Source organism: Piliocolobus tephrosceles, chromosome 8, assembly GCF_002776525.5.
Source record: "Piliocolobus tephrosceles isolate RC106 chromosome 8, ASM277652v3, whole genome shotgun sequence".
NCBI lineage: Eukaryota > Metazoa > Chordata > Mammalia > Primates > Cercopithecidae > Piliocolobus > Piliocolobus tephrosceles.
The window spans coordinates 77721130-77793218 of NC_045441.1; the positions used below are offsets into that span (position 1 = coordinate 77721130).

A 72089-nucleotide genomic window follows, 5' to 3' on the forward strand; every position below is an offset into this window, starting at 1 on the left:
TCTTTATTTCAGTCTCCACTATTAAGCTAAAAAGGTAATTTCTCTCTTGAATGATGTGAAGAATTGAATTTCTTTCAACTGTTCCAAAAATCTCTAAGTACAATACTACCTAATCTCCTGTCATACAGCAGACTCCCATGTGGTATATCCAATTCATCACGCAAAACACTGAATTGTCTGCACTGTAAGCCATGGAACACATCCAGTTTATGATATCAATGACTATATCCAGGATGCATTCTCTTTTTAAGGTTTTAGTATAAAGTCATTCGAGAATAGAATAATGAATGAACTTGGGTTCCACATCCTTGTAAAACATTATTAATTTACGTGGGCTGAATTTTTAATGCTTCTATTGGCTATGCACAAAAATGGGAAGTTTTGGCAAAGGAAAGGAGGAACGATTTGACATGGAATTCAGTCAAGCAATTACCTTTTAAAGCCAGATGGTAGATTTCTGACTGTGATTTCTGTTATAGAAAATCTGAATTTAGAGAATCTCTGTGGTTTTATCTCAACTTTAGCATATCTAAATATCCTGTTGAAAATCTTATTCTGAAGAATGGTATGACTGAGTAATCCAACTGGTCAGTACCTGAGTCGATGCAGAAAATAAAATATTAAGACATTTACCATATATGCAGGTGCTATCATTGTGGCAACTTCCACAGTAACCTTTTAAGACTAATTAAGAAAATCAAATATAAAATATATTTTTAACTACAAATACATTATATTTAAATTATACAAATTATTATATATATAATTATATGTAAAAAATAGTGCTTTATATTAAATAAGAACATGTGATGAAGAAACAGGGCTCACCAGGTAAGTTTTAGGCTTGAGTTCAAACAGGAGAGAAAAGCATATATTCACTTAGGCATCACTACTAAAGACGTAAGTGCTTCCAAAAATACACAGGGAAACTGGTCATCTTTCTTTTTCAATTGTTTCATCAAGAAGAACCTTTTTCAGGTGATAAAACTTACAAGCTAAATTAAAATGCACTGTACTCATTGGCAAGCTACATGAACAAGAATAATGTGATCACAGTACTTGGAAGTTTTTGATTTATAACTATACTATTCTCTACTTATAAGGCTGCAGTCTAGGAGGCAGAGCAATGAATCATTACAATTGTCTATCTGGGAAATGTCAAAAGATTAAGCAAGGGCAAAAGAAGGGAGAAAAGGAAAGAACACACATTTCTGTCCAAGAAATATTCCTCAATTAATGGAGGTATATCAGTAACACATAAATCCAGTGCTAAATAAATAATAATTACATTTTTAAAATCTTCAAGCAAAATCACTAATGAACCATAATGCTTAAACTTCCTTGGTGGAAAGCAGATGACCCTCTGAAGCTCTGATAACTAAATGATTCCTTATTCAACTACCATTTGGTAATCTACCCCTACATACTAAGCAATTTAAAAAGCAAATTTAAGTTGAGGAAATAAATTAGATATTTGAACCAATCATTAATGGATCCAGCATTTTTGAAAAAGAACACATAGAGTTTAATTGATACTTTGCCAATACAAAAATAAGCATCCACAGAATGTTTATTTACTGTTTAAATTACTCCATATTTTCATATACTGTGAACAGAAAATATATTTTACCCCACACATAGTAAAAGCAAACAAGTGCAATCTCTCAAACATTAAAATCATAATCAAATCTGTACAACAGATAAATAAATGTATACCTCTAACAGCCTGTGGAAAAAAAAAAAAAGCAAAAACATTTATTGACCAAATTCACCAGTTTACTTAAAATTCTACTTATGGTAATACAGCCCAATCATAACAACTTGCATGTTTACTACACTGTACAAGTTTAGACTGATAAATATTTAAAATAGGAGGTGGGTAATAGGAAATACCAAATGGCTATAGTTTTCCAAATATTGGAAATAATATATGAAAATTAATTAGTGGGGATAACAAATGGATCCACAGGGTAACTGGTATTACACTGGTATAGCTTGAGGAAAGGAAACAGGTGAACGTTTGGATTGGAAAAAAAATTTTGGCTTTTTATAAAAAGAAGCAACAATAACATCAACAATGACAAAACCCTGTACTGGAGCCTCAGAACTGTTCTGTGAGACAAAGTGTACAAAGATTTCAGCTTGCATACCTGAAAACCACAGTTAGGAAGAAAAATCATTTCAGAAAACATAACATCAGAACAAGAACACATATAAATTAAAGGCATACTGTTTATCATTCCACTTCATTGCACATATAAGAAAACAATACTGCCGTCATTCTTGAGTAAGAAAGTTTCCAATGAAATAGGAAGTTCCACAACGAATATAGGTGCAGATAGTCTTATTACCACAAATTTAGTTATATCAAAACACTCGGTGGTGTCACTAAGTTAATTAAATTATCCATACTTTTTACTGGAAAGGTAATCATTCCCCTGCCTTCATATGTTAACTTAAAATCATTTACAAATGGAAATATAGATCCAGTAGAAAAGACTTCACATGCAATTCTATACAACGCATTCCGGTTTTTTGTTTGTTTGCTTAGTATTTCACATTGGATATGTACATTTCTAATATATACAACCACACATGTTCAACAGATATCACAGAACTGTCCTCTTGCCACAAACGTTTATATTTACGTATACATTTATATCTCCAGATAGATGCTTTTCTCTTCTAGAGACACACAAAGTAAGCCTGAAGAGTTTAGGTTTTTTAGAATTTTTGGAACCTAATGTTTTGATTTATCTTGAATGGATGATAAGATGAGGAGTCCACAAAAAAATGCAGCTATACATGCCAACCTTTTCAAGAGAGATGAGTTATCTTTAGGAATAATAATCTGTGCAAGATCATTAGTGATCTGAGAAATTTCATGTGCCACACAAACAAATATGAAAGTGCTGACAATGATGTTGAGCATAGGGTTTCCAGGTATCAGTACCAAGATACCCCTTGTGTCCGCTGCCAGCCATATGTGATACTGGCAAATAAACAGCTAGGAGAAAAAATATTTAAGTCAGATATTTATAGAGGGTCCATGAATAAATTATAGTTTTTCCTAATTTAAACATTTAATCGCATAGTAACATTAGAAGACTTTTCTAAAACCATTTTATTCTGTCTCACTATTGGCCCTGAAAAGTCCACTGCAGTCTACTCCTTAGAACTCCAACTGCTAATACAATCTCTCTTATAAATGAGACCAAAGAAAATAATAGAACAATTATTCAAGAACTCAAAGAGGAATTTATTTTCCCTATTTTAAGAGACAATTTAATAAATCTTATACTCTAAAAACTCTAAAATATATGTTATGATTACAATATAAATTGTTTTAAAACATTCTATTTCAAATAGAAAGGCTTGGACTACTCAGAATACATTTCAAAACCTACTGTTCAAACTGATTTTGTAAATAATTTCATATAATGTATCTTACACAAAATGTAATGAGTTTATACTTTCTCCCACAATTTCCAATCATAATAAGGATAAATTTTATTATGGTGTGCATCAATAAACTGAATTCCAGTAATCTATTTAATTACGGAGATGAACAAAAAATCAAAATCCCCTTAGCTTGATTTCATTTATATACTTGGTCTAATATTTTTCTCTCTTGATCTCAGCATCTTGGTTGTGCTTGAAAGCTCAAGACAACGTAAATAATATTTTGCAAGAAATCTATATCTAGTCATTTAAAAATAAGGCTTAAAAACATTCAAAAATACTTCAGTATTGTTGAAAGTTCTAAGTCTCTTCCCTGCAATTCCATAATAGCTTTGGTTTAGAAAAAAGTATGTCTGATTTTCATACTCACATATATATATGTGATATTTACACACATACACATGTACATACACAAACATGTGACACCTGGCTGTGTAAGATAAGCAAAATATTAATGTACCAACCTCTAATGAAATTTTTCCAAACCAAGCAAAAAATGAACTGTAAACTGAACGGGCATATCCAGGGATGTTCCTTATTAGGATGAAGGCTAAAATCTAAAGAAAAAGCACAAAGGCAAATATTAATAATCTCTTTATTGAAAATTATTTTGTATAAAGCTGTCTTTTAAATGATAACCTTATTCTTTGTGTGTGAACTTGACACATATACAATGGTCTTTTTATATTCTAAAAGTATTAGAAAGTTACTTTTGTTCTAGAGCCTACCCAAACTGGATTTCTCAACACATGGTCTGTATGCTGCATACCAATGAACATTTTTAGTAGTACATGACTGAACAATTTTATGTATACTGAAAAAATTACAAATTTATCTAGGGCCCTTTGTGTAGAAAAAGCTGCTATCATATTTATGTAGCAACACTTCACAAAATCATATAATTTTGGTGCTCTCATAAAGTATCTGCTTGGTTGACAGTCACTCCCTCTCTTGACTCCCTTCAAAATTCTCCTTTGGCTGACAGCCATGATAGTATGGAAAATGGCATGGCTTTTAACATGTCTTCATGTTTGCTCTACATGGCCTCGCAAATGATGTCTTGAACTATATTCACATGTATGATATTTTCCTCTCTGGATCTTTTCTCTCCCGAAAGAATCTCCAGCTTTTGGGATCCTGGCCTTTACTCCTCTCCCCTATCCTTCTGTACCAGGTGGAACAATCTTTCATTTTCGGTGGAACAATCTTGCATTTTCTTTTCTTCTTCTTATTTTTTATTATACTTTAAGTTCTAGGATACATGTGCACAACGTGCAGGTTTGCTACATAACTACACATGTGCCATGTTAATAATTGTCTCACATCCAATAACCAGCTTACCAAGCAAAGAATCCTTTCCTTAGAATCCACCCTCCTCATAAAAAAGCAAGAAACTGTAAAGAAAAAAAGAATCTCCACTTTTACTACTACTTTCCAGAAACTTTCTTTATAAAAGGATTGACAAATCTGTTCACACTTCAGGGAAAAACTCATATTCAATGTTGATCATCTTGGGTATTTTGTCAAAGGATCTAAGAAGTCTCTAGGATGCATAAAAGATGAAGAAGGAGGAGATAATACGGGAAAAAGGAACCAAAGTGAACCACTCAGGTATAATTGAGTGATTCTCATGGGCAATAGCATCAAAAAGACTCAAGTTTAAATCTCGTCTTTTGCTTGTGTTAGTTCTGGGACTTGTGGCAAGGCACTTAATCTTGTGGGTCTTTTTCTTAATTCCCACAGAGATAAGCTTTACTTTGAAAGGTTGATGTGAACATTAAATGAGAAAACATACATAAGGTACTAATTATAGCATAGGTTGTGAGTCATTTAAAGAAACATTGTAAATAATAGTACAGGTGATATACAAAATGGTGAAAATCATGAAGGTAAGACCTAAACAAAGGTTTTAAACATAAAAACCATTTAATGAGTTTATTATAATAAAAGTATTGTGTAAGATGTACAACACTAAAAAGAATGTAGGCTCCAAGAGAGTAGGAACTATGTCTGATTTGGTAACCACTGCAGCCCTTGGCATAATATCTAGCATGTAGTATTAACTTCTTGGGTTTTTTTGTTTGTTTGTTTGTTTGAGATGGAGTCTTGATCGTCGCCCAGGTTGGAGTGCAATGATGCAATCTTGGATAACTGCAACCTCCGCCTCCTGGGTTCAAGTGATTCTCCTGCCTCAGCCTTTCAAGTAGCTGGGATTACAGTTGCCCACCACCATGCCTGGCTAATTTTTGTATTTTTAGTAGAGACAGGGTTTCACCATGTTGTCCAGGCTGGTCTCAAACTCCTAACCGCAGGTGATCCACCAGCCTTAGCCTCCCAAAGTGCTGGGATTACAGGCGTGAGCCACCATGTGTGGCCGGGAATTAACGTTTTCTAAGGGCAGATTAAGTGAAAAATACCGAGCTACATCATTTTCACATATTAAATACAAGAACCCTTTGAAAGAGATTTTAATACCCCTACTACCACAGAGAAAGACGGGCTTAGAAAGATGAAGTAACTTCTCTACATTTTCTGGAGTTCAATCTCAAATCTCTCTGCCTCTAAAAACCATTTTCTTATCAAGAATTAAGATGTAAAAATTTCTCTAAATCAAGATAAGTACCTGCACCACAGAAACAGATGGATGGAGTTCATTGCATTCTGCTTTGTTTTTACAACTGCTAGCCCAGATGGAATAGGTCTAAAACAACAAATGTATGGAAAAGTTCACAAAAACAAGTCTGGAAGAGGTATAAGCCTCACGGTGTTTTATTTTTTTAACAGTTTTCTTCATTTATAACATTATACTTCATTATGCTATATAACAACTATCAGTAAAAACTGCTTACAAGTTTGTCCATCACCTGTTTTGTTATGTTCAACTGTCCAAACATAAGAAAGCACAGAGGGAGGTGCACAAGTCTGTGCTTTTCTGGAAATAGTGATCAAAAGGCAGTGATGGCTCTCCATATGAAACACCTTACATTATATTTTCTCCCAAATTTACTGTAACTTTAAAAATTCCCATTTAATTGAGCTCTCGTTTATTCATTTTTAACTTATATACAGTCTCTTTAGAATTTAAGTGCAGTTAGAAAAATAAGGAGATATACATCGCCTCAAGCATTTAACATTACCTTGATTTGATCATTATGCATTGCATGCTTATATCAAAATATCACATGTGCCCCATAAATATGAACTAATACGTATTCATAATTAAAAATAAACAATTTTTAAAAACTATTGAAAGTGTTTTTATAGATAAAAATATGGTTTATTTTTTTAAAAAAATACGCAAACATTTTGCATGCATTTGAGATAAATGTGTATTCTGCTGTTATTGCTTACCTAACTATTCTAACATCAGGTCAAATTGATCATGTCCTTAAGATATTCTATAGCTTTACTAAATTTGTCTAGTTATCCTATCAATTACTGGAAGAGAAGTATTAAAATTTCTAAATATTAAAAAGAAAAATAAGGAGAAAACAATAAAAGATTTATTATTAAAAATAACTGATTATATTTTCATATCTTAACATTAATATTCCATACCATTTAGGATTTTGGAAAGTTTTCAAAACTTACCAAGAAAGAAACTACTGAAATAAACAATAGAAAATTTGAAATTTTGTTTGAAAAAAGAGGTTCACCCTTTCCTTCAGAAAGTATTTGACGCTTCTGCAAAGCCAGATAAATGAAAGCAAACAGCATTCCATGGAAAACTACCTGAAAAGTAAAGAAAGAAAATCTGTTTTAAACAGTTAGTTTTCAAAAAACAGGAAAACTATTTGGCTAGTGAGGAATATATGAATAAAAGTAGGTAGGTTAAAAGCTTAAAGTTTGAAGTGTCTATGAAGGACTTCAACTTCAAGAGTGAAACTTCAAGAAATTAAATAAAGCCGATGGTTATTAGAAACCATCAGCAATAGATAAGCAAGCATCTCTTGGAACAATATGAGATAACGCTGGTTCATTCTGAGCCGTCTCAGTGGTAAGTGAAGTAATAAAGACAATGTAAAAATAATAAGAAACTCTCCTACAGACGTATGATAAAATTTAAATGCACCCAACAAAGACGAAACATTTTATATCAGTCCTTTCAGTCAAATAAAACAAAGAATAACACCACCAGGTCATAATTTCGAAAAAAAGCATATGCTCAAAAAAGTGAAAAAAATATGGTAGAACAGAAAGTATACGAGCTTTCTCTTTTTAAACAAAGACTTAATGTGAACTATCATTGCAACAGACTGAACATTTCCTTCCACTCAAAATCGTAAGTTGAATCATGTTAATCCCCAGTGTGATAGTTTTGGAGGTAAAGCCTTTGGTTGGTCATTAGGTCAGAGCCTTCATGAATGGGATTCATGCCCTTTAAAACAAAAAAAAAGACCCCAGAGAGCACCCTTGCCCCTTGCAGCATGTGAGGACAGAGTGAGAAGTCGAGTGTCTATCAAATAGCAAGTGGGCCCTCACCAGACCAAATCTGCTGGTGTGATTTTACACTTCCCAGCTTCCAAAACTGTAAGAAATAAATTTTTGTTGTTTATAAACCACGCAATCTATGGTACTCTATTACAGCAGCCTAAATAGACTGGGACAGTCATATCATAATACACTGCTCTAACGAGAACATTGAGTAAATTTAAAAATTATTTGATGTAGAGACTTTAGCAAAGATTTTATTCAGATGTGGTTTTGAAATGCAATGTAGTACACTGGAAAAGTGCATAGGTGTTGGAAACTAGGAAAGGCAAAGAATAAGCACTAAGAAAACATGTGTTGGAAAAAAGAGATGAGTCAAAAATGAAAGGAAAAAAGGAAAGAATTAATTAACAGTTATTTAGTATCTGTTTTCCAAATGCTGTGCTAGATGTACATTTTCTTGGCCAATTAAACCTTAACCCTTCTTCAAGATCAAGTTCATAGACTAATAAAAGACACTGCTCTTTCCTCTTTGCACACTTCTACCACAAAATCTATATTGCATAGTTTAGTATCCTCTTATAATAGTAATCGTGGGTTTTAAACTAGATTCTTTTTTTTTTTGAGACGGAGTCTCGCTGTGTCGCCCAGGCTGGAGTGCAGTGGTCGGATCTCGGCTCACTGCAAGCTCTGCCTCCCGGGTTTACACCATTCTCCTGCCTCAGCCTCCCGAGTAGCTGGGACTACAGGCGCCCGCCACCTCACCCAGCTAGTTTTTTTGTATTTTTTAGTAGAGACAGGGTTTCACCATGTTAGCCAGGATGGTCTCGATCTCCTGACCTCGTGAGCCGCCCGCCTCGGCCTCCCAAAGTGCGGGGATTACAGGCTTGAGCCACCACGCCCGGCCTAAACTAGATTCTTAAAGCTTAGAAGCCTGCTGGGATGTCTTCTTTCTTTCTCTAATGTATACTTCATGGCATCACCATCTAGGGCATATATTGAAACTCAATAAATATTGTTTTGAATGGCTGAAGCATATATACAACAGGTCACCTACAAATCAAAATTATAAGTCAGACAAAGACCACATTATAGAGAACATTTTAAAATAATATTTCCCAGCAGACATATATACACATGCATACTCTTTCACTGCTCTAAAGAAACGAGTGCAAGGGGTAGTGGACTGCTTTGATTTACTAAATCAACATCTATCTTTATTCTGAAACTAAGTATAGATAGATCAAAAATTTCCACATTATTTTCCAACAGTATGATTTGAAATGACAAAATATCACAAAGTAAATACATACATAACGGTCTAACCTCCATCTGAACCACCATTCATACACATTCCCTTTCAGTTCAAAACACTTGGACAATGGCCAAAGAGAAAAGATCTTCTCAAATGCACCCTGAGAAAAGGAATCCAGAAAATAAATTAAGATGGTACAAGTCAATATTTGCTTTGCAATTCTATTATAAATTATAGTTTTCCAAAGTCTGGATTACATAAGAGTAATTCACAATGTTAAAATTCTGTTTTATTTCATTTGAAAATATCACTTCATTTGAAATGTATTTCAAATGAAATTTTTAGTTGAAAATAAATTTATCTTTCAATGACCAAAAAAGATGACTTAAAACTTGGTAAACTTATTTTCATTTCACATGAAAGACTACTGAGAGTGTAAAATTTTCTTGAGCCCCCAAATCAGAAAACCTGGTAATTAGAAAATCATTCTATATAAGGTTTTTAATCTCACAAACAAAATGATAGTATTTACTAATCAAACAGAAAAATATAAAATATTTCAGCCAATATGGTATCAATATCCCAAATAACAACTGTTAAAGTTAAAATATAGTTATCATTCTCCAAATGTCCTCAATAATCTATAATTAACTATTTGAGTTAAAAGAGTCCACTGAATTAGTCACTTTATTCAATCAACCATACTCAAATGCCATTACCAGCCTTTAAAACAAAGTTTACAGTTTTACTCTGGTAAAGTTAGTGAATAGTACCCTCTTATGAATCTGACAGGTTGGAAAATCGGGGAATGAAGGGGCAGAAGTCTTGGGTACATTCCTGAACATTAACGAAGTCTTTCAAAGAAGAGAACAAAACCCTCAATTTTCAGAATAAAGAATCACAATGAACTCTCTATCAAGGAAAGCTCCATTATTAGACCTAATGCTACGGCATAAAACGTGTAACATCGTGATTTTTAAAGAGGCTATTAAAAAACAAAGAAAAAAGATGAAAATAATATTGTATTTTAGATAATGTTGCGTCTTTAGGTCAGAAGAACTTTATAATATTATTTTAATAAAATGCAACCATCTCCATTTAACCACAGAATTTAAAATGCACATAGCATATTAAAAATAGATTATATCAAAATCTATATCTCAGAAAATTAAGGATTTTTTTTTTCTGAGATGGATTCTCGCTCTGTTGCCCAGGCTGGAGTGCAGTGGCGCGATCTCGGCTCACTGCAAGCTTCGCCTCCCGGGTTCACGCCATTCTCCTGCCTCAGCCTCCCGAGTAGCTGGGACTACAGGTGCCTGCCACCACGCCCGGCTAATTTTTTTTTTTATTTTAGTAGAGACAGGGTTTCACTGTTTTAGCCAGGATAGTCTCGATCTCCTGACCTCGTGATCCGCCCATCTCAGCCTCCCAAAGTGCTGGGATTACAGGCGTGAGCCACCGCGCCTGGCCAAGGATGATTTTTACCAAGAGTGGAAATCTGAAGTTGAAGTGCTTATAGATCATATATACATGTGTGTGTGTATACATATATATATCAACATGAATATAGATATACACTAAGTACATACCTCTTAGATAAAATATATGATCTTACAGATCATACACATGTAACATACCTATCTATGAATATATATGATGTATACACAATTTAAAATTTTATCTCTAATTAATTTATTATGTGATCAATAAACAAGTATTTATTAAGCACTGTTTTGAGAAAGACAGTGGGCTTTTTGTTCTTGTCCAGTGGTCAACGCTGACTCAAAGCTAGGGAAACATTCTTAATCCCTATATTGAATCTCTAGTCAGCTTTTCTTTCTTTTCCTCAGCAGTAACCACAGAGTGTTGGGAATTTTAATGAATAACTGTCAAGAAGTTGTTGCCATAACCTGGCTATTTCTTTATACATTTGTCAGTTGTTTCCTTATTTATCTTCTATAAAAAAGCTTGAGTGTCAGGCAGAAATAACAGTGCTTTAAAGACCTCTAAGTATAAAAACAAATATAAAAGTCTACAAAAAGAAAAAAAAAAACCCAAACAGCATAGGATTATACATACACACAAAATGCCTATAGGGCACTTCCTTCCACCTGACACAGCCAGGTACAAAACAGAGTGTTGGCGATGTGAGTACACTGCAGAATATGACACAACTATAGGCATTCAAATTAAAATGTGTTGTTATAAATATCATGCTGCCCAAATAATACATCTGCCTGATGGATTTAACCAGCAGGCAGCAGATTGCCATCCTGTTAAAATAACAATATCTCCATCATCAGAATAGAAAAATACAAGGTTAGAGCTAAAAAAAATGACCACAAGTTTTATTTAATTAAACATACTATATATACATAAACCCCTTTGCTCCTAAGTTGGTTTTACTAACTGCTAAAATTTTACTGTATGTAGTTATGGAAAAATCAAGTAATACTTTGATACAATGAATAATATACAAACTAGCTGCAAATTCTGTCAAGAAAATTTTGATCTCCGCTTAGACTAGTGTCTTACAAGAAGCATTCAATAAATGTTTGATTGATCAAAGTCAAGTAAAATGGATCTTGAACAACTGCCAGAGGAAGAGCTTTAAATTGCTCTTACAACAAAAACAGTGGTAACGAAGTATATATATCTCAAAAGAACTACACTGAGTAGTCAACTACAGAGTGACACTTTTATTACAGTCATTAAAAAATGAACGTAAAAAAAAGCTCTGACTCTTCTCACATGCTTTAATAGATTTGAACTTTAAAATGAAATACTAAAAAATATAAACTGAAAGGATTGTACAAACCTGAGAATATGCCAAAAAACATATGAATAACAGCAAAAAGCCTAGTTTCAACAGTAAGCCAAAATGCCAGAAACAGTTTCCTAAGAGAGAAAATATTTAATTTACTAAAAAATAAATTTGTATTACACAACATATTAAATACTCTCTATTTGATATATGTACATGCTGAATAATTCTTAAAAGAATATAAGAATGCTTACAAGAATACACAAAATATACCTAGCTGGTATAAATTACAAGTAGGACAAAAAGAAAAACAAAGGATTCTTGCTAGGAATGAGGCTATAAAGTAGAACTGATACCCTGTACACCTGCTGTTCATCCATTAGAAATATATTTCAAAATGCCTCCTAGATTCAATTATACTTATTCATTATTCAAAGTTACAGCAACATCTGGAACAAGATGTTCAACAGAATTCTAACAAACACTCTTGTTGAATATGACTTAGGTGATATTGCTTAAACATTAAAGTTCCAAGGAGAAAGCTTAAACTCCCTAATGGATTAGAGTTTAAATATAAAATGTATTGTAACATATGCATATTTAAAATTACGTGTTCAAAGTTTATACATATTGATGGTTTATTCGATTAATATGCTGGGTTTATATAGAGAAATTAAACGACAAAGGCTGTCCAAAGACACTATAGGACTTTAATAGAGGCTAGACCTCAACTCATTCCTGAAAAATTATTTGATATTATACTGGAAGCTAATGGAAAAATATTTTTGATATATAATATTTGGTTGAGTCAAGTTAAATACATTTTTTAAAATAAAAAATTACTTTTCCAAAAAAGGAAGATTTTATTTTAATTATATGATCTTGAGGGTGAAAAAAGCATTAAGATAAATGACTGTGGCCTCACTTTGAACATTATTAGTAACTAACCATGTGAAATTTGAAAATAACAAGCTTTTGGGTATTTAGGTTCCTTATATGTAAAACAGGTTGATAATAACTGCTTTAACGCTTGTCTAGAAAATAAATTATATTACTGCTTTTAATTGTGTTTGACATAAGAAGCATTTTGCAAAGAAATATTTACTCAAAAATCTCAATATATACATAAGAAATCAAAGTAAAGCTGCCAAGATTGAAGCAAGACATAGGGGCACAGAGGCTTATTTGGCTTTCCCTTCTCTCTTTCAGGTCTCTCCACTCTGCCTCTGTATAAGAAGACAGTTTAAAAACTGTAGCATTCGTTAATATGTAAAATGGTTTTGAAGAATTTAAATTTAAAAAAGAAAAAACACACATAAACTATTATTCTCCATTGTTATATTACTTTAACTACTTATCTGTAACATTTTAGAAATATCGTTTAAGAACAGAATTTCAAAATGTCAAAACTACATATAAATTTAAACTGTCTATATCACTTAATAAAAATAATATCCTTTAGCAACTAAAAAGAAATTTCACACTTTGAAAAAATATATTTACTAACATTAGTAAGAAAGTATATTTACCGTTTGCTTTCTTTTGGATTATTTGTGGCCACAGTGCTAAAGTAACATATATGACCATGAACCATACAGTGACCAAGGGGACAAAGTAATAGAATTGATAAGGTCGATCCATTACTATACATAACACCACTACCAGGAAATTGAGACGAAATAAAACCTATTGAAAAGGAGAAGAAAATAGTTTCATTCTAAGTAATGGTTTTCATTCTAGGTATACACAAACAGCAAAGGCAGATTTTCTCTGACAGAGTATAAATGGCTAAGACTCAGTAATGACTGTACAAGTACATATTACTAATCCCTTAAATTACATTTTTTCTACAATCACTGTAAAGAGTTGAATATAAAATATGCATACATGATTACATTAACTAAATCCCAGCAAAGCACCAACCTAGGCTGTACTCTGGCTATAATTGCTATTTTGCTAAAGGAGAAAAAAGCAGTCCTTCTGAGGGCTATAGTTTAGAAGCATAGATTACATTATCTTAAGAAAGCATTGTCCATTTCATCTAGTTTAATGTTGATTTACCCCATTTGGGATCAAATTAAGAGTTGTCATACATACAAAATAGTATTACTCAAAACTCAAATTTAAAAGTTGAGACTTTCGTAACAGTCATTTCAGATATCAGTTTAATGTCATTCAAAAAACACAGAATTTGGGCAGAGCTTTATTAGTGCTCTACCACTATGTGACCTTGGGCAAATTATTTAAGCTCTCTGAGCCTTACATTCCTCATCTGTAAATATAAGGATAACAACTCAAGGTTGTAATGTGGGGCAAATGAAGTAATGTTTAGAAACTACTTAGTACTAGGTAGAAACTTAATTATATATTCATCCTCTTCTCAGAGAAAGAAAATACAGCACATTACACTAATTCCAGGTAACTGTCTGTTTCTACAAAACCAAAGGGAATCAGCAATGCTCTCTCCTGTGTACTAGTGCTTTTATTATATATTAAATTATATTTTCCTTCTTTCACTATTTATCTTGAAATACTAAACATAGAACACAGAATACAACTTTACAGTGCTATTTCATAAATTCAAATTATTCATAGTCTTATAACGACTGTATTTATATTTTTTTCTCAAGTTAATGATTTCTCAAGAAAGCATGTTCAACTGAAAGAAAAGGAAATAACAGTGCATTCCTACCTGACATACTCTATGGATTCCAAAATCTCCTTTGATCCAGAAGTATGAGAAATGACCATACCCTGTTTGAAATAAGTATGCAGCAACCAGAACTCGAATGTGCATGTATACAGGCAAAAACTGTTGACAAAGATAAACAGGTAAAACATATGTTGGCATCAGCTACACCTTGGATTATCATGAAAAGTACATTTAACAAAGATAATAAATCATTATTAGCATTTGGCATCAGTTCAATCACAAAGTTGATTCTCATAAGTTAATCATTAGAGCAAGGATTACAAAAACATAGAATTGGAATTGGAGAGACCTAGGTTCAAATTCTAATTCTGCTACTTTCTAACATGACTGAGTTTTCTGATTTGCAAAATGAGACTATTCCTTCCTTCCTTGAAGGGTTCTTGTGAAGGATGAATGAGATAATAAATGTGAAGCACTTTATACATTAACTTGAAACCAATTAAAATTCAATATATGATAGCTATAATTATTAACTGTCATACATCCTGAATGCAAGATGGATTTGCACTTTTACCCAGTGTAAACATAATTTAGGAATATTATTTCCCTCCCACTCTTAATTTTTTACAAAACAATTTTGTTTTACACTCCTACATCACTATCTTCATCATCACCAAGTCCCTTAGTGTCATTTATTATGGTATTTGAGAGCATCACATCTTTACTTCTACGTTGAATGAAATACAACACATTTGAATCCACATATGATAGAAGGCACCAAAAATGTTATCTCATTTACTAGCACTAATTCTCATAACCTTAGAACACTGTCATTCCACCTATCTACCACCTACTGGCCCTTTATGTGTACAAGCACAATTTCCACAGCATAATTTGTACAGTGCTTTTTTTTTCTTTTTTTGAGACAGTCTCACTCTGTCATCCAGGCTGGACTGCAGTGGCGTGATCTCGGCTCACTGCAACCTCCACCTCTCGGATTCAAGCAATTCTCCTGCCTTAGCCTCCCAAGTAGCTGGGACTAAAGGCACCCACCACCACATCCAGCTAACTTTTTGTATTTTTAGTAGAGACGGGGTTTCTCCATGTTGCCCAGAACTCCTGACCTCGGGTGATGCACCCGCCTTGGCCTCCCAAAGTGCTGAGATTACAGGTGTGAGTCACTGCTCCTGGCCATACACTGCTTTTTAAAGTGATCTTTAAGGCTGGGTGTGGTGGCTCAAGCCTGTAACCCCAGCACTTTGGGAGGCTGAGGCAGGTGGATCACCGGAGGTCAGGAGTTTGAGACCAGCCTGGACAACATGGTGAAATCCCATCTCTATTAAAAATACAAAAATGAGCCAGGCATAGTGGCACGCACTTGTAATCCCAGCTACTCAGGAGGCTGAGGCAAGAGAACCGCTTGAACCTGGGAGGTGGAGCTTACAGTGAGCCAAGCTCACGCCACTGTACTCCAACCTGGGTTACAGAACAAGACTCCATCACAAAAAATAACAAAAATAAAGTGATATTTAAAAGGCTTGTTCAGTGACATGCAATCCTTGTAATTATAAGGCCATTCTTTTGGGGATAATTACTAGATCTATGTAAAATTTCTTTGGCTTCTATTTTACGAACTCATCTGATCATCCCTGCAGTTACCTAGCATTAACACTGCTTGTGGTCATTTCAGGTTAATGTGCCTTTCCCAAGTGATACTTTGTAGGATAAAATAAAGTAATTGGGCAGACACATTAAATAGATTTTACAAGTCCTGAAATATATGCATCTTTTGCAAACATCCTTGAATTCACCTGTTTCTTTTTTGACAGGTATTTCTTCTGGGGAAAAAAAACAAACAAACATGAACTTAGATCGTAAGTTCTTCTACACAGCCTCCACTCTAAGCAAACTTAGAGATTCCCTGTCTCTTAAACTGATCCTTCTTGTACTCTTTTGTCAAGTCTCTTTTATTTACCTGCTTATTCTTGCCCTGGAATGTTCTTCCCCTAAGCGTTTTGCTTATTCAAATCCTACTCTTCTTCAGAGCCTGGTTCAAAACTCCAAATTTTGCTATCAGATGAATGTCATTTCTCCTTCCTGAGTTCCTACAGCACCTACAATCTACATATCAAAGAGTTTTTATTTATTGCCCTTCATCATTTTTTTTAAATGACTTATTATTACATCAGAAATTTTCAAGAAGGGTGTAACATATTAGAATCACAAGGATGGAGGCAGGAAATGTACTGAAATAACCTCAGAATTTATCTAATCCAAATCTGTGCCCTTACCTCATTCTTGAATGTACTCTAAAATATCCCCTTCGTGGACTGTCTAAGCATCTTTTAATAGCAGAAAACAAATTCCCAATGCAATCCATTCCACCTTTAGATGGTCACTAACTGCTATAATATTCCTTTTCATGAAAAGTTGAAACCTAACTATATGTAAAAGCTACTAAGTTCAGTCTTCTAGAGCAGCGCTGTCCAACAGAAATAAAATGTGAGCCATAAGCAATTTTCTAATGAGGCTACCAGAGCATTTTAAAAGTTAAAAGAAACAGGTAAAATTAATTTCAATAAATATATTTTATTTAACCCAATATATTCAAAATATTATTTCAACATATGAGATATTTTCATTCTTTATATAGTTTTTAAATTTATTACTGATTCATCATAATTAATCATATTTAATGTGGTATACATTTCACACTTACAGCACACCTGAATCCTGAATGGCTACAAAGTGCTCAACAGCCACATGCAGCGAATGGGGCTAGCACAGCGGAAAGTCTAGCTCTAGAGTCTGTCAGAGCTAACTCACTTTTACATCTGATGGCTCTAGAAATATTTGAAAACAGATGTCGAACGTCGGTTAAACATTCCTAATTACTTTAAGCACTCTCCATAAAACATCCTTTCAACTCCCTTAAAGACTGGGGCTGGGACTACAAAGTTGGGTTGGTTATTACATTTAAACAGTAAGTATAGTTCATTTAAACAAAATTAAATACTGTAACAACAATTTTCCAAGTTTTTGCCAATTTTGGCCTTATTGCAAATTTCATGTAATATTTATTCCAACGTTTTAAGATATTTTAAATAAACAGAAAAGTTGTACTAGTACAATGGACACCTATCTGCTGTATGCTGGACCTTTTAAAAGTATGTTGCAGACCATGTGACAGTGCTCCTAAACTATTTCACCACGTGTATCTCAGGAAAAAAGGATGGTTTCTTATATGACCACATTATCATTACCATACCCAATAAATTTAATACGAAGACAACAGTATTTACTGTATGATCCATATTCAAAATTCTCTAATTATTATTTTGTTATATTACTTACAACAAAAATTTATTATTAAAAATATGTATGAAATTTCAAGTTTACATTACAGTTAAGAGCTAGTTTGACTTCCGGTTCTGCTCTTTCTTTAGTTCCCATATATTCTCATGACCTTTCATTCAGGTCTTTCCATGGAAGTTACTTACAAACTCTCCAAGGGCAAAAAAAAAAAAATGAAACAATGAAACACAAAATCATCTACTGTATATACCAAACTCACTATTCTCTTCATATTAAATTCACATTTAATCTATATTTCATATATATACTTTAAAATAATATTTACACTAACAATGAGAATCTGTCAGACGATAAGGATTATTTTCATAATTCTCCAGAATTTTTGAACAGCTATCTTTTAGCATAAAAACATGACACAACACGAAGTTTGACAGATTTTATTCAAAATAAAAAATATTAATTAAAATAATCATGTTAAAAAGTTTTTAACATGAGTAATCCCTCAAATATCCAAGAATCAAGTCCCCATATATGCTGTAACGTATACTAACAATGTTTTGCCTATGTAGATAAAGCAAATTTTTTAACCACAACATCCTATATAAAAGAACAGGGATATGTTAATTAATCATTATAAATGATCTGTTAGTGAAAAGTATGTCCTTCCAGAACAGAGATTTTTTAAAATTGTAAATTAGAATATATTAGGATGCAGTATAAGATATATTAAAATGTTAGGCTGGTAAATGATTTTAATAGAATACCAAATTGCCTTCATCCTTTTATGATATAAATCCTTTCTTGAATCACTGAATTGAGGAACTTAATCTGCCATTAATTCTTTCTACCTGCTTTTTTTAAACAGTAGTATCATCCTTTAATATGTCAGCAATTAATTATGTCTCTAAGTGGTATTTTCTTAAAACAAATTCCCATTACCCAGTCTTTATTCACACATCAGAGATATTCTTAGGATTCAATTTTCATCTCTACTTACTTTTTAGAGAATCTCTGGATTTATACTACAAATTCTTAGCTGGGCTTATAAACTATGTCTTACTATCTCCATCTCTCCTTGCCTTGGATCATTTACACTATCTTGGCTCTTTCATAATGACTCAAATTCACTAGCTTCCCTTCAGTTGCAGCATCACAGGAATTTCACTGTTGCAACAAATATACATATCATAGCCAAATAATTTTAGTAAAATTTATACTTCACTTCTCTGACTTCTACACTTCAAGTAATTCATAAAATCATAATTTTTGAAAATAATAAAGAGACAATGAAGAAAGACATCCTTCAATTGTTAGAGATATCTGAAAAACACTAGTAACCATGTTATTTATCTTCTTAATGCTGCTTAAATCTTCAAAATACTCCTTTCTGGGCAACACTCCTCTCTAACTTCAACTTATCATTGATGCACGTACTGTTTATAGATGTGTGCTTTCTGTAAGCAAATACAACAATAAAAAACAGTTCAGTACTTCCCAAATTATGAATTTCTTAAAATTTTCAAACATATTTTATGGAAAGTTTGCATCTTCACTATAAAAGTTTGTGTGAAAAGTGGCTGTTAGGCTCAGCCACAAAAGTTTGTTTTAACTGTAATGTGGCTGGGGTGTTAACATTCAGAGCACACATTTTTTTCTAGCCCTGCCACATCCAGGGTGGCCAGAGATTATAATAATCCTGTCTTTTAAGACACCTATGGAGAAGGAAAAAAATATTTTTTCCAGGTACAAAAGGCACTAACTAGGTGACCAAAGGAAGGGTCCTCCACAGCACAGAGGAGATAATAGTACTTAGCACTTAGGAAGTATGGCACACCCTACATAGTCTACAATGGCAGTTCACCTGTATTTGGATTCTTTGAACACTGAGGCAAGAGAGTTGTAAGTTTTTAAACTTTAAAAATGTAAAAATAGCTAGTCACACTTCCTAAAAGACAGTGAAGGATAGAACATAAACTATAATAACCAAATTTGATTTCTTCTGGTAGTAATTTGCCTATTCTACATCCTTTATAATCATCATCTTCAAAGTTTTTTTTTTCTTGTTTTTATTGAGACGGAGTTTCGCCCTGCAACCCAGGCTGGAGTACAGTGGCGAAATATCGGCTCACTGCAACCTCCATTCCCTGGTCCCGTTTCTCCTGCCTCAGCTTCCCGAGTAGCTGGGATTACAGGCATGCACCACCATGCCCGGCTAATTTTTGTATTTTTAGTAGAGACAGGGTCTCACCATGTTGGCTAGGCTGGTCTTGAACTCCTGACCTCAAGAGATCCACCCGCCTCGGCCTCCCAAAGTGCTCGAATTACAGGCATGAGCCACTGCACCTGGCCTCTTCACAGTTTCCTGATAACTTCAAATTAGCTGTTCAATAAGATGGCATAAAATAATACCCTTAGATATCAGCTATTTCTATTACGTTAACAATTAAGGCCAAGTAAATACAAATCAATTATTGCCTTATCTTTTTAAAAAAAAATTTTGCTTTTAAAATTACATTTTCTCAAAGAGTTAGGAGAATGGAAAGGCAGAAAGATTAAGTGGGAAATAAGAAGGGTCTATAACTGGTAGAGAATATAAAACACAGAAAAGCTGGTGCCCTTAAAGATACATTAAAATGACATCATTTCCTATACTTTCTGAACTTAAATTCCAATACTTACTGTACTTGCTCCAGAAATGTGATAAATCAAAATCACAAGTTGCATCCAGCCTTTCCATTCATCTGTTTGTTCTCTATTTAATACTTTGGTCTGTGTAAAGGAACCAAAATCTGTTTTAAAATTTATCATGAAGAAATTCTTTAACAGTATATAATAAGTATGTTAAAAGTCTTCTTACAGGACATAAAGCTAATGCTTCTGTCAAAAGAACCTTGATGGTGGTGAGAAACAGTTAAACACTGTCATTATATTTCTTGCTAAAAGACAGTGTAAAACTATTTTAAATATAATATGAATCTGAAAAATATAAAGTAAAGAGATTTTGAATATTTAAGTTGATCCCCTTGGTTTTCTATTAAATGACAATGTATTAAAATTAAATGTACTAAAATTAAACTATGACAGATGTATTTATAAATCTAAAAATGGCATTCTATAATTTTCTTTAGAATTTCAGAGTTAAAAGGATCTTATACTTCCCCTACACTTCACTGACAGGAAATAAAGCTCTATCATTACAGTTTACTTTCCCCAATATATTCTCACTGAAGATGAATAACTAATTAATAATCCTCACAGGAGAGGTATGTTTTACAATAGAATTCAGTAATTCAAATAAATCATGCCTTGTAAAGAAGTTACACAAATATTTTGAGCAATGACAGCAATTCTACAACAGGAAAATCAGAATACTGTGAGTAGTGGTGGCCACATCATTAAGTTCTAATTGGTACGTATATATGTCTGACTGATAAATATATAAATATAAAATGTTTGTGTGCATAGGCATTTGTTAATATAATCATATTCTTTTACTTTATAAAAGATAATAGTATCTCATGCTTGAAGACCATTATAAAATCAGAAGTACTTCAACTTTCTCCATCAACAAGCAGGCAAAATAACACTAAGTCATGAAATCTTTTTCACAGGTCATATTTCCCAACTTTTCAACATTTTCACGTGACTCTGACCTTTCTCCAAACTGTTCCGAAAAAGCAATAGTTAAGAGTCCACTAAGTGAAGTGTAACTACAATATTCCTTCATCTTCATCTATATACCAGTTTGTATATTCTGTCACGATAAATGATATTAGTTCTTTAACAGAGTTTGTAATGATAAAAAGGGTAACATGAGTTAAAAAGAAAATGACTCTTACCTCTTTAGTATTTTCATTGTAAAATACTCCCAAAACCAAAATGTAGATAATTGGAATAAAGAAAGATGAATGTGTATAAAATTTGTTTTCCTTCATGAACAGATTTGCACGGTCACACATGTAGAAATATGCCATAATCAGGCCAAGTTTGCAGAAAGACTGTAAAAGTATTTCTAATGAAGACACAGGGGTATTGATAATATTTTTCTTTTCCTCTCCACTTTCCAAATCAGTACATGGCTTATTCTTCCGATGAGCATTACGATGAATTATGTAAAAAATTAAATATCCGATAATAGATAAAGTGAAAAAACAAGCAGCTAGCTTCTGTATGAGAGTAAGAGGAGGCCGAGGTTGACAACAGGACCCATCCACAGGCTTCAAAATCTTATTGCAGTACACGTTCATAAGAATCATTGCACTCTGTGAACAAATCAAGTTATTTGGTTATTATCTTGTCAGTGATGTATTTCACATTAAATTTTCTCCAGTGAATACTACTGAGTTTTTAGCACTGAAACCAGAATGCTTTTGTATCTTTTGCTACCATTTCCCAAATCACGCAAATAATGGTATCCCTTCCATATGTAACAGCTAGTTCAGGGTGTTTCAAACTTCTGGGGCTATGAACCAAAATACAAAATTCATTTTATAATGTGACCCAGGACATTTATAGGAAACAATACCTATCCTTACTACTTGGAATGCACTCCGAGATTGTTCTATTCTATTCTTTTTTTTTTTCCAACACCAATTTCATGGTTGTTGTTAATGGGCTGTGTGACCTTTAGTTAAAAAAATGCTGACAGACATCAAGGACCAAAGAATTTTAATTAGAAGACTTTCAAAACAGAAGATACCAGGACACTTAAGATAAAGTCTACTGTTTAAATGTGAAAAAAAAAAAAAAAAGCATAAAATAACTGCCACTACAAAAGTATTAATTTTTAGCTAGCAATATTTGTAATAGGTCTTTCATTTGGATTATAGTTTATAGGCCATTTAAGATTCTACAGTTTTAAGATATCTAATGTTAAATAAAATTTAGAACCTTCAACATGGTTTAATTATAATAAAATTATTCTGGGAAAGTTGTCAAGAGTCTGTCTAGTTGAAGGTTCAGTCAAACTCTAGTTTTATAAAAACTTCATAGTTTAGGCATCTGTGGAACTCTAGATGATTTTGTTATTTAAGCCTAAACATTCAAAATAATCAAGATTTGAGGAAATCTTATCCTTTTAGCCCTAAGACCACAGGTCGTTTTATGCCTGGCACTCTTGCAGATACTATCCTGCAAATTCCACTGCAAGGTTCTTAACCAGCTTTTAGGGGGTTCATCAAGGCCTTTTATGTATATGGAGAACCATATGTATATGCAAACATACACATTATTCTGCAGGAGAAGAACAAAACCACTGTCTTGTATCAGATACTCAAAGGGCTTATGCAACTCTCACAAAGGTTAAGAACCACTGCTTAATGAAAAAAAACTAAATAATTTGTTCCACTGTTTGTTAAAATTTACAGTTATGTAATTCTCTTTCATACTTAACCTAAATCCCCTTCCATAGGTCAACTGGATTTGTTCAGTATATACTCTATATCTTGAATAATGCTTAGGATAGAAGAGTTATAAGAATTCTTTTTTTCTTTTCTTGAGACACAGTCTCTCTCTGTCACCCAGGCTAGAGTGCAGTGGTGGGATCCTGACTCACTGCAACCTCTGCCTTCTCGGTTCAAGCAATTCTTCTGCCTCAGCCTCCCGAGTAGCTGGGACTATAAGTATATGCCACCACGCCCAGCTAATTTTTGTATTTTTAGTAGAGATGGGGTTTCCCCAAGTTAGTCAGGCTAGTCTCAAACTCCTGACCTCAAGTGATCCACCTGCCTCAGCCTCCCAAAGTGCTGGGATTACAGGCATGAGCCACCACGCCTGGCCAGAAGAGCTATAGGGAAATAATAAAAATTATTTTAAGCATTAAAAAGTGTAGTCTTCATTGAAGCTTAATCTTATAAGCTTAAGGTTTAAGGTAAGGAGAACATAGAAGCAGTAGTTTTTAAATGTGAGTGTGCTGAGAACATATATGCTTCTGAGGAGACAATATATATTAACAGTGATTAGCACTCAATAAAAGAAGTTTAATTTCCCTTCTTCCTTAACTTCTTTCTCTCTGAGAACGTACCAAAACTCTTACGTGTATATTCAGCTAGATGACAGAAAGCAAAAGTATTTCTAGATGTATCTATACAGAATAACTACAAGTCACTAGGACTGCAATAAAATAAATTATTTATAACCATGTTATAATGACTTATGGCTTAAAGCAATTGATATTATAGTCTCCTTCTACTGATACATGTAAAAATTTCTTACAGTTTCTCTGCTTGATTCAGGAAGATGTAAGCCATCCAAAGATTCCATGATGGTTTCTTGAGCAATTAATTTGGAAACACTGAACATCTTAACATTTGATTTAGAATTTCTGGTGCTACTATTCAAAATACTGACTGCAGCTTCATTGTAAGCATCTATCTTCTCATTAGTGATCATCTTCCTATTTTCACTTAATAGATCTTCATAAACAGGATCTGCGTGTGAGACACATTTTTAAAAACACATTTTAAAAATCTCTATTGGTAAAAATCGTGATCATGCACGTTAGCTGTTCCACATTTCATATGTTGTTTTTAAAAGTATAGATGATACCAGGTACCTAATAATTCATTTTTACATAAAGCTTCCCAAAGTTTGCAACAGATTTCCCATTTTATATTCAAGTTTTGAGTCAAGCAATATCCCTCTCAAATTTAAAGAACTGTTGTCCCATCTCTATGTACACAGATTTAGGGAAATATTTTGATGCTCTAGCATGTCTTAAGAGTTTAACATTTTTGGATGCTGGGATATAATGGGTAACAAGAAATCTAAAATTAGTTATAGAAGATTGCTTAAATAAAAATAGCTGCCCATCTTTTTTTTCTCTTGTCACTGCTTAATTCTGTAAACTTTGTTCATACCATTAGGAGGTTCATACCATTACTGAGGCTCAAGGTCTGCCTATTCTCTTATCACTTACTATAAATAACTTAAATTTAATTTTTCCTCATTTTAATATGAGAAAGGTTAACAATGAGTCTGTGAATAAAATAGGAATTATGGAACAGATCATCACTACCATTTTTCTTATTCCTTTCATCTTGACATTCGACTTGGAAATAATAAGAATTCCTGACAAAAAGCATGAATTGCTAAAATATCCATGACATTTCATATTGTGCTAGGCATTAAATAACATTCAATAAATTCCTAAAATGAGTTTATCCTAATGTCTACTAAGAATTTCATTACCAAGCACAAACTAGATTGTGTAAATTTAAACATATTCTGTCAATTCAAAAGTGTATTTTATTTAATTATTTTTATTTTTTCAGAAACCCTTTGCTTGCTAAAAAAAGTATATTTACTTCTAATGACTTTAATATTATGAAGCAGGGTAAAGTATATTTACTTCTAATGACTTTAATGTTACGAAACATGGCAAAACCCCGTCTCTACCAAACATACAAAAAATTAGCTGGGTGTGGTGGTGCACACCTGTAGTCCCAGCTACTCGGGAGGCTGAGGCGGGAGGATTGCTTGAGCCTGGGAGGCGGAGGTTGCAGTGAGCCAAGATCGTGCCACTGCACTCCAACCTGGGAAAGAGAGCGAGACCCTGTCTCAAAAAAAAAAAAAAAAAAAATTATGAAATAGATCATATTTTTTCTATATATTTCCCAATCACAATAAATATGTTTTGTAAGAAAAAAAGTCAGAGAGACCACATCTCATTTGCCTTTAGGACTTATCTTTTTGTTATACATTCTATAGCCCTTCTGCTAAGGTTCCTTGGAGGATATTTCTTATTTTTCACCTACTTTTATTAATTTGTTCCTTACATTTGAAAAAGGAGAGCAAATAACTCAAGTGTACTCTAATCTTGCAAATCTTGTTTCAAAATTAACTCACATAAAGCAGTAATTCTGCTTCTTGAAACAGAAGAAAAGAAAAACCCATGCTTCAAAATATACACAAAATGATGTTTTTTCATTACTCACTCCTTACCTTGTAAGACCCAATAAACATCACTAGTCTTTGCCAATTTTTCTAAAAGTGGTGCTATGGAGGTAATGTTCATTTTATATTGAGAAAGCGCTTCACTGCTACCATTGTGAATCTTGATGGACCACTAAAAAGAAGTATATATTATCCATTAATGTAGCATTTATCATAAACAATTAAAGTATATAATTTACCTATTGTAACAAGTGTTATTATTTTAGCTATTTCTCATTTTATTTACTATTAGAATAAAATTCAGTCAAATTATTTCATGAAATACATGAAGGCAATTAGAAAAAGCTGTTATAAAACTATACTTTCAATGCATAACATTGAAGAAGAATACAATTTTAGATATAAAAAATGCTGATATGTAACAGTAAGTTTCCTAAGTTCATTCCAATCTTATTAAAATTCAACAATCTAATCATAATAGAAGTAAGAATTTAAAATTTAGGTACAATCAAGAATTCTGAATACAAATTAACTTTTTCTTAGCATGGTCTTAAACGTGAAACAAAATCATTAAGAATACAGATAATAACTTACTGTGGCAGCTCCTGCTACAATCACATGTGGTTTTGCAATGGAATCCTAAAGGAAGAAAAATCTTTATCATAGTATTATATCCAGTTCAGGGAATTAATACAAATAACATCATTTAATTTTTTTTCCTTAAAATGTAAGTTCTTCCTTCTAAATTCATTCTAAGTTTTTAGAATTCCTTGTTATTATTATCACTGATTATTGTTATAACAAGACAGATATCCAATGCCTAAAATCTTGTAAGGCTACATATACATACAGGATGACAGAAATTTGGATGGTTAATTCTTTGATGTTCTTAAAAAAAGCACCATTGAAATCTAACACGACCTAATACTATTCTGAACTCTGAGTAAAATGCTTAGAGTAAAGCACTAGTGTATTATGTCAGTCAATTAAAAGGTAATCACGGAAGCCTAAAGGGTACATAGCATAAGTGTTAAATAAAATACAAAGTCAGTGCCAAAACAATCTTCTGGGAAAGTGGAAATCCAATGTGTATTTAACAAAATAAACTGATAATTATTAAAGACCACATGCAGAAAAACACAAGTAGAGATCCCTAAAAACCTTCGCCAAACGCAAATTAGAGTAGCTCCCTCCCTTATATATTATTTCAGTGTCCACTGTTTCAGTTACCCGTAGTCAACTGAAGTCCAAAAACATTAAATAGAAACTTCCAGAAATAAATAATTCCTAAGTTTTAAATTATGTACCATTCTGAGTAACATGATAAAGTCTCATGCTATCCTGCACTGTCCCTCCTGGGATGTGAATCCTCCCTTTGTCCAGAGTATCACACTGTATGCTACCTGCCCATTAGTCACTTAGTAGCCATCTCAGTTGTCAAACCAACTGTCACAGCATCACAATCTTTGTGTTAAAGTAACCCCTATTTTACTCAATAATGACCCCAAAGCTCAAAAATAGTAATGCTGAGATACTGTTATAATTGTTCTACTTTATTATTAGTTATTGCTGTTAACCTCTTACTATGCCTAATTTATACATTAAACTTCATCATGCATTTGTATGTATAGGAAAAAACATTGTACACATAGGGTTTGGTACCATCTATAGTTTCGGCACATGCTGGGGTCTTGGAACATACTAACCATGGATAAATGGGGACTACTGTATGCTATTTATAATATATAGCAATACTATATTATAGTACAATTATATTTGTAGGTAACTATATGTTATATAGAGCCTAACAAGTATATAGTACTTAGTAACTTACTAAGTACATTCTCTTATCTCATTGTAATATAGATTCCTGCCTTTCACCCTGTGAGGCAGGCAAGATGATATTATACATCTCTTATAAAACAAAGATACAGACTCAGAATGGCTAATAGGATATTGCTGAGGCCTGCCAGGTAAGTCAGAACTTAAGTCTTCTGACTTCTGACTCATCAAAGACCTGATATTGCAATCATACACACAAGAAACAATTAAAAACAAGCATGAAATTTAATAACAAAAAATTGATTGATGTAAAAAATGAGTTACTTTTTCACTATAAAGGTAATACATGCTTCGTGTAAAATACTACAAAAATAGAGAAAAATAACAAAATAAATCCATTTTCTTTTAGATATATGACCATTTCCAGTTTAGCATGCTTCATTTTACATTGTTAAAGAATTTTTAGTGAATACAAAATTTTTAATATTTTTTCCTCATCTCTAGGTGCCTTTCTCATTCCCAAAACTTACACTGGTTATCCCAAACCTTACATTCCATATACAGTCTCTCTTGCGCTCCTTCTCAGCATAAAGTTTAATTCTCAAACTTCGTAGAGAAAATAAAATTCATCCGACAAGTGTGCTCTTGCCTTCCTACCTTCATTCTTACAACTTCTCTATATTCCCGCAGCTATCTTCCTCTGACAAGAGAGTAAAGAAAGTATGTCTCTATTCTTCTCAATGGCTAATGCCTTCCTCTGTCTACATTCCCTCCCTTTTCACTTCTGGAGCTATGATTCATGAATTATGTCCTCCAACTCTCATAGTATCAATCTTGCCCTCCTCCTCCACTCTCTTTCCTTCCCTCAACCTGCAAGTATTAAATCATCCTTATCTTTTTTTTTTGAGACGGAGTCTCGCTCTGTTCCCCAGGCTGGAGTGCAGTGGCCGGATCTCAGCTCACTGCAAGCTCCGCCTCCCAGGTTTACGCCATTCTCCTGCCTCAGCCTCCCGAGTAGCTGGGACTACAGGCGCCCGCCACCTCGCCCGGCTAGTTTTTTGTATTTTTTAGTAGAGACGGGGTTTCACAGTGTTAGCCAGGATGGTCTCGATCTCCTGACCTCGTTATCCGCCCGTCTCGGCCTCCCAAAGTGCTGGGATTACAGGCTTGAGCCACCGCGCCCGGCCCCAAAAAGTTTTCCTTCAACCCTGTCTCACACCTGTAACCAACAGATTACTTGAAAGATTACTTCCCTCACTATGCCAATTTCTTTATCTCTCATTTATGCCTCAACTTATGCTTTGAATTTGGGCTTCACTATCCATTAAAACTGTCCCGTGAGCCCATTAATGAACCCTGGATTGCCAAATGCTGTAGCTTCATTCCACCTTAGCAAGTTTTGAAAGTGACACTGCTGACTATCCATCTTTTAAAATCCTTACCTCCCCTGTATGTGATTTTACAGTCCTTCCTCCCTTGGTTTTCTTCCTACTCCTTTTACCGCCACTTCTCGGAATCTCCTTGATAATTCCATTCCTCATAAGCCCTCTCCTCTTGAATCTCTAAATTCTCTGCCTATTCAATTTCTTCCATTCAAATAACTTCAAATATCACCTCAATCCATACCAAGACTCCCAAAATCCATCCAATAGCTCAGACTTAATGACTTCCATTCACTTACAGAATTACATCTCAACTGCCAGTTTCTTTACAAGTCAGCCTAATTTCCTTCCACTCTTCCACTACATCACATCATTCTCCTGTTTAAAACTTTCAATGGTTCTCCACTTCAATTCAATTTAATGTACTTATTTTCAGGAAATACACCCTGAAGTATTTAGAAGTAGTTAAAAAACAGATAAAATAAATCCACTCTCCCAATATGGCTTAGGATATCATTCATAATGTAGTACCTGCTTCCTCATCTCTTGTCAACTCCCTGTAAAATGAAGCATATGAAAAGAACCACCAAAACCAACACACATAAAGAAGCATTTTGTATGTCAGCTCCACTAAAACTGCTGGAGAGTCCCTGAATAGGCTATACTCCATCTTCAGCATCACTGCACACGCTGTTTCCTCTGCAGGAAATAACCCCACTTCTCGTTCCCCACACTCACCTTCATGACCACTTTATCTGAAACTAATTTTGAAAACTTAAAAAAAAATTACACTTATGGTCTATCCTCTGTAATCCTGTTTGTTGTGCCCTTTACATTTCCTATTTTAGCACTTGTCACATTGCTTAAGTATATGTGTTATTCATCTAGCTCTTTGAGGAGAAGATCTCTATAATGTTAACCAATATATCAACAGTGTCTAGCTTAGTGCCTAGAATATAGAAGTATCTGTGGAATAACAATCTACTTAGAGTCCTCTCAATTCAACTTTGCTTTTACGCCTATAGGCTTCTACAATGCTATTCTAGTTAATAAGTGTATCTTCTTCCTAACTCATAGTTCTCAAATATTATCTCCTCTATAAAATGTTCTTCGATAATTACCAATGCTCTCATCACCTCCTATCCTAAGTGTCTCTATCCATGGTGCTTCCATAATCCTTTGAACTCAATTCTGTGTTAGTTTTTGCCTTCTTTTGTCGTTATTCATCAGTAAGTCACCATCTACTAGACTGCAAATTCCTTGAAGGCTGAGACTGCAGCTAATTCCCAGCCACATTACTATTACTCAGCACAAAGCTGGCAATAGTACATTAACAACAAAAATGTGGGTCTCCAAATCCTCAGGATCTATCAGTTTATTACGGAAATAGTAAAAAGTAAATACATACATCCACACATCCTCCTCGGTGAATGAAAACCATGAACTAATCAATCTCAGGTGACCATGTGGTCATCTACCTAAATAAAATATTTCCTTTTTCTCAACAACCATAATGAGTTTTACAACAGAATCTAAGGCTCTAAAAACTAGCTTTAACAAATGTATGAGAATTGAAATTTTGGATATGTAATATATCTCCAGGTTAGTAAATAACCTATAAAGGTTTTACGTGATCTTGCAGGATTTACAAATTGTAGTGTATTAATGTTTAACTGTGAATTTCTACTACTTTAATAAATATATTTTCAGTCCAGCACAAATATGAACCATATGCTTAAATCATTTCAAACATACACAGAACAGTATTCTACACTTACGGACATTTAAAAACATATCGACAAAACCAAAATGCACTGTAGACCTCAATTTACCAGAAATTTGAATTCCAGAAGCTGTCTACATGTTTGTTTTTTGGAAAACATTTGCTTAAAGAAACAAGGTTAGAAATGGTAGCTAGGTTCCCACAAGATCCTACAAAAGCCTATTTATTGTATGATGTAGTTGTAATACTAAATATTTATTGTGAAGAAAAAAAATCCCAAACCAAAAAACTGTTGCAGGGAAATTAATTAAACAAAACAAGGTCAATAAAATTAAATATTGCTTTATCCATCTAAAATACAAATGTCTCTGGGAAAGAATACAGGTTTAATTAAAGGACTGACAAAAGGCTGTATGGAAACTACTACACAGATTGTAAAATGGACTTGTGAGAACTTAGGAGTTTTCTGAGGTTAATAGCATGCTTACCTTTACATCTAATTTATCTCCAAACATGATGAGCTAAAACATATTAGTCTTGCCTGCTGGGTCACAAATATAATAATAAAAGGAAAAAAAAGGCTATAAAAACAAATAAACAAAAGTTTCCTGAAGAATCTGGGCATGACTTTGAAGGAGAAAACAGAAAAATGCACAAGAGAACATACGCTGTGCTGGGAAGATTACCTGGGTTTGAATCAGCTGAACTAGAGCAGTAACAGAAGACTTTAAATATGGAAAGTCTGGTATAAACATAATCTGCTTTATGGTTAGAATGGTGATAATGGGGCAGAGATATTGGATCAACAGGTTCTCTTCTCAATAAAGTGCTAAAATCAGTGTAGCACAGCTTAGTTGCTATCAAGAAGGCAGGTATAAAATATAGTGGGACAAGTGAGTAAAGGGAAGAAATATATGCTTGCGGGCTTTTAAAATTTGGTTGCTTAAAAAAAAAAAAAAAGCTCTAGGATTTTTAAATACAGACCTCAGTCCACACTTTGATACACTGTTTCATAGAACCATTAACTTCAGGATGCCACAGAAAATCCTAAAAGAGAAATATGAGAAGTAAAGACAAAGTCAAAGAAACTCTTAATTCCACCATTCAGAATAAATATTAACATTCTCTTATAGAGTACTTAAAAGTAAAAACACTACCTTGTCCAATACATCTTCAATTCCTATCTTAATTTGGCAAGAGTCTTACAATAGTTCTCCTTAAATCCACTTCTGTCTTCCTCTAACCTACTGTCCACATTTTAGCCAGAGCAATCTTTTAAAAACTTAAATCTGATCTTGCCACGCCCCTACTTAAGTATTCAGAGACTTTCTACTGCCCTCAGAATAAAATCTAAAATACTATAAATTGCTAACAAGGTTCAGGATCTCCACCTGTCTCTTCAGCCTTTGTCTCCGGCTACTTGTACCCTTGCTCTCCCTTTTGGTACTCAGTCAGCTCCTGGAATGCTCTATGTTCTCCTTTTTCTCTAGGATTTTGCACATACTATTCCTTCTGTCCATAATGCTCCCAAACTCTTCCACTGAGCCTGCCTAACTCTTATTTATTTTTGAAGGCTCAGTTAAAATATCACTTCTGCAGGGAGGAAAACAACTTTCAATTCCTTGCTCTGTACATTCCCATTGCCCCTCTTTTTCTTTTCTGCCATCCTTGTCCCACTTGTATTTGCATGTAGAGAACTATAAAAATCTGCAATCTTCATTAGGTCAAGGCCATTTTTGTCTTGATCCTCACTGAATTCTCACTGATTGGGAATTCAGAAAATTCACATATATTCTTTTATGGACATTAATCCAGAACACATACTGGTTTTGAACTCATGTACAAGATTATTCGTTCCTAATAAAATTTTGAGACCATTACATAAAACAACTCACACAAACTTTTACTCCACTATCCTAATACTCTTATCTACTCTCAATAATACACTGAAATACACTTAATATGTTCAATTAACCAAAGAATATAGTTTCAACATTGTAACATCTAGCTTACTATTACATGAACTTACCACTTTAACTGATGCAGTCTTGTCTTCAAAAGGAATATTTTCATGCTGCCATAAAAAGAGACAGAGAAACATTAATGTATAGATAAAATTTATATAACTAATGCCCCATTTAGCTGCTTTTATTTAACGCATATTTTTGTTGATTTATTTTTAAGCACCAAATCTCAATTATCTAACAATTCTACCCAAAGGGGAAAAAACCGAGATAGAACATAACAAAATAAGTGACATTAGCTAAATTGTCTACATGTGATTTTCAAGATCTAAAATACAGTTCAAAGATAAAATTTCAACAGCAAACAAGCAAATACATAAACCTGTCGATATAAATTACCTTTTTGCCAAGATTGCCAGGATTCCAATTTAGTCCCCAGTATTACTATTTTTTGTTTGATTTGTTTTTTGTTTGCTATTTTGAGACAGAGTCTCACTCTGTGGCCTGGGATGTAGTACAGAGGTGCGATCTTGGCTCATTGCAACCTCCGCCTCCTGGGCTCAAGCAATCCTCTCACCTCAGCCTCCCAAGTAGCTAGGACCACAGGTGCATGCCACCATGCTTGGCTAATTTTTTTAAAATATTTTTTGTAGCGACGGGGTTTTGCCATGTTGTCCAGCTGGTCTCGAACTCCTGGGATCAAGTGATCCACCCACCTTAGCCTCCCAAAGTGCTGGGATTACAAGGCATATGCCACTGTGCCCAGCACTTGTATTACTATTTGTCTCAGAAATGGACTGCTTCCCTTCATTTCCTGAGTCCCTTCCGGTTAGGCAGAGCCACAAGGCTAGTTTTGGCTAATGCAATGTGGATATATGTGACATACGCCACTTCCAGGCTGAATTTCCCAAGGCAATTCTCTGGTCTCTAACTTAACTGATACACAGACTAGGGAAGCCGAATGTTCCAAGGTACTTTAGAAGACAGTAAAAATTCCAATAGTAGGAACGGCTAAATGACTATGTGGAGCAAAGCCTCTCGCCAGCCCACCTAGGACACACAACGCTAAGCAAGAACTTCTGTTTTGTTAAGATATTACAGCGGTTTGTTGGTGTAGCAACACCTAGTCCATCCTCACCAGTGTACTAGTATAGGCCCTGACTGACAGGAATGGATGAACATGACTCTAGGTTATTGTAGGTTTCACTCTGAAAACAGTATATAAATAGTCCATTTGTAGAAAAAAAATGAAATGTGAACACTACAACTTCTTATAACCAAATGTTCTACATAAAGAATGGCATTCCTTTCAGAATTAGAAATCCTAGGTGGGAAAGGGTAAGGGTGGTCAGTAAGAAACTAATTCTCCTGCTAAAATCAAAATTGAAATGTTTTCATTAATTCAAACAGACAAATAGTATTTATACTGAAATCTCCATGAAACAAAATTTGTTCTATCAACAGGTTAACTTTTTAGGTTCTTGTTGGTACTTCTAAAACATTACTTTCCAAAAGGAGTCTTGAGACTATTAATTCAATGAAACTTTAAGGTAAGTTTCTTTGGTCAAATAAATCTGGGATGTACTGGGTCAAACAAAATCACACAGGTGTTTTCCTCCTTCTACCGCATCTTCAAACTTTTAAAAATGTGTCCTCAGAAAAATAATGTCATGAACTTTCTCTGTCTTACTTTGCATAGAGTAGTTAATGCAACTCGATCTCTTTCTTTTTCTTTTTTAATATAACGTTTGATATATACAAAAAAGTCACATATATGAAAATCACAAAGCACAGTAGAACTAAACAAACACTCATGAATCCATGATACAAATCAGAGCATTGCCAACACACTGAACCACCTATGTGGTCCTTCCCCTATCTTAACTCCCTGCTTCACCCAAAGTAAACGACTCTCCTGAATTGTGTGTTTATACTTTGTTTTTAAAACCTTTCTATAGTTTTTGTCACATAAATATGCATCTTTAAGTGATATATCAATTTTGTCAGTTTTCTCTCCAACTTTTAATTTTAAAAATCTTCAATCTTACAGTAAAGCTGACAGAATTAAATGAATGCCCAAAACCTTTTACCAATTGTTAACATTTCCTATACCAGCTTCACCTTCCTTCCTCTCCATACATATATATTCTATAGTTTTTCTCCTTTGCTGAACTATGTGAAAGTTCATTATAGAAGTCATAACATTTCACCCTTAAATACTTAAGCATATTCTCTTTAAGTACATACCCCTAAGAACACTCTCTTACATAAGGAATTTGACATTGAAAAAATATTATCTCATTTAATATATAGTCCATATTCAATTTTTTCCTATTTCCCAAGAATATCCTTTCTATAGCTCTTATATTTTAATCTACAATCCCATTAAAATCGTGTTACATTTAGTTTTCACATCTCTTAATCTCATATAACCTGGAACATTCCCTAGCCTTTAAAAATTTGTACATATCAGTTTATTTTATCAATACTATTTTTATTAATATCAAGTATCATATTTACTATTTTTGTAGAGTACAGGTCAACTGATACAATACATTACTATCTAGATTATAAAAAGCACTAATTGTTATCTTCTTGGATATGTCTCTTAACAAAAGAGTAAGAATTTCCCTAATTGTTCCATAGATCCATAAGCCATAAAAATGTTCACCATCAAATGATAATGCAAATTATTTTCTGGAGTATTTATAACAATTTACACTCTCACTAGCAGTTTATAAGACATCTACTGGTACACAGCCTAATACATCTGGTCTGTTTTCATATTTCTTGCCATTGTCAGATTTAATTTCTGCCATTATAGTAGGTATTAAAAAAAAAATCTCACTTCCACTTCAGTAAAATGCCTGGCCATACTCCCTGATGTCCACCTTCTGTCCACTGGGTTATCTTTTTCATTAATTTGCAGTTTCTGATATTTCTTGAATGTATGTTGTAAATTATCTTTTCTCAATTTGTAGCTTATCTTTTTTCTTTAAGGTATCTTTTGGTGAATAGATACTCTCTATCTTAAGGTATGTGAATTTATCTTTTATTTCTCAGTTAGCACTTTTTGTTTCTTATGTAAGAGATGTTTCCCTACCTTGAGATAATGAAGATATTCTCCTACATTTTATTTCTATTTCTAAAGGTTTCAAATTTTTTACTTTCATATTTAAGTTTAAACTCATCCATCTAAAAACGATTTTACTCGATGGTGTGAGGTAGGAATCCAATTTCAACTTTTTCCATGTGCTAATTGCCTTAGCACCATTAACTGAATAGACCTTCCTTTCCCCAGGGATCTTCTATGGCATTTCTGTTACTTTTAAAGTCATTTTATATGGAAGTTTCTATTTTAGAGCTCTATATTTTATTCTAATGGTGTATTTGTTTAACTCTACACCAATACCACATTGTTTTAATTACTACAAGGTAAAATTAAATCTTGATATTGTAGAACAAATCCTTTCCACCTTGTTCTTCAGATTTCTTGTGGTTATTCTTGATCTGCTGCCCTTCTATAAAAAATTTAGAATCCATTAGTAAAGTTCCACAACAAATTCTGTTAGGATTTTATTGGAATTACACTGAACCTACAGATCAGTTTGGCAATAACTGACATCTTTACAATACAGAGTCTTCCCATCCAAGGAAACAGTATATTATATTCCATCTAATTATGTCATTTGGAACTGTCTTCCAACAAATTTTTATGGCTTTTCTGCATACAGATCTTCCACATTTGCTGTTTATTCCTATGTAACATATAGTTGCTGTTGTTACCATTGCACATGATATATTTTAAAAGCCTTTAGAACTTTACATTGCTGGCATGTAGATATGTGTTAAATTTTTAACAGCTTTGTTGAGGTATCACAATTTTTGTATGTACATCTTATAATCAGCTACCTTGTTAAAATCTTTATTACTTCTAGTAAATTTTCTATAAATTCTTTGGGATTTTCTATGTAGAGAATTGTATCATATGAACTCCTAAGTTTATTTCTTTCCAATCTTTAGTTTATTTCTTTCCAATCTTTAGTTTATTTCTTTCCATCTTTAGATTATCTTTTTTGGCTAGAATCTCAAATACAATGTTGAACAGAAGCAGCAGTAATGAACATCCTTGTCTTTTTCCTGATTTTAATGGAAATATGTCTGACATTTCACCATTAAGAACATTTACTGTAGGCTTCTAGAATTTTTACCAGGTTAAGTTTGATATAAAGTAACTTAAAGAAAGAATGACACTAATTCTCTGATACTGTTGGAATTTGCTTAATGGTGTAATACACATTAAAAAGCAAAAAGTTGGCCAGGTACAGTGGCTCACATCTGTAATCCCAGCACTTTGGGAGGCCGAGGCGGGCAGATCACAAGGTCAGGAGATCGAGACCATCCTGGCTAACACGGTGAAACCCTGTCTCTCCTAAAAACACAAAAAGAAAATTATCTGGGCGTGGTGGTGGGCACCCATAGTTCCAGCTACTGGGGAGGCAGAGGCAGAGAACAGCGTGAACCCGGGAGGTAGAGCTTGCAGTGAGCTGAGACTACACCACTGCACTCCAGCCTGGGCAACACAGAGCAAGACTCCATCTCAAAAAAAAGTAAAAATAAAAATAAAAATAATTCAAAAGTTCCATGCGTGCTTGAAACAAACATATTCCCTGATTGTAAAGTGTATTTTCTAAATTATTGAGCTATAAGGTTATAGAATCAAGCATGTTAATGGTCTACTGTATGTTTACTAGTTTTATCTGCTTGTTCTATCATTGAGAGCAGTATGCAATTCTCCCACTATGAGTGAGAATTTGCCAATTTCTCCTTGCAGTTATAGTTTTGCTTTATAAATTTTAGGGCTAATTTATTAGATGCCTACAAGTTTAAAATCTTAGTTATCTGAATTCTTTGTCATTAGAAAGTGACTTTCTGTATCTCTGAAAATGCTTTTGCCTTAAAATCTATTTATCTTATACTAATATGACTTAACTTTCTTTAGTATTTATCTGGTGAAACCTTTTTCATTTTTAATTAAAACCTTTTCATGTCCTTTTTATTTTAAGTAGTATGTCTTTTTAACCAGCAGAAAGTTCTCTTTAGGAGCAATCTGAAAAATCTGTGTTTAGCTCACAGTTTAGGCTACTTGCATGTATTCTGACTATAAATGTTTTTACCATCTCACTTTTTTGCTTTTTTTTTTTTTTTGAGATGGAGTCTCACTCTGTCACCCAAGCTGCACTCCAGCGATTTCAGCTCACACTGCAAGCTCTGTCTCCCAGGGTTCACGCCATTCTCCTGCCTCAGCCTCCCGAGTAGCTGGGACTACAGGCGCCCACCATCATGTAAGCTAATTTTTTGTGTTTTTAGTAGAGACAGGGTTTCACTGTGTTAGCCAGGATGGTCTTGATCTCCTGCCCTCGTGATCCACCCACCTCGGCCTCCCAAAGTGCTGGAATTACAGGTGTGAGCCACAGCGCCCAGCTTTACCATCTCACTTTTTAATTTCTATTCCTGCCACATATATGTAGCTTTTTCATATATGTATAATATATGTAAAAACAGCTTTTTACATAGACATATAAATATGTGTGTATGTATATCATATGTATGTGTATGGTACATGCATGTGTATGCATGTGTATAAAATACGTATCTGGCATTAGATGAGTTTGGTTTTTGCTTAATTTTTTTATTCTTCTGGTTGAAATGTATACAGCCTAATTCTATTCTTTCGGTCCTTATTCTTGAAGTTTTACTGTGCATCTTTAACTTAAGTTTTTTAAAAAAACAATATTTTAGAGAATATAGAGTACATTAGAACAGTTTGTGATCATTTACCCTTGATATATATGCTATTATTAGCCAGTTCTTTAGTTCTGTCTTTTCACTAAGTGCAACAGATATTATTATTTTATACATTGTTGAGATTTATATACATGTTTACTATTTTCTTAAACCATTGCTTCTTATATTTCAGATAATTTTTTTCTGAAGATTTCCCTCATTCCTGATGTTTATCCTTCAGAAATTCCTTTAGTGTTAAGTCTATTTTATAGTAAACCCTCATTATTTTCATATATCTGAGAATGTCCTATAATACATCTCAAGAACACAGAAATTTTAATTCCAGGTATACAATTCTAGGTTAAAACTTACTTTCCCAACTTTAATGCTACTATTCGTTTTTTTTTTTTTTTTTTTTTTTTTGAGACAGAGTCTCACTCTGTCACCAGGCTGGAGTGCAGTGGCGTGATCTCAGCACACTGCAACCTCCACCTCCTGGGTTCAAGTGACTCTCCTGCCTCAGCCTCCCTAGTAGCTGGGACTGCAGGCACATGCCACCACACTCAGCTAATTTTTTGCATTTTAGTAGACATGGGGTAACACCATGTTGGCCAGGATGGCCTCGATCTCCTGACCTCAGTTGATCCATCCGCCTCGGCATCCCAAAGTGCTGGGATTATAGGCATGAGCCACCACGGCCGGCCTAATTTTTGTATTTTTAGGAGAGACGGGGTTTCACTATGTTGGCCAGGATGGTCTCCATCTCGACCTTGTGATCCGACTGCTTCAGCTTCCCAAAGTGTTGGGATTACAGGCATGAGCCACCACACCCAGCCCATCGACAGTATTTTTTTAAACCTAGGCTCCAGTTGGTTTGATATACAAGGAGCCCCCAGAGTATCCAGCCGGCCCTATGGCTGGAAGCAACACAAAATGGATTTCTTTATTATAAGACTTCTCAAGTTTTTAATATCCCAGCCTAAATTAAAACTATCTAAGAGGGAGATACGATATCTAGCTCTGCCCAAATTCATTTGACCAAAGCTTCTCACAGAACTAGTTTCCCACAAAGCATAATTTGAAAAAATTCACCTCTAAGGTCTCTTTTTTAAAAAATTTGCCTCAATACAGAAAAGAAATCAAATTCAAACAAAGAATTATCTTCAATATTCCTATTCTACCCAGACATACCCATACCAGGCTTTAAATAAAATTAATAAGCTTTTATAATATGCCAGATTATGCTAGGCACAAGAAATATATTTAAAAATAATAATGATGATATGTAATTTCTGTCCTCAAGGTGTGCAGAGACAAGGTAACATATAATTTGGCAAATGCTCCACTAGCAGCTTGAATTAAATATTTTCTTGAAAACTGTCTCTTTAAGACCGGGACACACTATCTTTATAGTTTCTTTTTAAATGCATATAAATTAATCTTGTCTGATATCTCATTTGATAATCTTGGGATAACTGGGCATCCTAGACTATAAAAACTGGAAACCTAAGTGTTGTAACTGGGGCTCAGGAACAATGTACCATACTGTATCTACTTTTGGCTGCAGACTAAACCATTATAGCTTTTTTCAACTACCTGTTGTCAAATGGAGTATTCGAATTTTTAGAAAGTCATGCAAGTTTAAACCAAGAAATATTAAAACCTTCATAGTAATCAGAAATCTCTCTACTTTTTAAAAATTTACTAAAGGCTGGGCAGGCACAGTGGCTCATGCCTGTAATTTCAGCACTTTGGGAGGTCAAGGTGGAAGAACTGCTTGAGCTCAGAAGTTTAAGAACGCTTGGGCAACATAGTGAGACCTCATCTCTATTAAAAATAAAAGTTTATTAAACATTTTCACTTCAAATTGTAATAATTTCATGTTAAATAGTTTTGAGTCTTCTCTACAATTTCATATGTATAAATGCAAATGGAAAACACAGATCGCAAATAAAATGAAAAGTTGACTGTATCATTTGTTTCCATTATTCTCATCCTCACATGGAATAGCTGCTAAAGATTCAGGACCTGGTATCATCATCACTATGTTAAAAACTACTTAGCTATGAAGCCTCTAAGTTTTCAACTCTTTACCACAGGCAGATTTTCATAAATTCATGAGCTACTCCCCTCTACTCTTGTACTCTACTTTCTTGTACTCTATTTTTCCCCCTTTGCTATTCCCCTCTCGTAATCACATGGTATTTGAAGACAATGATTAGAATCTGAGATCACTTATAAAGGTATAAACAGAGGATATGAGATAATTCACCAAAAAATAATGAACTAATTAATTTATAGAAAGAAATTAATTCTTGTTAGTTTTCAAAGTTATTTTTAAATAAGAAATTTTCTAACAAAATCAATAACAGAAATCTACTGCATTGCTGTTTTAATTTATAGCATGATCACCCAATGCCAGAAAGTTTGCAGAAAATCAGGCCCCAAAATACATTGCTAATTAGTATAAACTGAAAGAATTTTGCAGCATAATTAATAATTTTTAAATGTTCATGTTATTTAACCTAATATTTGAATTTTAGAGATTCCACCCTAAGGAAATAATTTAAAAAGCAAAGTTTTCACATAAAGAAGTAATTTAAAATGTCTTTTTTAACTGCAAAAAATTAGAAAACTACAAAAAGCTTTAAAAAGTGGGAAATTATATAAAATTACGTTATATCCACTCAATAATATGTTGCCACTAAGAAGATACTTAAGTTGATTATATAATGATGAATAAGTGGTGAAGAAAAAACGGAAGATATAAAATTGCACATATTAAAAGATTACTGTATTCTTTTTTAAAAAAAGAGATGAGCAAAAAGAAGTATGGAAAAATACTAACATAAGGGGTGATATTTTCTCTTTGTCTTCTTTCTAAGGAAATTTAAAAGTTTTTCCATGGTAAGAATTTATTACTTCTGAAAACTAAAAGTTTAGGTTATTATAATAAAAAGCTTGCCAATGTCTTAGCCACCACTTCTTTTTCTCATCTTCCTCATTAAAGCAAGTCATCCCTCTTTTTCCCCAACCTTTCTGCAAATCAAAGTAAAAGTTTTTCAGCTCCTACTCAATCTGGAGAGACACATTCCTCCTATAACTATTCAGTTGGTTAACTTCTAAAACAACTCTACAGAAGGGAATAGACAAGTTTTACCTTATTTCCTTCTTCTTTGAATTGGGGATTAATTATTTTTACAAAAGAATAAAACAATTGACGAATTCTGGAATCTCCAATAAATGCAATATGTTTATCTACAAGGCAGTTCTTTGCTTCACTGAAAGCAACAAAGAAAAATTAATTAAAATAAGTAAAATCAGCCATATTGGCATTTCAAAGCACACGGTTTTTGAAGAAAGTTGTACTGGATTATTACACATACCATTATATTGCTTTATAAGCCGGTGGCCAGGTTTGTTTAACTTACCACTCCATGTACCTATGACCAGTTAACTCTCTGTAATAGCTCGATTCATTACATGTTTAAGATGTATTCTAACTGTATTAGGTGCTTTATATCTATTATCTCTTAATCCTTAGAATAACTCCATTAAGATAGGTATCCAGGTGCCAGAGCAAGAGTCTTTTGCTCAAGGATTACTGCCTTAGGCCTAGTTATCTCTCACCTGAGATAAAGCACATTGGCCAAAGCCTTTCCCTAAAACTTTAGGGGGCAGGGAAATCTTCATTTGCAATCAGCCCTACACACAGTCAGCAAGTCTCTACCCCAGCATAGAGAAGAAAAGTACTGCTTCATCAACCCCTCTCCACTACATATTAAGACCCATCCTAAAAAGTAAAACAACAAAATGAAGAAATGTTACCTGATTTTGTATTTATGCATCATACAGCTGTGAGGTTGCCAAACTTTCTCTCCAAGAAATCTGCCACTTGAGAGAAGGTATTCACATGAATCATTGCCTAAAACAGTTAAAACACAACAGTGTTGTAAACAATAGTTAAAATTTTACTCATCAGCTATCTTGACCCTATGTAAGTTCCTTGAAATCAAAAAGTAGAGTTTTCTATGTTTCACTATACCATCCAGGTTCATATTTCCCATTCATGAGAAACATGGTAAATATTAACACATTAATATTCAAGAGGACAAGAGCCACTGATGGCTTATACTTCACCTAACTCCTAAATGATACCTTCCCTGCTTTGACAGTTCCTTCTGCTTCAGGTTTTCTTTCCCGGGACATCATCTCAATCTTAAATTAGCCTTTACATCTGAATATCACTCCTACTTCTAGCTGAGAAAGAAAAGTTTAAGGGAGGCCAGGCACGGTGGCTCACACCTGTAATCCCAGCACTTTGGGAGGCCTAGGTGGGCACATCACTCAAGGTCAGGAGTTCAAGACCAGCCTGGCCAACATGGTGAAACCCCATTTCTACTAAAAATATAAAAATTGGCCAGATGTGGTGGCACACGTCTGTAGTCCCAGCTACTCGGGAGGCTGAGGCATGAGAATTGCTTGAACCCGGGAGGCAGAGGTTGCAGTGAGCCAAGATCATGTCACTGCCTTCCAGCCTGGGTGACAGAGCGAGACACTATCTGATTTAATTAAAAAAAAAAAAAAAAGTTTAAGGGATAAAAGACAAGACTTTGGAAATGACTTCCTATTCAACTACTCAACTACTATAATACATAGTGCATCAGCATACCTGGAGACGTAGTTTTAAACAGAAAGTTCCATAACTAGGGAACTCCTCAGTCCCAGGTAAACCGAGGCAAAGAGTCGCTCTACACTTTTAGACATTTTACTGTACATTAGCTAAATATACATGACCAAAGGGGTTAAAAGAGAGTTTGGAGGCATTTAAGCTCAAACATGTCAAATGAATGGGGTGGGATGGGGGTTTGTAGGGGGCAGAATGAGATGTTTAGGTTAATTATGGGGATATAATAAAATATTATTTAATCTCCAGTTCTTTATTAATAGTCAATAGCAAGTTATACTTGACATTTAATTAAGGTCAGGCTAAGGAGTCTGGGAGGAAGAATACTGCAGAACCAAAAGGATATTGAGCTTTTCAGGGTAGAGATAAGGAAGACACAAAGATATTTAAAGTAGAAGAACACATCTCTTTTCTCAATCTAGTTACTCATTATTTAGCCAAAATATAGACAAAAGATGACACAAATGTAAGACAAGTATGAATAAATATTGAAAGTGTTGTTGTTTCTTATGTCATAAATTCTAAAGTAGAACAGGAAGGAAAAGTTAAAATGTTGCACTATCTTATCAATGGGAAACTGGTTAAGGAAAGCAGGATATCAATTACTAAATTTATGTTAACTATATATGCAGCCTGAGCAGGTTTTTTTTGTATTTCAAAGATTTTTTTAATAACCTGTCTCTAAGTAAACTACAAATAATTAGTTCTTCATTTTCCCCATTATTAAAAACTAATTCTAGTTCTAAAAAACAAAATTAAGCTATATAAATAACTAAGGATGAGTAAAAACAGAACTGTAGAAACAAGTTATTTTCCTACAAATAGCAATTTTGTAGTACTCTTTTATAATGGCCACATAGTAAAATCTTATTAAAACCTTTAGCAAATGTTTAAAATTAAGGCCAAAATTCCACATTTATAGCATTTCTCTTTAAATCTATTAAGCCAAGTTAAAAGTTAGCAACACTTCTATTTTTTAAAAAAGCTGTAAGTTGTAAATAACTAAGTGTTAATCCTTTAAGGTTTTCTTCTTTTTCTTTTCTGTTTTCTTTCTCCCCTCCCCTTTTTGGGGGGTGGGGGGTGTTGTTACTTGCCTTTTGTCTTTTAATTAAAAGCCTAGACAGAAACACACCTTAATCAAACTTCAGTGTCTGGGATTATGCATCTATGTGGGTTACCAATATGTTTTTATAGAGAATGGTAACACCATACCAGTATCTCAAAACAACCAGTCTTTTCTCCCCAGAAAACGTGTCTAAAATGCAAACAACTTTTTTTGCCTCCAGTCAATAGTACTACCCACATCTTGCTAATCAGTTGTTGAGCTGATGGAAAACAATAGTTCTAATCTGATGAACCCGTGTCAAAACAAAACAAAACAAAACAAAAAACCATAGCAAAATAAGATTTGAAGTTGTCACTAACCCACAGGCATTATAAACACAGCATTTTAGAGAATACTGAGCTTTCCAGGGAAGAAATTCTTACTTTGCTAATGAATGCTAGTTGATGATGACTTCACACATTTCATAATGCAAAGATGTTTGTTACAAGACTTGTATCTGAAATTAATCCATATGTGTCTGTATCATATCGGCTGGGGTCCAGTCAAAAGACAGGAACTGTTATCTTAACAGAATCTTAACTGTACCAGTTATCTTAACAGAATCTAATACAAAGGATTGCTAAGTAGACGACCAAAAAAAGCAAGAAGAGAATGACTTTTTTGTGTGTCAGCAAAATAAAAATAGTAGTAATAATAAATTGCTACTATTATTATAACCTGATTAAAATAAATTAATGTGATCCAGAAAAAACTCCATAAAATTTCATACTCTAAAACAAGTTCTCTTTTCTCAGGAAGGAAATTTTTAAAAATCAAATCACTAAATGTAAATCTATATCTTAATATATGTGCCACCTTTTGAATATTTACACTATATATAAATATCTGTTGGCACATATTTCCCATTCCAAATTTACCAAAGACAAAACAAAACAAAACTTCGGTTATTTTCAATTGTCTAGTATTTTGATAGCTATTTTAATACAACTAATGTGAGATAAATGTTGCCAAGCGCTCAGAAAAATCAAGCAAGAAACACACACACACACATACAAAGAAACTAAAGAGACAGAATTATCTACTTCAGCTATCTCCAACACCAAGATTATCTGGATGAATAGCTGTCTTCCTCTTTATTCTATTATCTTAAGTATAAGCATTCTGGTTTGTCAATCTACAATCTCAGAATTTTATGCATGATTTTTCTGTGACAGAAAAATACTTTTAAAAGCAAGCAAACAAAAACAAACTGAAAAATAAAATATAACAACTAAAGAAAACATCTGATGGCCCATATAAACCCCAACTTATGTTTTCCTTTGAAGAGATTATCTCTGGCACACTGCACCTAAATTTAGACTGAATCATCCTGCTAAAACTGTGTGTTTCCTACTACTAACCATTAAAATATCAGATCATGAAGTTTACAGTATAGTCCACAGAATATTTTGTTTGCCTAAGATACAGCAAGTTACATGTTAGTCTGTGCTGAAAATCACCATTAAAATTTATTTTTAGACAACCAAGGAGTGTCTCATTACAAGTGGTATCATAAAGATCAGGATCTTTCTCACAAAGAAAGAAAAAGCTAAGAGACCCAGAGCTGCTGCTTTCTTGCTTTAATTTCTGAAGCTTTCAACTTACTTTTCTCCAGAACATCAAATATCATTTAGCATTGGCATTTAACATGCTTAGTGATTAAAAAAAAAAAATTGATTTCAAAAAAATTAAGGCATTCGAAGTTAACTTTATCAATTTAAAAAATTAAAATTTATCCAGATTGGAACTATCCTTAAAGCTACAGATACTGGCCATTTGTCACAGAAATGACGGTTTTAACCTGTAATCAAACTAATAATGGACATTTTGAGATTCATAATGTTGGAAATTGATAACATTTGGAAAAAGTATAGTTAAGACAGTAATTATTTTCAAAATGTCATTCTATTATGTGAAAATAATATTAATAATTTTATAAAGCTTACTTTCTAAAGTTGAGATTAGAACATGAAATTCAATTAAAGCCAGAAAAGAACATAAAAGGAAATAAGGACTTTGAAATCTATTTATGCACAGTTATTTAAGGATTTCCTATTGTGTGTTAGGCTCTGATGATTTAAAGATTTAAAGATGAGTAAGATACTCTTGGAAGCTCAACAGTCTGTGTGGGTAGGCAGATACCAATTATTGCAATACAACACAATAAGTAAGTGTAAGTTGCTGGCAGAACTGAACTGCTAATTCCTACTGCTGTGGGGGTGACATTTGAAGCAAGCCTTGAAGGAAAAACGTACACTTTCTTTCAAGAGAGAAGTCACTGCAGGCAGAGAAAATCAGATAACTGTGAGATGTGAATGGGCAAAGCACATTCGGATTGTGAACTCGAAATTTGGGGAAAATAACGAAAAAACACAGGTAACAAAAAGTAGGCTCGGGTCAGATTTTGAAGCTTTACACAAACAACTTTTATAAAATTACCTCCTGACTGGAAAAAAAAAATTTAGAAAAACTCTTAGCTGGTACAACGAAGTTGAATTATTATTATTATTATTATTATTATTATTATTATTATTATTATTATTATTTTGAGACAGAGTCTTGCCCTGTTGCCCACGCTGGAATGCGATCTTGGCTCACTACAACCTCCACCTCCTGGGTTCAAGTGATTCTCCTGCCTCAGCCTCCTGAGTAGCTGGGATTACAGGTGCCCGCCACCACACCCGGCTAATTTTTGTATTTTTAGTAGAGAGGGGTTTTCACCATGTTGGCCAGGCTGGTCTTGAACTCCTGACCTCAGGAGTTCCACCTGCCTCAGCCTCCCAAAGTGCTGGGATTACAGGCGTGAGCCACTGTGCCCAGCCTGAATTACTGTTTCTAAGTTGTTTAACCCATGCTTCCCTGGAAAATGCTTTCTCCCTCTATTTTCTATACTCCCCACTGTCTAAGAAGCTCTGAGAAAGACAATAAGGCATGAGACAGACTAACTGGGATCTAAATCCTAGCTCAGTCATTGTGTATCCTTAGGCGATTCATTTAATATGTCATGCTTCATATTTAAAATGGAAATAATACTGTAATTCACGGAATCTAAGACCATTGATTATAAGACATGATTATTTTATGTCATAGTAAGAAAAAAATGTTACCAATTAAACTTTGACATGCAATCAAAATTTTAAAGACTCGCCCTGATTACAGAGATGTTAAAAATAGTAGGGGGGAGTGAAATATGGTAATTGTATCTACCTCATAGAATGGTTATAAAGACAAAATGAGTTAAAACATGTAAAACCTTTAGTAGAACAGTCCCTGACATATAAGCGCTCAATGTTAGCACACAGTATTTGCCAAGCTTTACTTTCTGTAGTGGGTAATTCTTTCTTTTACTTTCGGCGGCAGTTTGTAAAGCAAGAGATACTGAATATGTATATCCAAACTGCATTCACTCTACTTTGCCTGAGCACACTCACATTCAAAATCCAAATACACAGCCTAATCCCCTTCATCTGATGTAAGATCCTTTCTCATTCTAAAGCAAGATTTTCCAAGCCATGGCCTAGGCTGCTGGCGGCCCAGGATGGCTTTGAATGTAGCCTGAATTCGTAAACTTTCTTAAAACAATACAAGATGTTTCTGCAATTTTTTTTTTTAAGCTCATCAGCTATCATTAGTGTTAATTTTACGTGTGGCCCAAAGACAATTCTCTTCCAGTGTGGCCCATGGAAGCCAAAAGATTGGCCACCTCTGTCCTAAAGAGTTATAATGTGAGGCAATGTACGATTATCTTTGTGTGAAGGGCATTGCACCTGACTCAGTTTGATACTGCCAAAGCATGAGGATGGCTAAGATGTTCCTGGTAAGATGTTTATTTTTCCCAAAGTCTTCAGTTTAAATTACTGACATTCAGTCTGGGCAAGTACACACACCAGGTGTACTGCTTCACACTCAAGGCACTGAAGTACCTATGGAAACTGATGACTTACTTCTGGAGAAGGCTTTACAAACAATCCTAGATTGCTACACTGACTCATAAGTCCCCATCTGATGTTCTATTCTCCCTGATGACAGGTCTTGATAAGATGAAATCCATAATCTAAAAATCATAGTATTCCAACCTTATCAAAAGATAAAAAGCACAAAAAAAAAAGGCAGGGGACTAGATGTTTATCTTAGGACAATAGTACTGTAGTTACAAAATTTCTCTCTACTACCATCACATACACAAAATTGAATTAAATTATGGTTATTTTACACCAGATTGGCATAAAATGATTAATAGTAGTTAAAAGAAGTATTTCCTCAAAACTACCACAAATCAATGCATCAACATTGCTAGTTTTACATGATTGTAGATGAACCAAGGCCTTGCCAGGTCATATGGCTGTAATCTGTAGAGAGCTGGAGAGAGGCCAAAAGGTTATAAAGAATCTACATATTTTTATCAATTTAGTATATTAAAAGCTGTTCACCCAGTATGGCTCTAGAGCATAAGATTTTTCATTCTCAGGAGTTGGAAGAAATAAAGCAGCAAAACTAACCAAAATGCCCTACACCTTGAAAGATCTCCTGGGATGGGACTAACAGCTCAGACTCCAGCACCTCGTTTATGGATATTTTGCCAAAGTAGGTGTAAAGTTAAACGTGCACAGCGGTAATTTGCACCTGTCCATTACACATTACATCTTGACTGATTACTCTCACAGTCACCAAGAGCTGTCCAGATAACGGCTCTGATAGTATTAAGAGCCAAAAATAAAAGATCCTATCATCATTAATTTCCCTCTGCCTGTCAGCCTCTCTCTTAGTGCCTTTTTACAGAGGAAAAAACAATCAATCAACAAGGACAAGTAAATATCCCTTGATTACTGAAAGATAATTCGTTCTGAAATAAGGTCATATTTCCTTTTCCCCTTTACACCAATTTCAAAACCCATGGCCAAGCAAGGCCTGCTTTCAAACTGCTTACAATTTGCTTTCAACTGCCCACCTTTATGCCTGTCAACCCATAACTTCCTTCCAAGAATCTGCTCCAGTGCCTTTACTTTGTAAAAAGTGCGCACTCCGAAGTCTTTAAACGTTTCTGTATCACAAAAGCTGGGTGGCACCTCTTCCATTTAGCCACAGGCATCTTTTGCCAGCTGTCGCCCTTTTGGCAAAAGAACATGGGGGCGGCCCTTGCCGCTGTCCAACAGCCCAGACTGGGTGTTACAGGGCAGAGGCAAAATTAAACAAAGGCTAAAGAGCCGGACTCTTAAGTGGCAGGACCTGCGACCCCACTCCTGGCAGCGGTGCCCCTTGTAAGGCGGCCTTGGGCTACATGCGCCCCGCGCTGCCCCCAGGGGCCGCCTGTCAGACCTCCTGCACGCGAGCCCCTGGTCTGGCGCGTCTCCCCCAGCCCAGACCGCTCAGGAGCCGGACCCCGGCAACACCTCGGGCCAGGCCCAGGGTTGGCGTCCCCGACCCCAGCGCGGGAGGCTCGGGGGGCCCAGAACCACCAGCCATTGTCCTGTGGTGGCCCCCACTGGGGTCCAGTCAGTTGGCCTGGGGCGCCGACCCGCTGCTGGGGACACCTGGGGGCACGTGGGGGAACTGCCTCCCCCGCGGGCCGGGCGGGCGGGAGGCCGCGTGGGCGTGTGTTGGGCGAGGGGGGCGGCCTCCAGTCGCCGTGTCGCCGCCTCCCCCACGGCCTGCCCGGGCAGGGGGGAGGGCCCGCTCACCTCGGTAGCGGCGGGAGGCGAGGTGGCACGCTGCGAGCAGCAGCACAGCCACCAGCGCCAGCACCTTGGCGCTCCTCACGCTGAAGTAGTGGTTGATCTCCCGCTTGCCCAGGTTGTAGGCCAGAGCCGCCATCTTGGTTCCTCCATGACAACAGTGCGCGGCGGAGCGGGGAAGGGGCGCCGCACAGGGGCAGCACTGGGGCTGCTGCCGCTGCAGCCAGGCGAGGATCCGCCGCCAGCCCCCGCGGCCGCCACCCGCGCCTCCCGCCGGGGAACCTGACCCCGCGGCCGCGGCGCCCCCGACCTCCGCCTGCCCCTCCTCGGCCGCGGCCGACTCGGCGGCCTCCCCCCAGCCCCGCCGCCGCTGCTCCGCCGTGCCGGTTCCCCGGGCGCCCTGGACGCCTGTCTCCTCCCCTTCCTCCTCCTCTTCAGCCTCCTGCCTTAATAGCGGCTGCGCCTGCGAGGGGGGTCCGGATGCCCAGTGCTCCGGGGTCACCGGGTCACGGGCCCCGGCGGGCGGCGGCGGCGGCGGCGGCTGAGGCAGAGCCATGGGTGTGTGGGGAGAGGGTACTAGGGATACTGCCTGGCCCGGACGCGAGCCTTAGGGCTGTCTCCTAGTTTACTGGCTGCTACCTGAGCCCAGGTTGGGACAATAAAACTACAGTTCCGGGAGAAAAGTACACATCGTCCCAGTCCTGCCTTCCCCAACACTCCCCTTTCTCAGCCTTCTACTCCCAGAACCCGCCCAGCGGGATGCGAAGGACACCCTAAGGTCGATTATTGTCTGGCTGGTCAATCTGGCTGCCCCTGGGTGCTGGCCAGATGGGATTGATGGATACAGTTGATGGTGCTGGCTGATGGATTGCTGGCATCCAACCCAGGAAGTAAGACCAGTCTTTAACACTTAACTCACTGCTCTGGCCAGTTTCTCTTAAACCATTTTTTAAATGTCCTCAGTTTGCCCGGTTCTGGTGGGCAAAGATACACCGAAGTACCGAGTGGAAGGTACAGAAGGAGCCTAACTTAGTGTAGGTGTTGATGAGAAAAAAGCCTGACTCTCACTTGTATTTACACAAGGTTGGCTAGGTCGTTGTGTCAAAAAAAATTTTTTTTTTTTAAGAGGGAGTCTCTGTCGCCCAGGCTCTAGTGCAAGAGGTGCAATCTTGGCTCACTGCAACCTCTGCCTCCTGGTTTCAAGTGATTCTCCTGCCTCAGCCTGCCGAGTAGCTGAGATTACAGGCGCCCGCCACTACGCCTGGCTAATTTTTGAATTTTAATAGAGATGAGGGCTTCACCATTTGGGTCAGGCTGGTTTCGAACTCCTGACTTAAAATGATCGGCCCGTCTCGGCCTCCCAAAGTGCTGGGATTACAGGCGTGAGCCACCATGCCCTGACACAAAAAAATTTTTTATGTGCTTATGGCAATCATCCCCGCTACTAAACGTTGGTTAATGTTTTGTGATTCTCAATAAAGCCAGCACTCCATTTCCTTAATAAAGCACTTGTTATCTCTACTCTCTTCTCGCTCCCATCCCACACCTTTTTAAAATGTTTTTTCTTGTGCTGCCTTCCAGATGGGAATGGTTATTTACATTGCTTGCCATTCTACTTGCCTTGCCTTGTTTAGAGTGAGTCATTGTTTAGTTGGGGTGTTGTCAAGTATTCTTTACAACTTTCCCATTTAGCCATTCCTGAACTTGGTCCCTCTTAAAATTATAGAATATTAGATATGAAGGGACTGTAGAGATCTTGTCTACTCATTCCCATTCTCTTCATCCAAGGACCCTTTATTATGTTTTCATCCATGGACTTCATATCTTGAAAGATTTTGTCACTTAAATGAAATCACATACATCACTGTCATGGATGTAATGCTAATAAGCAATAAAGTTAAATAAGTGTACAAACACTTAGGCACCGTTCCCTGCAAATAGTCTTTTAATTTTGGCTGTCATTCTGATCGGAGGTTGATCACATGCTGTAAGAATTGGATACTGTAAAAAACAGATAACTCTGCCAACAATATATGGTCTGCCAGTCACATCCTAGACATTTCTATGATGTCATCAACAGCAAATTAGAATTTCTGATCAGCATGCAGTAACCAGCGTTAACCCAAAGGGTTCAGTTAATGCCTGCGAAAAGTAAAGAAACTTGACATTCTATTAATTGCAATTTCCAGAAAGCTTTCTGAAATATTGTAAATAGCTTGTGAACCTCCTTTTTCTTCTCTCAAGTTTAAGGCCAATCTCTCTACCTCTGCTCTGAATCTTTTCGTGTCCTCCTTTCTTGAGGATGTTGATTCCTCCATCAGTTATCCCCATGCAAATCATCCTTTTTCAGTGTCTTCCAGTTCTTCCCATCTCCTTGCTGTTTGCCTTCCTCCAAAAGAATTTGTTTTTATATGAAAAACACCCATGGACACTGTTCCTGTGTGTTTACCTGGTCAACTCTTTCCTCCTCTGGCAAACATCTAGAAAGAGCAGTGTTGACTCTCTGCCTTCACTGGCTCAATTAGCATTCTCTCCTCAGCCACTTCATTGTTCTTCACCAAGACTTTGTGGTATGACCACTTGTTAAATCCAAGGGACGCTTTATATTCCTTATCTTCCTGGACCATTCTGTGGCACCTGACATTGTTGACCATTCTTCCTTATTTGGTATCCATCTAAAACAGAGCAGGGACTCTGTTTTCAGCCCACTTCTTGCTGTTTTTAAGTAATCTTAGGATCACTTAGCCATTATTTGTGGTCCCACCACTGCCATGGGATCAATTTCCTTATACACACACACACGCATACACGCACACACACACACACACACCTGATTATGTCAGTCCATATTTATCTATCCTTATGCTGTAAGAACCACCTGCCTACTGGATCTCTCTACTAGGATATCCTTAAGGTACCTAATACTCACCATTTCCTAAACAAACTCATCACCTCTCTTCTCCTTTATCTACTTTCAACCTTGATGCCTAAGTTTTCGCCATTAACCCAGCTATCCAGGCAAGTGTTTGAGTCATCCTTGCTTCCTTCTAAATAACTCTCAACTGTGTTGCCCCCTTTCTATCCACTTGCTGTTACCTTGGTTAAGGGATGATTTCTTGCCTACACTTCTTATCCTTTTACTCATCTTTCTCAGGTCACTCAAAATCCAATCCTACTGATATTCTGCCGTACCTCTTACCAGACAGAACTTTCTTAAATTAAAATCTGATAATGTCATTTCCTGCTAAAAACTAGTTAGTGGCTCCGTGTTTATTTCCTTACCTCTGAGCTATCCAGAATGTTTACTAATGCTCAGCAGGTTACCTCACACCTTAATAATATTTTAAAAAGAGAGAGACAGAAACCATCTGACAGAAACTCTCTCAACCTGTGCATTACTTTTATTTTTATTTTTTGATATGGAGTCTCACTCTGTCACCCAAGCTAGAGTGCAGTGGTATGATCTTGGCTCACTGCAACCTCTGCCTCCCAGGTTCAAGCGATTCTCCTGCCTGTCTCCTGAGTAGCTGAGACTACAGGTGTGCACAACCATACCTGGCTAATTTTTGTATTTTAATAGAGACGGGGTTTTACTATGCTGGCCAGGCTGGTCTCGAACTCCTGACCTTAGGTGATCCACCTGCCTCGGCCTCCCAAACTGCTGGGATTACAGGCATGAGCCACAACGCCAGCCCTGTGTATTACTTTAAAACAAACTGCTACACTTTATCTTTTCCCTTCTGACTCAAAGAAAAGTTCCTTCTCCCCTTTCCCAAAACTGTCACTCTCACCTGTGTCTATGATTGTATCAATATCATTTCATTGAGAATCTGGTCTCCTAAGTTCACTTTTCTTATTTCTACCTTTAATTTATCTGTCTTCATTGTTTGCCAAATGCATCCTATCTTCCTTAATGCACCGCACAATGTCTCTTTTTTCACCACCACACTTCTGAAGGAACAGTTTGTAGTTACTTTCCCCATTAAAAAAAAAAGTTTGTTTTAACTACTTGTCAGTTCTTTACGTGAAAACTAACTTATGTCCCTACTACTTTATTTAAACCACTCTTTCAAATGAGGGCCACATCCTAAATTACCAAATTCAACGTATTTATCTTAGCTTTATCCTTCTTGGCAGTGCAGCTTCCTTGAAATATTTGCTTTATTCAGATCTCTTCTCTTACCTTTCTCATGCATCTCCGAAGACTCCTCTTGCTTTCTCAAAGCCCCTTTTTAAAAGCGCTTTTCAAGTTTCTCATTTGCCTGTTTCTCTACTTAGCAAAACTAAATTGTAAGTTGACTTAGTTCTATCACTCCTGATCCACACGTGCAACCTGGCTTCTCATGGTCTTCTGATTTTCATATACCTCAGGGACAGCTTCAATGACTCTCATAGTACCTCAGATTCAATGTGTTGGAAAACAAGTTTTATTTTCCTTCTAAACCTTGTTCATCCTTTAAATTTTCCCTTTAGTTCATTGGCACACTATCCTTCAAGTAATTTCTGCTAATCTTTGACTCATCTTCTTTCTACTCTGCCTTCTACTCATCTAAAGTATAGGGTTTTGGCCAGGCATCCCAGCACTTTGGGAGGCCAAGGTGGGTGAATCACTTGAGGTCAGGAGTTTGAGACCAGCCTGGCCAACATGGTGAAACCCCGTATCTACTAAAAATGCAAAAATTAGCCAGCTGTGGTGGTAGGCACCTGTAGTCCCGGTTATTTGGGAGGCTCAATCATGAGAATCACTTGAACCTGGGGGGCAGAGGTTGCAGTGAGCCGAAATCATGCCACTCTCCTCCAGCCTGTGTAACAGAGCGAGACTCCAACTCAAAAAAAGAACCCTTTACACTGGGCATGGTGGCTCCTACTTGTAATCCCAGCATTTCGGGAGACCAAGGTGGGCAGAGTGCTTGAGCTCAGAAGTTCAAGACCAGCCTGGGTAACATAGTGAAACCCTGTCTCTACAGAAAAGATAAAAATTAGCCAAGTGTGGTGGCGCGGTGGCACGTGCCTGTAGTCTCAGCTACTCAGAAGGCTGAGGTAGGAGGATCACCTGAGTACGGGAGGTTAAGGCTGCAGTGAGCCAAGATCACACCACTACACTTCAGCCTGGGTGACAGAGTGAGACTCTGTCTCAGAAAAAAAACAAAAACCAAAAAACTCAACTCTTTATTAGTTACGTTATATGCTTAAAACGACAGTATGTATGTATGTATGTGTGTGTGTATATATATGTCATACATATGATATATATATCATGGTCACTTAAATCTGTAAGATATCAGAAAAAGATAAAATTATCAAAACTGTTTGAAATAAGAATTTATAGACCTTGCTGTAAATGTACAGTGCTTTGAGAGTTACTACTGATATAAAGCCATCAACATTAGCAAGACATTTAGAAACTAAGCACCAAAACATGAATTAAATCTTTACTCTTTGAGATCAAAAAAAATTTGTGAGCATGTATGAAGGTTTCAAATTACATGTATTGTATTAGTACATTAGTAGAGCAGTATATAATTTGTAACTAAATAAATACACAAAAGTTGGAGGAGTGCATGCTCCAATTTTTAACGAATGTGAACACACAGTCACAAAAATTGGAATCACTTACCTAATGAATCAACATATCCTGCTCACTCTGCCTTCCCCAAAGCTTTTCTTTTCCTCTTCAGAATGCTCTGGTTTAGGCTCTATCCTGACCATTGCAACAGGCTCTACTGGATTCCTTGCCTCTAGTTTCTCACTTTTTCAATCTCTTTTTTTCCAATTGCTACTAGCATTTTTTGTCTAAGACTTATATTTGATCTTGTCATGCACCTGCTCAAAATCTTTGGTGGTTCTTTATTGGAACAAAATGAATAACAAACCCGTCAACATGTTTAAGATTGTTCGTAATTTGGCCTAAATCTCCCTCTCTTAGCTCTGATTTCATCAAACCATGCTAAACTACAAGTCAAGAACATTACGTATGTGGCTTTTCTCTTACTATTCCCTTACGTTGAAATACTCCCCCCCCCCCCACATCTCATATTCTACTTATTTAAAATCTTTCTGTTTTAAAGACCTGCTACATTTTCCTTTTTCCATGAACTTGTGCCTACTTCCTTATGGGAATATAAATCTTTTCCTTTTTTTCATTTCTCATAGCATTTTGTTTCTATATATGCTTAAGTATGCCTTCAACACAGGCATCATCCAATCAGAACAGATATTTTCATTACTTGTGCATATTGTGTGTAATTGGGAAATTATCAGTTCTGTTTTTTGGGATATATCCCACTGAACCTTATAAACTATTCAGTTACTACGTTTATTTTCCTTTTCCTCATCCCCCTCCCTCCATACTTTATACATTGGGGCACAGGAACTTAGTCCTTGTTATATGTAGGGAAAATGTGAAAAACTTAGAAATTGAGAAAAAATATGCTTGTCGTCAGTGGAAAATTGGGCATTGTCCACATTATCTGATTCTATGGGGGTTTGTGTATCTTGCCTTTGTTTTACATTGCCGTAAAATAACTATAATACATAATTATACTATATTATCTAATACTTGTAGTAATGCAAATGATTCTTGTCCATAGAAATGCAAATTGTCTCTCATTTGAGAGTTGATTATTGCCCTCTGGATATTGAACAGATTTAAGTTTTTACATCTATTAAGCAAATTTATTTCACAATTTTCGCTGACCTATATATGTGTGGCTCTTTAAATTTTTCTTTAAACCAGTTGTTACATCTTATTGGTTCCTTCATTAATTAATGAGCTAAATAAATAAAAGTTTTGACACATGTTCACTTTATATCTATTTGAGAGTCATAATATCTTCTTTTAAAAATTGTCTTTTAATACGTGTGTCCCACCCCCTGGGCCATGGACCAGTACCAGTCTGTGACCTGTTAGGAACCAGCTGCACAGCAGGAGGTGAAAGTTGCTGAAGGAGCATTACCACCTGAGCTCCGCCTTCTATCATCTCAGCGGAGGCATCAGATTCTCATAGGAGCACGAATCCTATTGTGAACTGTGCATGGGAGAGATCTAGGTTGCGTGCTTCTTATGAGAATCTAACTAATGCCTGATGATCTGAGGTGAAACATTTTCATCTGGAAACCATCCGCCCTGCCCATCCGGTCCCTGGAAAAATTGTCTTCTATGAAATTGGTCTCTGATGCCAAGAAGGTTTGGGACCATTGTTTTAATACATAAGTATGCCTTACATTTAGTAAATATTAATATTTCTTTTTTTCTTTTGAGACAGAGTCTTGCTCTGTTGCATAGGCTGGAATGCAGTGATGTGATCACAGGTCACTGCAGCCTTGAACTCCTGGGCTCAAGATATCCACCCACTTCAGCATCCCCAGTAGCTGGGATCATAGGCACAGGACACCACATCCAGCTAATTTTTGTATTTTTTTTGTAGTGACAGGGTTTCATCATGTTGCCCACTCTGGTCTTGGACTCCTGGGCTCAAGCAATCCTCCTGCCTCATCTTCCCAAAGTGCTGGGATTACCCGTGTGAGCCACAACACCTTGAAGGGGTGGCCTGCCCCTCCACACCTGTGGGCGTTTCTCGTTAGGTAGAAGGAGAGACTTGAGAAAAGAAATGAGACACAGAGACAAAGTATAGAGAAAGAAAAGTGGGCCCAGGGAACCGGCGCTCAGCTTACAGAGGACCCATGCCGACACCGGTCTCTGAGTTCCCTTAGTATTTATTGATAATTATCTTTACCATCTTAAAGATAAGGGAGTGGCTGGACAATAGGATCATTGTAGGGAGGAAATCAGCAGTAAGACATATGAACAAAAATCCCTGTGACATGAATAAGTTTAAAGGAAAATGCTGTGCCTTGAGATGCATATGCAAACATCTCCATAAACCTTTTAGCAGCATTGCTCCAGCAAGTCCCGCCAGCAAGTCCCACCTTATGTCATAAGGTGGTTTTCTCCTATCTCAGTAAACAGAGCATACAATCGGGTCTTACACCGAGATGTTCCATTGCCCAGGGACAGGCAGGATTTTTAACCAGCAAGCTACCTTCAGGCACTTGTTTAACAAAGACACATCCTGCACAGCCCAAAATCCATTAAACCTTGAGTCACTACAGCACATGTCTCTTGCAAGGACAAGGTTGGGGGTAGGGTCACAGATTAACAGCATCTCAAATACAGAAAAAATGGAGTCTCTTATGTCTACTTCTTTCTATATAGACACAGTAACAGGCTGATCTCTCTTTCTTTTCCCCACATACCTGGCATGATATTTCTTAAATACAGATTAAAGATCATTTAATGAAGAATATTGGAGGAAATTTAGACACTTTTCATTTAAAATTTTTTAAGATTATGAGGTAAAGAAATATTTTCCAAGCCAAATTTTTGTTTGCCTAGATGAGAGAACAACTTCCTCTAAAAGACTGAAAATGACATTTTTAATTAAAAAATATTTATTTTTTTTATTTAAAAAGGTTTAAATTCAGCAGGTACATGTTCAATTTTGTTACATGGATATATTGCATGATGCTGAGGTTTGGGCTTTGATTGAACTCATCACCCAAATAGTAAACATAGTAACCAATAGGTAGTTTTTCCATCCTCCACCTGGCTTTTGGAGTCCCCAGTGTCTATTGTACCCACTGTTACGTCTATGTATACCCACTGTTTAGCTCCCACTTACAAGTGAGAATATGTAGTATTTCGTTTTCTGTTTCTGTGTTAATTCATTTAGGATATTGGCCTCTAGTTGCGTCCATGTTGTTGCAAAGGACATGATTTTGTTCTTTCTCATGGCTTTGTAGTATTTCATGGTATATACATATCACATTTTCTTTATTCATCCACCGTTGATGGACACCTATATTAATTCCATGTCTTTGAATAGTGCTGTGATAAGTATGTGAGTGCAGTTGTCTTTTTGGTGGAATGATTTACTTTCCTTTGGGTATATACCCAGTAATGGAATAACTGAGTTGAATGATAATTCTATTTTTAGTTCTTTGAGAAATCTCGAAACTGCTTTCCACATGGGCTAGACTAATTTACAATCCCACTGACAGTACTTGAATGTTCCCTTTTCTCTGCAACCTCACCAGTTATCTGTTATTTTTTTTACTTTTTAATAGTAGCCATTTTGACTGGTGTGAGATGATATCTCATTGTGGTTTTGATTTGCATTTCTCTGATAATTAGTGATGTTGAGCATATTTTATAGATTTGTTGGCTGCTTTTATGTCTTTTGAAAAGTGTCTATTTATGTTCTTTGCCCACTCTTTAGTGGGGTTTTTTTTTCTTGTTTATTTGTTTAAGTTCCTTATAGATTCTGGATATTAGTCCTTTGTCAGATGCATAGTTTGCAAATATTTTCTCCCATTCTGTAGGTTGCTTGTTTACTCTGTAGCTACTTTCTTTTGCTGTGCAGAAGCTCTTTAATTAGGTACCACTTAGTTTTTGTTTTAGTTGCATTTGCTTTTAAGGACTTAGTCATAAATTATTTGCCCAGGTCAATGTCCAGAAGAGTATTTTCTAGGTTTTCTTCTAGGATTTCTATAGGCTGAGGACTTACATTTAAGTCTTCAATACATCTTGAGCTAATTTTTGTATATGGTGAGAAGTAGGGTTTGAATTTCTTTCTTCTGCATATGGATCACCAGTTTCCCCAGCAACATTTATTGAATAAGATGTTCTTTCTCTATTGTTTATTTTCATTGACTTTGTCAAAGATCAGTAGGTTGTACATGTGCAGCTTTATTTCTGACTTCTCTATTCTGTTCCATTTGTCTATGTGTCTGGTTTTGTACCAGTACCATGCTGTTTTGGTTATTACAGCCTTGTGGTATAGCTTGAAGTTGGGTAATGAGATGCCTCTGGCTTTGTTCTTTTTGCTTAGAATTGCTTTGGCTATTCAGGCTGGTTTTTTGTTTGTTAGTTTCATATGAATTTTAGAATAGCTTTTTCTAATTCTGTGAAGAATGACATTGGTAATTTGATAGGAATTGTATTGAATCCAATGATTGCTTTGGGCAGTATGGACATTTTAGCAATATTCATTCTTCTAATCATGAATGTGAAATGTTTTTCCATTTGTTTGTGTTATCTATTCTTCCTTTCAGCAATGTTTTGTAGTTCTCATTGTAGAGTTCTTTCACCTCCTTGGTTAGATGTATTCCTAGGTATTTTATTCTTTTTGTGGCTATTGTAAATGGAATTGTGTTCTTAATTTGGTTCTCAGTTTGAATGTTATTGGTATATAGAAATGCTACTGATTTTTTATGCATTGATTTTGTATTCTGAAACTTTACTGAGGTCATTTCTCAGTTTCAGGAGTTTTTTGGTGGAATCATTAGAGTTTTCTAGATATAGAATTATATCCTCAGCAAAGAGAGGTAGTTCCCTCTTTTCCTATTTGGATTTCTTGAAAAATGCTTATTTTTAGCATGATGAATTTGAACATCAGCCTTTAGATCCTTCAATCAAGTTGAGTATCCCCTACCAAAATAAAACAAAAAAACCCCAAAGATCCAATTTGTATTTATTCAATTACTTGAAAACTGATACAAGAGAATAAACATAAAGAAGTCCTAAAGTATTACTCAATTATTTTGTTTGTACTTTTTCAATCTGGAAGTTTTCACAGTGAAAAAAATGATACAGAAATCTTCTCAATAATCATTTGAAAGTTGTATAAAGTAAAAATTTTATGCATGGTATAGTAGTCTTCAGTGTAATTAACACATTCCAAATTCACTCCAAATTCACACATGTCCTCTTTGTCTTCAGACTGGAAGCACTTGAGATTTAACTTTAGATCTCTGGTTCTTTCTGTTTAAATTATCTTCCTATCTCAAGTATATTCTGTTTTTCCCACCTTTTTAGCTTCTCTTCTATCTCGTTTCCTTCTGCCACCAATTGTAGTGTTTACTAAATATTTGTACTTCCGAGAAAACTCTTCACTCCTTACCCTGGTGGCTTCATTTGTTTTAATAGTTTGGGCAAAGGTGGAAGCAGAGGAAATGACAGAAAAGTGGACAGATTGGATTTTAGAAGTAAAATTGACATAACTTGCTGATGGATTGTATGTGATGGATTAGAGAGAGGGAGAATCAGAGGTGATTTCTATTTCTGGCTTAAACAGTGGCTTCAGAGACTGCTTATTAACAGGGGAAAGACTGCAGTAGGAACAACCTTAGAAATGATTATCAGAATATTTATTCAGTTAATTCTTATTTACATTATATAGTATGTTTAAAAGTTAAAACTAAGAAAATACAATACATATTAAATTTTCATATATGAAACTCTGCCCTACCCCACCACTCTTAATACTTTTTTTCCTGGGACACAAATACAAAAAGTACATCTCCAACTCCATTCCCAAGTTGCATTTTTTTTTTTTTTTTCAGACGAAATCAACAGTTTTCACCAATGAGTTTTAAAAAAATTGAGTGAGTGGGAGATGGAATGGTAGCGTAACAATTATTTTGCCTTGGGTCTTTCTAAAAAAACTAAGACCAATTTTCCTTTCTATAGAATAGTTGGTTTAAATTAGCTAAAATTCAGTTCACTGGTTTTTTAAAGGCATGGAAGGGGTCCCTTAGGGATGGTGAATATGAATATCTCCTATTGTTACTAGAATAAAGGGTGTTAACCATTGATCAGGTCAAAGAGGGGCAGTGGAAGTGGAGAAGAAAACTAAATGACCTGCCTGGTTGTAAAGCCTCATGGCCCAAATGGTACTGACATTTTCACTAAGCAGGTTAAGGGAAAAAATAGAGGTTAATTAACTTACAGGTGTTTCAGCTAAAATGACCAACACTGCCATAGGCCTAAGGTAAGTTTAATGCTGTTAGCAACATCTTGGTCTTCCACTCCACATTGTGTCACCTTTGAATGCCTGTAAACAAATTAGGATTGCTTTTTGTGTATGGCTGTGTAGCTCACAGGGATGTATGAAAATGTATTAGGTAATGTCTGTAAAGCACTTTAAATGATTTATTCTTTAGCCAATTTTTCTTAAGGGATACTTTGTCTCTCACACTTCTAATTGCTATCTAGCTAGATGATAAAGAGCCATTTTCAACTAAACACTTCGTGGGTTGTAGGAGATGACTCACAGATCTTTTACTCTATGCACACAGAACATATACTCCCATCATGAAATTCTGTCTTTTCTAACTAGTATATCTTTTTGTTGACATTTAGATATCATTTTCAGTTTGAAGAAGTGGCAGGTATAACTTCGTGGTCATTAGAAAAAAGTTTTTACTATGGGGGTAGAATAATGTGGTAAAAAAGAGTGTAGGTTTTGAAAGAAGGACATTTGTTATTTGACATTTGGCTCTACTATTTACTAGCTAAATAATGTGGCAAATCATTTTACCTGTTGAACTTCAACTTTCTGTAAAATGAAGATAATCACACTTATCACTCAAGGTTGTTTTTCTGACTCAATGAGTAATGTATAGATCTTGACACCTAGAAGATGCTCAATAAAAAATTCTTTCTTTCCTCCTTCAAACTTCATTGTCACTGGTAAATACACAAGCAGTCTGTCTTAAATCTGTTCTCTTCCTGACTACATCTAAAAGTAAACACATGTGTCAGAGACCAGATATTTAATTAACAGAAAACAGCCAAGTCAAATTCAGATACATTCCCTTAGATAATTATATAATCCTTGGTTAAGCCTGTTTAAAAAAAACAACAACAAAAAACACTATGACATTGAAGTTCTCTCCTTTTTGCCAAGTTACCTTTTTGCCTTATTTCCAAGTTTTAAATAATTGTATTTAACAGCCTCTTTTTGTGATCATAACTAACCTCTGGAGATTATTCTTGATTACTCACATATAAAGCTAATTTCATGTTTTGTCATGATAGTTCACACAGCTCAGTAAGAGGTGTTAACTAACTGTATCTGCTTCCTTAAACATTTGGTATTGAGCAACTACAGAGGCCAAATAATTAAATTCTGTCAGGTAATTTCATTAGAGAATATAGGATTCAATTCTTTAAAAACCTGTTATTTTTTTCTTCTATCCCAAGACTACAAAACCAAGCCCCCAAAATTCTATCCACCAAGATTACAGGGTCATTATTACTTTATACTGGTGGATTTCTTTCTACTTGAAGTCTCCAAATACTCTTGAGATCCCTGGCTGGCTAGTAAGTGATATTGCTCTTCACTCGTGAGGCTTTAACCATAAAACAGGTTGATTTTTTTTTTTTTCGGGTGGGGGTGGGCAATGAAATTTGTAGTCATTATTTTCACATCTTGCCCCTTAATGATGAGCTTTCCATGTTTGATTAAATGTCGTTTTGATACAGACAGGAGGCAGGGAAATACTGAGTAGAAGAGGGTGGTTCCCTGGCAAAGGCTCTACCCTCAAGCCTGGAAACTGCCACCCTAAATGAGAATAGTTATTGCTGTTTTCCTGCCCGAACACTGCTTTTTCCAAACCACCCTGGCCCACCATGCCCCCATCCTATGTACTCATAGAAACCCCAAACTCCTCTGGCAAGGAGCAGAGCAGCACAGCAGAGAAGGAGAGAAGAAAAGCATCTGAATAACAAAGAGGCAGCTGGATGGTCAGAGAGGAGTTTGGCTGGGGATGGCCAAACTCTGGGGGAAGATTATCTTCCAACTCCATCCCCTTTCCAGCTCCCTATACCACTGAGAGCCACCTCCATTAATCAATAAAACCTCTGCATTCACCATCATTCAAGTCTATGTGACCTATCTTCCTGGATGCCGGACAAGGACCTAGGTACCAACAGAGTAGGTTATAAAAAGCCTTCACCCCAACTCTTCACTGAGCTGGTTAACACTTAGCAGTCCGTGGATGACCACTGCAAAAGAGCATTAATTGTAACACACCCCTAGATGCTACCATGGGGCTGGAACCAAAAAACGCTCACCCAGGCCCCGGCACCCGCTTGCCTGCATGCTCCCCCTCCTGCATGGGGTTTATGTAGTGGCTGAGTAAATGAGCCACACCCATGTCCCCCAAGAAGGGGTCCAAAGAACTTTCCCATCTCAATTTATTCTCAAATGTGACTCCAGGGTGGGCTTTGTATGATGAGGTCAAAATTGAAGACAATCAAATTCTCTGTTGAGGTGCAATATACAATATGTTTTCTTTTTTTGAGACTGAGTTTCACTCTTTGTGCCCAGGTTGGAGGGCAATGGCATGATCTCGGCTCACTGCAACATCCGCCTCCTGGGTTCAAGTGATTCTACTGCCTCAGCCTCCCGAGTAGCTGGGATTACAGACATACACCACCACGCTTGCTAATTTTGTATTTTTACTAGAGACAGGGTTTCACCATGTTGGCCAGGCTGGTCTCGAACTCCTGACCTCAGGTGATCCGGCTGGTTTATCCTCCCAAAGTGCTGGGATTACAGTCGTGAACAATGAGAACACATGGACATAGGGAGGGGAACATCACACACCAGGGCCTGTCAGTCGTGAACCACCGCACCCGGCTGCAATACATAATTTTTTAATAAGAGTTTGATCAGTGTTTTTCATATAAGTAAAATAATACTATGAACAGTGAGAGCACAAACAAGTATTCAGGGCCTTCCAATTTATTCTGTAATGTGTACAGTCTCAGAAATAAATGTGTGAGTAACATTTTATTTATAAAATGTATCCTTTAGGTGAGTCCATGTCCTTCTCAGGCACATGGATGAAGCTGGAAACCATCATTCTCAGCAAACTATCACAAGAACAGAAAACCAAACACCGCATGTTCTCACTCATAAACAAAAAGCAAAAAAAAAAGAAAACTAGCCAGGCATGGTGGCAGGTGCCTGTAATCCCAGCTACTAGGGAGGCCAAGGCAGGAGAATTGCTTGAACTGGGGAAGCGGAGGTTGCAGTGAGCCCAAATCTTGACATTGCACTCCAGCCTGGGCAACAAGAGAAAAACTGCAACTCAAAAAACAAAAAAAAATTAGCCAGGTGTGGTGGCAGGCACCTGTAATCTCAGCTACTTGGGAGGCTGAGGCAGGAAAATTACTTCTTGAACCCAGGAGGTGGAGGGTGCAGTGAGCCGAGATCATACTACTGCACTCCAGCCTGGACAACAGAGCAAGATTTTGTCAAAAAAAGAAAAGAAAAATTACTCATCAAGGCTTATGTTGGCATTTCTGGGTCTCCTAATCCTAAACTATAAGTCATGAACTGTCCTCCAGTTCAGTTAGTTTCTTGTCTTGATAAACCTGCCTTAAACAACTGAAGCCTAGATCCCTAAGCCTTATAAATATCCTCCTCTTACGTTCCCATTTTGAGATGTTACTAGGATCTCTCAAGGTGGTATTCTCCCTTGTTGTAGCAGACTGAGCTTTGATTGATCAATGGAAACTGTAAGTTAATCAATGTTTGTTGTGTAAGGTTGAGAAATTTGTGGTAATATTGTTATGTGGCAATAGAAAATCAGTTCAACCCTAGGGAAGAGTCATATAGCTGTTTTCAAACCAAAAGTTATCAAACAAGCCTAATCTATAAAAGATTCACCTTTATTTTATTTCTTTGACATAAAACATATGACTCAAAAGATTCACCTTTATAATATGAACTCATGTTGTCATACAAACCTGCTTCTGATCTTGAGATTTCCATAATAATTTTTAAGCCTAGTTTTAAATGAACAATTTCTTTATTTCCTGAGAAATTTGCGAATGCCAGAGTTATGTAAGTGCTTATTTTTGTCTATGAACTAATGAGAGAGGAGCTTTTTAAATTTAAGATAATTTATAATTTAATTTATTTACGCACATGAGGTGGAAAAATGTCAAACTCACTCAATGAGAGGTAAAGGTTTTACACAATTACAGATAGACTTGCTCAGACTGAGAACTTGAAGTTTCAGTTCTACAGCCTCAATCATGAGTCAACAGTAAACACAGAACCATAAAAACCACTAGTGCAGATCTTGAAGGGACATTTTACTTTTAGTGAGCACATAATGTTTTCCTGATTGAGTTGAGCTCACAAATAGTCAAACAGACAAGTAAACAAAAAGAGGGCTGACAAACCAGATTTTTTTATTGTCTCTCATCCAACAGAAACCAATCCCCTTTATATCCTGAGAGAGGTCACTACATGATCACATCATAAAACCAGATTCCCAAATACAACTCTTTTTTTTTGAGACGGAGTTTTGCTCTTGTTGCCCAGGCTGGAGTGCAATGACCTAATCTCAGCTCACTGCAACCTCCGCCTCCCGGGTTCAAGCAATTTTCCTGCCTCAGCCTCCTGAGTAGCTAGGATTACGGGTGCCTGCTACCACACCCAACTAATTTTTGTATTTTTTTTTTTTTTAAAGTAGAGACGGCTTTCACCATGTTGGCCAGGCTGGTATCGAACTCCTGAACTCGGGTGATCCGGCTGCCTCATCCTCCCAAAGTGCTGGGATTACAGGCATGAGCCACTATGCCCGTCCCCCAAATCTACTCTTATGAATGAAGAGCAACTTGTTGACTATGTACAATCAGACTTAGATATACATGAAATGCTTTTTTGACTCTGAAGTCAATGGTCTAACGTACCCACTTGTCCCCAGGTCTGACTGTAGAGTTAGACGAGATATCAAGAGTTCACTAAGAGCCAGAAAAAAGAAAGAAAAACTCCCATGGTATACTTAGAGAATGATGATTTAGGCTTAATTAGTTAATTATTTATTTATTTAAATAGGCTTTTGGGGAACAGGTGGTGTTTAGTTACGTGAATAAGTCCTTCGGTGATGACTTCTGAGATTTTGGTACACCCAACACCGAAGTAGTGTACACTGTATGCAAGACAATGTATGTCTTTTATCCCTCACCTCCCTCCCACTCTTTCCCCTGAATCCCCAAAGTCCATTAAATTATTGTTATGCCTTTGCATCCTCATAGCTTAACTCTCGCTTATGAGTGAGAACATACAATGTTTAGTTTTCCATTCCTGGATTATTTCACTTAGAATAATGGTCTCCAATTCCATCCAGGTTGCTACAAATGCCATTATTTTGTTCCTTTTTATGGCCGAGTAGTATTCCATGGTGTATATATATATACCACATGTTCTTTATCTACTCATTGATTAATGGGCATTTGGGCTGGCTTCACATTTTTGCAATTGTGGATTGTACTGCTATAAACATGTGTGTGCAAATATCTTTTTCATGTAGTGACTTCTTTTCCTTTGGGTAGATACCCAGAAGTGGGATTGCTGGATCCAATGGTAGATTTACTTTTAGTTCTTTAAGGAATCTCCACACTGTTTTCCATAGTGGTTTTACTAGTTTACATTCCCATGAACAGTATAAAAGTGTTCCCTTTTTGGTGGAGGTTGCAGTGAGCAGAGGTAGTGCCACTGCACTCCAGTCTGGCAACAGAGCGACACTCCATCTCAAATAATAATAATAATAATAGATGCCAACATCTATTATTTTTTATTGTTTGATTATGACCATTCTTGCACGAGTAAGGTGGTATCACACAGTGGTTTCAGTGGTTTTCATTTGCATTTCTCTGATAATTAGTGATGTTGAGCATTTTTTCATGTTTGTTGGTCTGATATAGGCTGTTTTAGTATCAAATAGTTTACATGAACAGTAGGATGGCCAAAAGTGCCATATTACTGATGATCTTGAATGTTTAGAAGTGACAGTAAATCATTTTTTAATATGTTAAAATAAATTTTTTATAAACGATAAAATCATGACTTTTATATTAATATAAAAATAAACGTGTTAAAGATTTTGTTTAACTCAGGAAATAGGTGAGGTGTTACAACCAAGTCAAGGAAGAATTTTTTAAAAGTATACATGAGGAACATTTAAATAAATGTGCTAATGAAATTAAGACTGGCTTCATGGGGACAGATGGGAAAGGAGGCAAGCCAGTCAACTCTGCACCAGACAGAATTTACGCTTCATAGACAATAATTATTGTACATTGCTATCAGTTATCTACAATGTGCAGAGTTGTAAATAGCTCAAGCACAATGAAGGACAAGAATCAGATACCTAGAAGTTTATGATCTAAATAACACATACTTTTTTACATTGAAGCACAATTCTTTCCCTACAGTAACCTCAACTGGCTTGATGATGGGAAAGCAGTGCGACACATTTGAAAATAACCTTAGGGAAAAAAATGACACAAATTCTTGGATTTTCTTGGATGTAATAAATGATTAGGAAATAGGATTCAGAGATCATTCGTTACAAGTGTGGCAATTGCCTACTTATTGGGTGGATTGCTTCATGGGAGCTAGGATAATGACTTACACAGGGTCGGGAACAATAAAGGGAAGTGGAATAAAACATTTTAAAAAGTGATCATTTTGGTAACTCAAGTTCTGTGACATTGAAAAAGAGTTTCCTTTTATTCAACATTGCATTGAAGTCCTAGATAAAATGGAAAAAGTCAAATTATCCTTGTTTGCAGATGATATGATCTTATATTTGGAAAAATCGAAAGACTTTACAAAAAGCTATTAGAACTGATAAATTCAGTAAAGTTGCAGGATACAAAATCAACATACAAAATCAGTAGTTGGCCAGGCATGGTGACTCACGCCTGTAATCCCAGCACATTGGGAGGCCAAGGTGGGTGAATCACCTGAGGTCAGGAGTTCAAGACCAGCCTGGTCAACATGGTGAAACCCCGCCTCTACTAAAAATACAAAAATGAGGGCCGGACGCGGTGGCTCGCGCCTGTAATCCCAGCACTTTAGGAGGCCGAGGCAGGTAGATCACCTGAGGTCAGGAGTTCAAGACCAGCCTGGCCAACATGGTGAAATCCCGTCTCTACTAAAAATACAAAAAATTAGCTGGATGTGGTGGTGCGCACCTGTAATCTCAGCTACTGGTGAGGCTGAGGCAGGAGAATCGCTTGAACCCAGGAGGCAGAGGTTACGGTGAGCCGAGCACTCCAGCCTGGGCAAAAAGAGGGAAACTCTTGTCTCAAAAAAAAAAAAAAAAAACAAAAATTAGCGAAGCGTGGTGATGGGCACCTGTAATCTTAGCTACCGGTGAGGCTGAGGAAGAAGAATTGCTTGAAGCTGGGAGGTGGAGGTTGCTGTGAGCTGAGATTGCACCATTGCACTCCAGTCTGGGTGACAGAGCTAGACTTTATCTACAAAAAATAATAATAATAATAATCAGTAGCATTTTTGTATGCCAAAAGCAAACAATCTGATAAAGAAATCAAAAAAGTAATACCATTAACAATACCAAAAATAAAATAAAACACCTATGAATAAAATTAGCTAAAGAAGTGAAAGATCTCTCCAATGAAAACTATAAAACATTGGTGCAAGAAATTGAAGAGGACACAATGAAAAGATATTCCATATTCATGGATTGGAAGAATCAATATTGTTATAATGTCCATACTATCCAAAGCAATCTACAGATTCAATGCAATCCTTATCAAAATACCAATGGCATTCTTCAAAGAAATAGAAAAAATAATCCCAAAATGTATATGGAACCACAACCCAGAACAGCTAAAGCCATCCTGAGCAAAAAGAACAAAATTGGAGGAATCACATTACCTGACTTCAAATTATACTACAGAGCTATTGTAACCAAAACAACAGTGTTCTGGCTAAAAACAGACCCATAGACCAATGGCACAGAAGAGCGAACCCAGAAATAATTCCTTACATCTACAGCGAACCTATTTTTGACAAAGTTGCCAAGGGCATACACTGGGGAAAGGACAGTCTCTTCAATAAATTGTGCTGAGAAAACTGGATATCCACATACAGAAGAATGAAACTAGACCCCTATATCATATGAAACTATACCATATACAAGCATCAAATCAAAATGGATTAAAGACTTAAATCTAAGACCTCATGTTATAAAACTATTAAAAGAAAACATTGGAGAAACTCTGGTAAATTGGTCTGGGCAAAGGTTTCTTGAGTTAATTCCCCAAAAGCACAGGCAACTCAAGCAACAATGGACAAATGAGATCACTAAAAAGCTCTTGCACAGCAAAATAATCAATGAAGTGAAGAGACAACCCACTTTGTGGGAGAGAATATTTGCACACTATCCATCTGGCAAGAAATTAGTAACCAGAATATATAAGGAGCTCAAACAACTCAATAGAAAAACATCTAATAAACTAAGTTAAAAATGGGCAAAAAACTGAATAAATATTTCTCAAAAGAAGATATACAAATGGCAAACAGGTATATGAAAAGGTGCTCAACTTCACTGATCATCAAAGAAATGCAAATCAAAACTGCAATGAGATATCATCATACCCCAGTTAAAATGGCTTTTATCCAAAAAGACAGAAAATAACAAATGCTGGCAAGGATGTGGAAAAAAGGGAACCCTTGTACACTATTGGTGGGAATGTAAATTAGTTTAGCCACTATGGAGAACAGTATGGAGGTTCCTCAAAAAACTAAAAATTGAACTATCATATGATCGAGTAATCCCACTGCTAGGTATATCCCCAAAAGAAAGGAAATCAGAATATGAAAGAGTTATCTCCATGTTTTTTGAGATATCCCATGGTTTTTTGCAATACTATTCACAATAGCCAAGATTTGGAAGGAACCTAAGTGTCCGTGAAGAGATGAATAAGGCTGGACATGGTAGCTCATGCCTGTAACCCCAACAAGTGAGGAGGCCAAGGCAGGCAGATAACCTGAGGTCAGGAGTTTGAGACCAGCCTGGCCAGCATGGCGAAACCCTGTCTCTATTAAAAATACAAAAAAAAAAAAATTAGCCAGGCATGGTTACAGCCACCTGTAATCCCTGCTGCTCCGGAGGCTGTGGCAGGAGAATCACTTGAACCTGGGAGGCGGAGGTTGCAGTGAGCTGGAAGTTGCAGTGAGCCGAGATTGTGCCATTGCACTCCAGCCTGGGCAACAAGAGCGAAACTCCACCTCCAAAAAAAAAAAAGATGAATGAATAAAGAAAAGGTAGTACATACACACAATGGAGTAATATTCAGCTGTTAAAAATAATTAAATCCTGTCATTTGAGATAACATGGATGGAATAGGACATGTTAAGTGAAATAAACCAGGAACAGAAAGACAAACTTCTTATGTTCTCACCCATCTGTGGGAGCTAAAAATTAAAACAACTGAACTCATGGATATAGAAAGTAGAATGATGATTATCAGAGACTGGGAAGGGTAGTTGGGTGGTGGTGATGGTGGGGACCTGGGGATGGTTAATGGGTACAAAAGTAGAGTTAGATAGAATGAATAAGAGCCAGTATGCACAACAGAGTGATTACAGTCAACAATAATTTATTGTACATTTTAAAATAACTAAAGGAGTATAATTAGAATGTACATAATCCAAAGAAATGATAAATGCTTAAGGTGATGGATACCCCATTTACCTTGATGTGATTATCACACATTGTATGCTTACATCAAAATATCTCATGTACCCCATAAATATATGCACCATGTACCCATAAAAATTAAAAATAAAAACAAGAAAAAAAGAAAGAAATTGTTTCAATTCTCAAGAGGCGGGAGCCAGAAAAATCAATACAAAGAGAAAAATTGCTATAATAGAGTAGGTGTAATGGCATTTTAGGGAAAGAAAACCTATTTAAGGAAGCTGAGGATGACATCACAGAGGAGAAAGATCTTGAGAGGACACTTGGGGGATTTGTAGGTGTTTGTCAGGCAATTTAGAAGAAAAGAGGCAATGCAACATGCACAAACAAAGGCAGAAACAAATATGAAACTGTATTTTATGCTTGAGATTCAGAAACTAGAAAATATTAGAATTTCTGAAGTATAAGGTGTCACAGGAAGTAAATATAAGGATTACAAGAGATAAAAATGGACCGGTAATTAAAGGGTTTTCTAAGTCATACAAAGGAATTTTAAATTTTATTCTGTAGATAATGGAAAGCTACTGAGCAATGTTGTTGAGAAGTAATCTGATAAGACCGGCATCTTAGAAGGCAGCATGGGTAATAGATGGGTTTTTCAGGAAGATTTATATAAGATAAACATCAAAAAGATCACCGAAAGAGTTTCTAACCTAGCCCATTGCTCAACCTAGGCCAATGGTCATGACTATGGAAAGAAGAAATTTTGAAACATACTTAAGACATGGACTGATAGAACTTGTTGATCACTGAAAATGGAGAACAAAGAAGAGAAAGAGATGACTCAGATTTTTCTCAGATATTTTTGTCTTGGGCAACAGCAGGTGGATGTTGTC

General features: G+C 35.9%; 1 protein-coding gene across 2 annotated transcripts; it reads right to left on the bottom strand.

The window, feature by feature from the left end:
• Positions 1-1501: 1501 nt before the first annotated feature.
• CASD1 (CAS1 domain containing 1) lies at positions 1502-50301 on the bottom strand. Of its 2 annotated transcripts, XM_023226629.3 has the most exons (18): positions 49882-50284; positions 42240-42336; positions 41572-41692; positions 32690-32734; positions 31645-31707; positions 26368-26412; positions 25822-25945; positions 24094-24308; positions 21720-22142; positions 20560-20649; positions 14605-14724; positions 13442-13598; positions 11967-12046; positions 9207-9308; positions 7054-7194; positions 6086-6163; positions 3927-4019; positions 1502-3007 (listed from the first exon to the last, which is right to left on the bottom strand). In XM_023226629.3, exons 1-18 carry the CDS (start codon positions 50012-50014, stop codon positions 2741-2743), a joined length of 2394 nt encoding a protein of 797 aa, XP_023082397.1. In that variant the 5' UTR covers positions 50015-50284; the 3' UTR covers positions 1502-2740. The 2 variants fall into 2 exon arrangements, with proteins under 2 accessions (XP_023082397.1, XP_023082398.1); XM_023226630.2 differs by lacking the exon at positions 26368-26412 and having other exon boundaries at positions 49882-50301.
• Positions 50302-72089: the final 21788 nt, after the last annotated feature.

Bases quoted from the DNA above. Each gene is read 5' to 3' on its own strand.
- CASD1 (XM_023226629.3), bottom strand. From the start codon at position 50,014: ATGGCGGCTCTGGCCTACAACCTGGGCAAGCGGGAGATCAACCACTAC. The intron at 32,735-41,571 runs GTAAAACTTGTC...TTTTTATGGCAG, and splicing joins TCAAAGAAGAAGGAAATAAG to CATGAAAATATTCCTTTTGA. The intron at 25,946-26,367 runs GTAAGTTATTAT...ACTTCTTTTTAG, and splicing joins TTGTAGCAGGAGCTGCCACA to TGGTCCATCAAGATTCACAA.